Source organism: Procambarus clarkii, chromosome 24 (genome assembly GCF_040958095.1).
Source record: "Procambarus clarkii isolate CNS0578487 chromosome 24, FALCON_Pclarkii_2.0, whole genome shotgun sequence".
Lineage (NCBI taxonomy): Eukaryota > Metazoa > Arthropoda > Malacostraca > Decapoda > Cambaridae > Procambarus > Procambarus clarkii.
Genome location: NC_091173.1, coordinates 40191813 through 40263901, shown reverse-complemented (window position 1 = coordinate 40263901; position 72089 = coordinate 40191813). Strand labels below are relative to the sequence as shown.

The 72089-nt window shown below is 38.6% G+C and overlaps 2 protein-coding genes across 2 annotated transcripts; one reads left to right on the top strand and one right to left on the bottom strand.

Moving 5' to 3' along the window:
* The first annotated feature begins 23775 nt into the window (after nt 1-23775).
* Nucleotides 23776-25892, top strand: LOC123761550 (uncharacterized). The gene is made up of 3 exons (XM_045747566.2): nt 23776-23934; nt 24194-24287; nt 25556-25892. Exons 1-3 carry the CDS (start codon nt 23810-23812, stop codon nt 25676-25678), a joined length of 342 nt encoding a protein of 113 aa, XP_045603522.2. The 5' UTR covers nt 23776-23809; the 3' UTR covers nt 25679-25892.
* Nucleotides 25893-33918: 8026 nt separating this feature from the next.
* Nucleotides 33919-48006, bottom strand: LOC123761551 (protein SREK1IP1-like). Its single transcript, XM_045747567.2, has 4 exons — nt 47885-48006; nt 46928-47095; nt 35372-35494; nt 33919-33935 (listed from the first exon to the last, which is right to left on the bottom strand). The coding sequence occupies exons 1-4, from the start codon at nt 47946-47948 to the stop codon at nt 33919-33921; spliced, it is 372 nt and encodes a 123-aa protein (XP_045603523.2). The 5' UTR covers nt 47949-48006.
* Between the last annotated feature and the right edge of the window lie 24083 nt (nt 48007-72089).

The window sequence follows — 72089 nt, the reverse complement described above, 5'->3', positions numbered from 1 at the left end:
ATGCAGAGGCTTAAGAGAGTGGTGCAGAGGATCAAGAGAGGGAAGCAGAGACTTAAGAGAGTGATGCAGAGGCTCTAGAGAGTGATGCAGAGGGTTAAGCGAGTGATTCAGACGCTTAAGAGAGGGATGCAGAGGCTTAAGAGAAGGCTGCAGAGGCTCAAGAGAGTGATTCAGAGGCTTACGAGAGTGATGCAGAGAATCAAGAGAGTGATGCAGAGGCTCGAGAGAGTTATGCAGAGGCCTCATGAGAGGGATTCAGAGGCTTAAGAGAGTGATGCAGAGGCTGAATAGAGTGTTGCAGAGGCTCAAGTGAGGGGTGCAGAGGCACAAGACAGGGATGCAGAGGCTCAAGAGAGTGATGCATAGGTTCAAGAGAGTGATTCAGAGGCTTAAGAGAGTGATGCAGAGGCTTAAGAGAGGGATGGAGAGGCTCAAGAGAGGGATGCAGAGGCTCAGGAGAGGGACGCAGAGGCTCAAGAGAGTGATGCAGAGGCTTAGGAGAGTGAGGCAGAGGCTTAGGAGAGGGATGAAGAGGCTCAAGAGAGTAATGCAGAGGCTCAAGAGAGTGATGCAGAGGCTTGAGAGAGGGATGCAGGGGCTCAAGAGAGTGATGCAGAGGCTCAAGAGAGTGATTCAGAGGCTAAAGAGAGTGTAGCAGAGGCTTAAGAGAGTGATGCAGAGGCTTAAGAGAGGCATGCAGAGGCTCAAGAGAGGGATGTAGAGGCCCAAGAGAGGGATGCAGAGGCTGAAGAGAGTGTTGCAGAGGCTTAAGAGAGGGATGCAGAGGCTCAAGAGTTGGATGCAGAGGCTTAAGAGAGTGATGCAGAGGCTGAAAAGAGTGTTTCAGAGGCTTAAGAGTGGGATGAAGAGGCTCAAGAGAGTGATGCAAAGGTTCAAGAGATTGATGCAGAGGCTGAAGAGAGTGTTGCAGAGGCTCAAGAGAGGGGATGCAGATGATTAAGAGAGTGATGCAGAGGCTGAAGAGAGTGTTGCAGAGGCATAAGAGAATAATGCAAAGGTTCAAGAGAGTGATGCAAAGGCTCAAGAGAGTGATGCAGAGGCTCAAGAGAGGGACGCACAGGCTTAAGAGAGTGATGCAGAGGCTCAAGAGAGAGATGCAGTGGCTTAAGAGAGTGATGCAAAGGCTCAAGAGAGAGATGCAGAGGCACATGAGAGGGATGCAGGAGTTCAAGAGAGGGATGCAGAGGCTCAAGAGAGTGTTGCAGAGGCTTAAGAGAGGGATGCAGAGGCTCAAGCGAGGGATGCAGAGGCTCAAGAGAGGGATGCAGGGGCTCAAGAGAGGGATGCAGAGGCTCAAGTGAGGGTTGCAGAGGCACAAGAGAGAGATGCAGAGGCTCTTGAGAGAGATGCAGAGGCTTAGGAGAGTAATGCAAAGGCTCAGGAGAGGGATGCAGATGCTCATGAGAGGGATGCCGGAGTTCAAGAGAGTGATGCAAAGGCTCAAAAAAGGATGCAGAGGCTCAATAGAGTGATGCAGAGGCTGAAGAGAGTGTTGCAGAGGCTTAAGAGAGGGATGCAGAGGCTCAAGAGTTGGATGCAGAGGCTTAAGAGAGTGATGCAGAGGCTGAAAAGAGTGTTTCAGAGGCTTAAGAGAGGGATGAAGAGGCTCAAGAGAGTGATGCAAAGGTTCAAGAGATTGATGCAGAGGCTGAAGAGAGTGTTGCAGAGGCATAAGAGAATGATGCAAAGGTTCAAGAGAGTGATGCAAAGGCTCAAGAGAGTGATGCAGAGGCTCAAGAGAGGGACGCACAGGCTTAAGAGAGTGATGCAGAGGCTGAAGACAGTGTTGCAGAGGCATAACAGAGGGATGCAGAGGCTCAAGAGAGTGAAGCCGGGGAGGATTTACTGGGCGCAATTCCTTAACTGTAGCCTCTGTTTAACGCAACAGTAAAATGTGTACTTGGATGAAAAAACGATTCTTCGCGGCAGGGGATCGTATTCCAGGGACCATAGGATTAAGGACTTGCCCGAAACGCTACGCGTACTAGTGGCTGTACAAGAATGTAACAACTCTTGTATATATCTCAAAAAAAAAAAAAAAAAAAAAAAAAAAAAAGCAAAGGCTCAAGAGAGTGATGCAGAGGCTTAAGAGTGGGATGCAGAGGGTCAAGAGAGGAATGTAGAGGCTCAAGAGAGGGATGCAGGGGCTCAAGAGAGGGATGCAGAGGCTCAAGAGAGGGATGCAGAGGCTGAAGAGAGAGATGCAGAGGCTTAAGAGAGTGATGCAGAGCTTCAAGAGAGTGATGCAGAAGCACAAGAGAATGATGTTGAGGCTTAAGGGAGGGATGCAGAGGCTCAAGAGAATGATGCAGGGGCTCAAGAGAGTGATGCAGAGGCTTTAGAGAGGGATTCAGAAGATCAAGAGAGTGATGCAGAGGCTTGAGAGACGAATGCAGAGGCTGAAGAGAATGATGCAGAGGCACATGAGAGGGATGCAGAGGCTGAAGAGAATGATGCAGAGGCTTAAGAGAGGGATGCAGAAGCTCAAGAGAGTGATGGAGAGGCTTAAGAGAGGGATGCAGAGGCTCAAGAGAGTGATGGAGAGGCTCAAGAGAGTGATGCAGAGGCTCAACAGAGTGATTCAGATGCTTACGAGAGTGATGCAGAGGCTCATGGGAGGGATGCAGAGGCTTAAGAGAGGGATGTAGAGGCTCAAGAGGCTGCAGGGGCTCATGAGAGGGATGCAGAGGCTCAAGTGAGGGATGCAGAGGCTCAAGAGAGGGATTCAGAGGCTTGGGAGAGTGATGCAAAGGCTGAAGAGAGTGTTGCAGAGGCTTAAGAGAGGGATGCAGAGGCTCAAGAGAGTGATGCAAATGCTCAAGAGAGTGATGCAGAGGCTGAAGAGAGTAATTCAGAGCCTTACGAGAGTGATGCAGAGGCTTAAGAAAGTGATCGAGGTGATAAGAAAGTAATTCATCCTCTGCATCACTCTCTTCAGCCTCTGCATCATTTTCTTGAGCCTCTGCATCCCTCTCTTCATCCTCTGCATCACTTTCTTGAGCCTTTGCATTACTCTCTTAAGCCTCTGCATCCCTCTCTTCATCCTCTGCATCACTCTCTTGAGCCTCTGCATTACTCTCTTAAGCCTCTGCATCACTCTCTTCATCCTCTGCATCATTCTCTTGAGCCTCTGCATCCCTCTCTTGAGCCTCTGCATCCCACTCTTGAGCCTCTGCATCACTCTCTTGAGCCTCTGCATCACTCTCTTTAGCCTCTGCATCACCCTCTTAAGCCTCTGCATCCCTATTTTGAACCTCTGCATCACTTTTTTAAGCCTCTGAATCCCTCACTTCTGCCTCTGTATCACTCTCTTGAGCCTCTTCATCCCTCTCTTAAACCTCTGCATCACTCTCGTAAGCCTCTGAATCACTCTCTTGAGTATTGGCATCCCTCTCCTGAGCCTCTGCATCACTCTCTTCAGAGTCTGCATCCCTCTCTTGAGCCTCTGCATCATTCTCCTAGGCCTCTGCATCACTCTCTTGAACCTCTGCGTCACTCTCTTGAGCCTCTACATCCCTCTCTTGAGCCTCTGCATCACTCTCTTGAGCCTCTGCATCACTCTCTTAAGCCTCTGCATCCATCTCTTGAGCCTCTGAATCCCTCTCTTGAGCCTCTGCATCACTCTCTTGAGCCTTTGCATCACTCTCTTAAGCCTCTGCATCACTCTCTTAAGCTTCTGCATCACTCTCTTCAGCCTCTGCATCACTCTCTTGCGCATTTGCATCACTCTCTTGAGCCTCTGCATCCCTCTCTTAAGCCTCTGCAACACTCTCTTAACCCTCTGCATCACTCTCTCAAGCCTCTGAATCCCTATCTTGAGCCTCTGCATCTATCTCTTTTGCCTCTGCATCCCTCACTTGAGCCTCTGCACCCCTCTCTAGAGCCACTGCATCCCTCTCATGAGCCTCTGCATCCCTCTCTTGAGCCTCTGCATCACTCTCCTAAGCCTCTGCATCCCTCTCTTGTGCCTCTGCATCCCTAACTTGAGCCCCTGCATCCCTCTCTTGAGCCCCTGCATCCCTCTCTTAAGTCTCTGAATCCCTCTCTTGAGGCCTCTGCATAACTCTCTCGAGCCTCTGCATCACTCTCTTGATTCTCGGCATCTTTCTCGTGGGCCTCTGAATCACTCTCTCGAGCCTCTGCCTCACTCTCTTGATCCTCTGCATCACTCTCTTGATCCTCTGCATCACTCTCTTGAGCCTCTGCATCCCTTTCCTGAGCCTCTGCATCACTCCCAAGAGCCTTTGCATCTCTCTCTTTTGCCTCTTCATGACTCACTTGAGCCTCTGCATCTTTCACTTGAGCCTTTGCATCACTCTCTTAAGCCTCTGCATCCCACTCTTGAGCCTCTGCGTCACTCTCAAGAGCCTCTGCATCCCTCTCATGTGCCTCTGCTTCCCTCACTTGAGCCTCTGCATCCCTCCCATGAGCCTCTGCATCACTCTCGCAATCATCTGAATCACTCTGTTGAGCCTCTGCATCACTCTCTTGAGCCTCTCCATCACTGTCTTGAGCCTCTGCATCCCTCTCTTAAGCCTCTGCATCATTCTCTTCAGCCTCTGCATCCCTCTCTTAAGCCTCTACATCATTCTCTTGTGCCTCTGCATCACCCGCCAAACACACAGCGAAACTACGACGTTGGTACAACGTTCGAACAAGTTTTACAAGTTGTAACAAGCGGAAAATAGAGACAGTTACAGTTTGTGTTTCCAGGGCACTCTCTTGAACCTCTGCATCACTCTCTTAAGCCTCTGCATCTCTCTCTTCAGCCTCTGCATCCCTGACTTGAGCCTCTGCATCCCTCTCTTGAGCCCCTGCATCCCTCTCTTGAGCCTCTACATCCCTCTCTTGAGCCTCTGCATCCCTCTCTTTAACCTCTGCATCACTCTCTTGAGCCTTTGCATCATTCTCTTGAGCCTCTGCATCCCTCTCTTATGCCTCTGCAACACTATCTTCAGCCTCTGCATCACTCTCTTAAGCCTCTGCATCCCTCTCTTAAACCTCTGCAACACTCTCTTCAGCCTCTGCATCACTCTTTTGAGCCTTTGCATCACTCTCTTGAGCCTCTGCATCCCTCTCTTAAGCCTCTGCAACACTCTCTTCAGCCTCTGCATCCCTCTCTTGAGCCCCTGCATCCCCCTCCTGAGCCTCTGCATCCCTTTCTTGAGCGTCTTCATCCCTCTCTTGAACTCCTGCATCCCTCTCCTGAGCCTTTGCAACACTCTCTTAAGCCTCTGCATCTCTCTCTTCAGCGTCTGCATCACTCTCTTAAGCCTCTGCATGTCTCTCTCATCAGACTCAAGAGAGTGATGCATAGGCTCAAGAGAGTGATGCAGAGGCTAAAGAGAGTGATGCAGAGGCTCAAGAGAGTGATGCAGAGTCTGAAGAGAGAGATGCAGAGGCTTACGAGCATGATGCAGAGGCTCAAGAGAGTGATGCAGAGGCTCAAGAGAATGATGCAGAGGCTTAAGAGAATGATGCAGAGGCTCAAGAGAGGGATGCAGAGGCTGAGGAGAGTGATGCAGAGGCTCAAGAGAGTGATGCAGAGTCTGAAGAGAGAGATGCAGAGGCTTACGAGCGTGATGCAGAGGCTCAAGAGAGTGATGCAGAGGCTCAAGAGAATGATGTAGAGGCTTAAGAGAGGGATTCAAAGGCTCAAGAGAATGATGCAGAGGCTCTAGAGAGTGATGCAGAGGATGAAGAGAGGGATGCAGAGGCTTAAGAGAGTTATGCAGAGACTCAAAAGAGGGATGCAGAGGCTCAAGAGAGTGATGTAGAGGATTAAGAGAGGGATTCAGAGGCTCAAGAGAGTGATGCAGATGCTCAAGAGAGGGATGCAGAGGATGAGGTGAGTGATGCAGAGGCTAGAGAGAGTGATGCAGAGGCTCAAAAGAGGGATTCAGAGGCTCAAGAGAGGGATGCAGAGGCTTAAGAAAGTGATGCAGAGGCTGGAGAGAGTGTTGCAGAGGCTCAAGAGAGGGATGCAGAGGATCAAGAGAGGGAAGCAGAGGCTTAAGAGAGTAATGCAGAGGCTGAAGAGAGTGAAGCAGAGGGTCTAGAGAGTGATGCAGAAGCTTAAGAGAGTGATGCAGAGGCTGAAGAGAGTGTTGCAGAGGCTCAAGAGATGGATGCAGAGGCTCAAAAGAGTGATGCAGAGGCTGATGAGAGTGATGCAGAGGCTCAAGAGAGTTATGCAGAGGATCAAGGGAGTGATGCAGAGGCTCAAGAGAGTGATGCAGATGATCAAGAGAGGGATGCAGAGGCTTATGAGAGTGATGCAGAGGCTGAAGAGAGTGTTGCAGAGGCTTAAGAGAGGGATGCAGAGGCTCACGAGAGTGATGCAGAGGCTCAAGAGAGTGATGCAGAGGCTTAAGAAAGGGATGCAGAGGCTCAAGAGAGGGGATGTAGAGGCTCAAGAGAGTGATGCAGAGGCTCTAGAGAGGGATGCACAGGCTGAAAAGAGTGATGCAGAGGCTCAAGAGAGGGATGCAGAGGCTCAAGAGAGTGATTCAGAGGCTTACGAGAGTGATGCAGAGGCTTTAGAGAGTGATGCAGAGGCTCAAGAGAGGGATGCAGAGGCTCAAGAGAGGGATGCAGAGGATCAAGAGAGTGATGTAGAGGCTCAAGAGAGTGATGCAGAGGATCAAGAGAGGGAAGCAGAGGCTTAAGAGAGTGATGCAGAGGCTGAAGAGAGTGAAGCAGAGGCTCTAGAGAGTGATGCAGAGGCTCAAGAGAGTGATGCAGAGGCTCAAGAGAGTGATGCAGAGGATCAAGAGAGTGATGCAGAGGCTCGAGAGAGTGATGCAGAGGCCTCAAGAGAAGGATTCAGAGGCTTAAGAGAGTGATGCAGAGGCTGAATAGAGTGTTGCAGAGGCTCAAGAGAGGGATGCAGAGGCTCAAGAGAGTGATGCAGAGGCTCATGAGAGTGATGCAGAGGCTCAAGAGAGTTATGCAGAGGATCAAGAGAGTGATGCAGAGGCTCAAGGGAGTGATGCAGATGATCAAGAGAGGGATGCAGAGGCTTATGAGAGTGATGCAGAGGCTGAAGAGAGTGTTGCAGAGGCTTAAGAGAGGGATGCAAAGGCTCAAGAGAGTGATGCAGAGGCTCAAGAGATTGATGCAGAGGCTTAAGAGAGGGATGCAGAGGCTCAAGAGAGGGATGTAGAGGCTGAAGAGAGTGATGCAGAGGCTCTGGAGAGTGATTCAGAGGCTAAAGTGAGGGATGCAGAGGCACAAGAGAAAGATGCAGAGGCTCAAGAGAGTGATGCAGAGACTCAAGAGAGGAATGCAGGGGCTCAAGTGAGTGATGGAGAGGCTCAAGAGAGTGATTCAGAGGTTTACGAGAGTGATGCAGCAACCTGTCCTCTTAAAAAGAACGTCAACAGTTGCCATTGGCTCTACGGCTGTTTTTGGACGTTATTTTGTCTTAAACTACGTCTATTTTCGCTTTCATGGACTATCTCTTGTTATACAATGAAATTCCACACTGTTATTATTCTATAACTCACAGACTCTGCTCTGATATATGTTCTTCAAGTAAAAATACATATATTTTTACCTTAATTAGGCCATAATCCAGAAAATTCCAGCCTATCGATCTTTATATTTAGGAAAACATTTAATAAATTTGGAAATGAATTTTTCGTTCGCCGACAGTTTCCTGTTACTATTTAGTCTTTTATGCTTTAATGTCCCTGGTCATTGTGACTTTCCCAGGATTTATATGTTTTGTAGTAGCATTTAGTCACACTACAGTAATGTAACTAATGGGAAACCTTTATAGTCGTCGTAAATTAGTAATAATCATTTATCAAATAATAAATTAGCAAACATGTACAACTTCTTATGTTACGACTTTTCGGGTAGGCCGTTCTGTTTGTTTACAACCCCAATGTTTTAAAAAACACAATACTTTTAATATATAAGTGACTAAGTATGTTCTAATACATGGTCCTCAATGAAAATTATGTTTTTTTTTTGTTAATTTGTCCATAATGAATAAGATTCGTTACTGTTGATCTTTATATTAAGAAAAACATCTAAGAAATTTGGCATTGAATTTTCGTTCAAATAAAGTTTCCAGTTACTATTTCCTAGTTATCCTTAAATGTAGGTGGTCATTATTTTACTGTTATGTATATAGAAATTTAGCATTATGCATTTTGAATACAGAACAATTTGGTCATTCCACTGCCTCATAATTATATAAAATTCATTGTGACAAATACTTGATAATTAAAATCAGAGTTTTTTGACAACTATAATAAATCCTGTTGAAATCATGCCGTTTTGAGTTGTCATACGCTTCTTAGTAAATAATATTGTGTAATGTTTGGCACAATTTATCACTGTATTTACAAACTGTTTAGGTATTAATGTATTCATTTTTTTTAATGTGTAATATGTTACTTAATCCTAAACGTCTTTTGCAACATTTATATCAGATATAAATAATTGTCGCGAAACGGCGTATGAAAAAATAAATTTCCCCAAATGAAATTAGTGTATCGGCGATCGAGCGGCCATATTTAAAAGTGTATACTATTGTCACTGTTCTGACATTAGTTTTCGATGTACGTATTTCATTTTTGTACCAATGTGTTCGCAATAGAATGTTCTAGAAGAACATAAGTATAAAACGTCACATAAGGATGTGTTCGACCGGCAACATATATAAAAACTACGTCGATTATACTCGTCGTGTCAATAATACAATTGTTTTACCACGCTGATTCAATGCCATACTGTTTTCTGAAATAAGCTCTTCGGCTATTAGAGAAAACGTAAATTTCATGGCGAACATTTGTAAACTATCCCCAAGTAGATCGGATCGAAATTGGAATTTATACAAATATTTATTCTCGTGTTGCCCGCCAGTGTCACCCTTGAGTAACCCGAACAGGTATAACAATGCCTAGGCTAACTCATCCTAATCCTTGCACAAGCCCTGCAGAATTTCTTTATTGAAGATCTTCTTCTTCTTGATAGTAGGTGCAGTTTGCATGAAGGGTTTGTCCTCCCGATGACTGCACCAGTACAGATGTTGGTAGAGGCGTTTATGTTGAAGATGATAAGAGTTTCAAAAGTGCTTGTTGCGTTGTGCTGTAGACAGAGGAGCGGCGACTAAAACAGAGGTGGATGTTAGAGGGAGACTTGCCGCACCGTAGGGCGGTGTGTTGTGTTTATGGCGTCAGCTGATCCTTGGTGTTGCGACGAGGCAGTTGTTTTCTGTGTTTAGCTGTTGGTGGCGCCAGGTATAAATGTGGCGCGGGTCAGATGTGACCCAATTTGTTGGTCGATTGGAGATATTTAGCCAGTGCTTTGACTATTTGGTATTTTTCTTGTAACGAGTGGTTACCGCCTCCTAATATATGCTCGATGGTAAAGGGTATTTTAAGTGAGATAAGTTCTTGTTTGAAATTTACTCTGGCACTATAGTGTCGGAAGCAATGTAGGAGATAGTGTTCGATTGTTTCAGGCACCTGGCAGTGGATGCAGAGTTCGTTGATGTCTGTTCTGTACTTAGAGCTGTGTGCTGCTAGTTTGGTGTGTCCCAGCCTTAATCTGGTCATCGCTATATCAATTTCTCTGCTTTTATATCTGACATGTTTCCAAGTTTCCCATTTCTTTTTAATGGACCCATAGTACAAAGGTGAGCATGACGTTTTCCATTTCGTCGCAAAATCTTGGGTGATGGTATTTTTGAAGGCTCCTTTACGTGCAACATGGGGAATTGGATGACGGGTAATGTGAGGTGTGTTGTGCATTGCTTTGGCTAGTTGATCTACTAGTTCATTATGGAGAATACCACAATGCGCTGGGACCCATTGGATAGAGGTATCATAACCATTCAATCGATGTTCATGAAGAAGTTGAAGACATGGGTAAACAAACTCCTTGCACGTTTTTGAAGAGTACGTAATTGCTTGAATCGCACTCTTGGAGTCACTGCAGATTGTATATGTCCCGACTGGTAATGTTGTGATTATTTGGAGAGCTTGATATAAGGCATATAATTCAGCTGTGAAAACAGATAGTTGGTTTGGTAACCGCCATCCCTGCTTGAGATGGTATTCCGGTATCCATACAGCGCTAGTGACCGAGGGTACGTTGTTCTTGATGATGCGAGATCCATCTGTATAAATCGCTGTGGTATTTGGGTAGCAATTTTTCATTGTTGAGAGAAAGACTGAGGCTATGGCTGAGTTTGGTGCAGACTTTGGAATGTTGTCTTCGAGTTGTATTGCTGTATTAGGAGTTGTATAAAGCCAAGGTGGAATAGGGGGAACAGTAAGTTGGGTTTCCGAGTTTTGGAGTAGAGAGAGGTCTATATTGAGGTTATTTGTAGCCCGTGTGAGGAAAGGTTGTGAGTGATTGGTTGGGAAGCGGGGGGTTATGTGGGTTAACTGTTGGGTTAATTTTTGATCTGTATGGGTGTGTCTGGTGAGCAGTGGTACAGAGTGACAGATAGTTGGCACACATTATGTCTCGTCTGGTGGCTAGGCTTGTGAGGCCCGTTTCCCCGTAAAGTCCGAGGATAGGAGTGGAACGCATTGCGCCACATATAAGTCGCATGGCATTGTTTTGGATGACCTCTAGGCTCTGTAGGTTAGTAGGCGCAGCCGATGCATATGCTTGGCAACAATAGTCTATTTGGCTGCGAATGTAGGTTGTATAGAAACGGAGCAGGATTTTATGGTGTGCTCCCCAGGTGGTGCCAGTGAGGGCTTTCAGTATGGCGAGTCGGGGTTGTGTCGTCTGTTTAAGGTGTTGAATGTGTGCTGTCCAGGTAAGTGAGGGCGAGTCTAAGTGCATGCCAAGGTATTTATGTTCTCGTACGTGTTGGATGGGAGTGTTGTGTATTGTGAGGGTGGGTAGATGAACGAGTCTTTTTTTAGTGAAAATTTGATAATAGGTTTTGGTAGTACTAACTTGAAGGCCCCATTGTTGTGTCCAATCTATGAGGTGATCAAGTGCTGTTTGCATTGTTAAGACTGTATTAGGTAAGGCGTTGTCTGAATAATACAGTGTTAAGTCGTCGGCGTACGCCGAGAGGTTAACAGGATGGGTGTTAGGCAAATCTGCTAAGAATGCAGCAAAAAGGGTTGGGCTTAATATGGAGCCTTGTGGGACACCCGTTTGTATTGGGATGTCATCGGAAAACTCGCCTTGTATATAGACTTTAGAGGTCCTGTTCGTAAGATAAGATTTTAACCATAAAAGTAATCTTCCCTGTACGCCTAAACGCGCAAGCTTTGCGAGGAGGCAAGTATGAGGAATGCTATCAAAAGCTCCTTTGAGGTCTAAGTAGACAACAAGACAATATTTACTGCTTCTGAGAGAGGTGTGGATTTCATGTTCAAGGCAAAGTATTTGATCGAGTGTGGAGCATTGCGGTCGAAATCCAGCTTGGAGTGACGGTATAATATTATTATATTCTAGATACCATTGGAGGCGAGTATGTACTAGTCTTTCCATGACTTTACTGAGGCATGATAGTAGGGAAATAGGCCTATATGACGCAGGTTGGGATGGGTCTTTTCCTGGTTTAAGGAACGGAAGAATAATACTGGTCTGCCATTGTGAGGGAATATTTCCGTGAGTCCAGCATAGGTTGTAATAGTTTAGGAGAGTACTATGTGCAGTTGATGGGAGATGTTTTATGAGTTCATATGGAATTCCATCCTCTCCAGGTGCCTTGCCAAGAGGTAGGCGGGTTAAGGCTAATTGTAGCTCGCTTAAGGTGTATATGTTGTCGACGCCAGGCATGGGTAGCAGTATGGCACGGTCAATTTCTTGTCTGAGGGGGAGTTCTTGGGCATGAAAGAAGGGTGTTGAGAGGGTAACTTTAAGACATTCAGCAAGAACATTTGCACGCTCCTGAGGTGTTTGACAGAGTGAACCGTTGATCGTCAGGGGGAACGAAGGGAATGTTGGGCGACCTTTAATGCTGTTAAATGTAGCCCAGACTTTTGAATGTGGCGTGGTGGGTGTGAGGCTATCACAAAATTTTGCCCATGATGCTCGCTTTGCTGACAGTATGGTTTTTTTGGCTTCTGCTGTAGCCCGCCGGAGATTAACCCAGTTCTGTAGGGAGGGTTGATGTCTTTGTTTTTGTATGGCTCGTCGGCGTAAAGCGACTGTTCGTGCACATTCCGCGTTCCACCACGGTTTAAGTGGTTTGTTGGACCTATGTCCTGAAGTTTTCTTGAGCATTTGGGTGGTTGCACAATTTATGGCCGAGGTGATTGTGGACAGTCGCGTGTTGGGGTCTACATCGTCTGTATCTGGGAGACAGACAGTATCAGCCCATTTTTTCTTATCTAGTTTCTTAATGTTCCACTTGGGGAGCGTTAGGGGGTGGGTTGGTGGCTGAAAGTTAGTAAATTTTATAATGAGGGGTTTGTGGTCACTTCCAATATCTGGTCCAGTATGAAACTGTAGTTCTTGTTGAAAGTGTGCAGAGCCAAAGCAGATGTCCAATGAGGCTTCATAATTGGTTCTGTAGTTAAAGTAGGTTGCAAGGTAGGGCGGCGAAAGAAGAATATATGGTGTAGTGTCTAAGTAGTTATATAAATCGGTGTCTGCAGTATTTTGGGTACCTCTACTCCATGTGGGGTGGTTTGCATTGAGATCACCTGTAACAATGATCGGTTGCCGTAGTTGGTTTAGATAGAATTCTAGTTCATTTAAATTTATTGTGCCACCAGGGTTGTATATACCCAGAAAGGATATGTGTGTACCATTGTAGGGTATTAGGCATGCTAAAATTTCTAGCTTACCATTTACAAAATGTGTAAGCGTTACAGGTTTACATGTCATGTTACTCCGTGTTAGGAGGAAAATACCACCACCCATACGGTTTGGTCTGTCCAGTCTCTGAAAGTTTTTAAAAATAGGATTTTGTTTAGGGGTGAGCCAGGATTCGGTTATGAAAGCTAAGTCCGGTTTGGATGAGTAAAGGAATTGTTTAAGTTCTGTGAGAGATGTTTTAATGCTTTTTGCGTTCCATGTCATGAATGTTAGGGGAGCCATTTAGGATGTGTGGGTTATGGATGTGTCTGTTTTCCTTGGCATGCCAGTAGTAGTACGTGTTAGATACCTAGATGTGGATGTGGGCTGTGCCTTACTCTTGGTACTGGCGGTTTGGGTTTGTGGTAAGTCAGCCTGTGGAATGATTTTGGTAAGGCGTGCTAGGAAGTTATTTATTAGTTTTTCTATCATCTGTTCAAACAATGTGTGTCCAGCAATGGTGGCTTTGTTTGGGCGGATGTCAGTGTCTGTAGCTGTTGATGGGATGTCTTTTGGGTCAGCCTCAGGAGTGGGTTGTGTTACTTGTGTAAAGAATTTAGTTAGCAGTCGGTCCAGCGTCTTTTCTAGTGCATTTTCAATGCGCGTGACAAGAGTTTCAACAAGATCAGGATTCAGTTGTGCATTTTGTGAGGGATGGTTGGACCCTAGGGTTGTGGGAGTGTCGGTGACAGATATATCAGGTACAAGCAAAGGCTGTGTTTGAGTGTGAGGTAGTGTTTGATGATGGGCTGTGTTAGGTTGTTTCAGTGCACTACTGTATAGCAGGTTGTTGGTAGGGAGAACCTTAGTTTTTGCTGCTGCTGCTATGTATGAGGGACATTGTTTGAATGTAATGTCGTGGTCGCCACCACAGTTTGAGCAGGTGAGTGTATCTGATGTACAATCTTGCGTGTAATTGGAACCAGAGCATTTCCCACATTTAATGTCTTTGGTGCAGCCTTTCCAGGTATGGTTAAAACCTTTACATTTAAAACACTGAGTGGGACGTGGTATATACACCTCTAGTTTATGGAGGAAGCCATTTAACCAAATCCTCTCAGGGGGGATGTAGTCTAGAAAGGTAAGCAGAGCAGTGCCTGTATCACTCAGTTCTCCGTTTGTTCTTCGCATAAATTTTTTGATTCCATGGATCGGGATGTCATGTGTCTCAAGTTGTGCTTTGATGTCGTCTACACTGATGTCTACAACATGTCGGATTACATATTTTGTTAATCGGTCCCCAAGTGGTTTATAGCACTTGACTTTGTGGCCACAGATGTCAGTAATGTCTGAAAGCTTTAGTTCTTCGCCATGTTTGTGGTCCACTGCGATCAGGTTTTTCTGTTTATTTGGTCTCATATTGTGCACATCGATCCCGAATATCTTGGGAATGGCATTATATAAGATACTTTGTGCTCGGCTATTTCTGAACACATTTTCCTCTTCGCCATCAAAGGCAATGATGAAAGTTTGCAAATCAGAAGAACTTAGCCTACCTTGGTTGAGCTGTGGAGGTTGATACTGAGGCCGCGTGGTGCCGGCATGGTCTCTGTTTACCTCTGTAAGTTGGCGGCGTTTCGCCTCCAATCTGTTTGCCTTGCTGTCTAGGAAAACTCCATCTAGATCCTCTTCTAAGACCGGGTGATGTTCATGATCTAAATGTGTGGCATGCAACAGTGGTTCCCCAGTGTCCTCTAAGGTATCGTCAATATTTGCAGGAGAGACGCTGCGCGAACCTCCACCAGACGCCATGACGCTTTCCTCCCTCCTTATTGAAGATCAGCAAAAAAATTATTGCGCAGCTCATATTATACAGTTTAAGAATGGTATTTCCTTGTTCTAAAGGAATGAAAATGTCACTGCCTTTATCTCAGTCGATTAAGGCAGTGTCTGGGATGCTCCCGGTGCCCGTGCCTGGTGCTCGTGCACCAGGCACGGGCGATAGTGTACGTTTAATTGTTCTTTTAGTGTAAATAACGGAACAAAATGTAAGTCATAGTCTGCAGATCTTTTTCCAGATGTCTTTTATTTTCTTTTTCCTAAAGAAAACTAAGATATTGCGAATTTTGCTTAACAAGTACATTAATTATTAACTTTTTGTCGTTATTATTGTTATAATTAAAAGAATTACACCTTGTTTTTTGCTTATGTACAAAACATAGAAATCAAATCATGTACAAAACCAACACAACATAACCAGTTTACTCATGTCATCGCCCCTAAATCAACAAAAACAACCAGTGTATTATTGTAAATATTTATATCTTAGGATTTCTTGGCAATGGTAAGACATTTTTAAGACTGGTTTTAGGTTAGATTAACCTTCGTAACCTTCGTATGCTGTATACGAACTGAACGACCGGGCTTCACAACAAAAACATGGCCACATCAGTTGGATTATTCCGGTAATATTGAACTACTGTTCATTGTTACTAGTTTAACAATACTGTTTGGGAATGTCATAAGAGTTAGGGAATGTCATAAGAGTAGTCACAGGGCAACCAAAGATACCCAGCTTCTGGGTACGGGATCTTTGCCCGAAACGCTATGCGTGCTAGTGGCTTTACAATAATAATAATAATTTATTTAGGAAAAATATGTACATAGATGCAGAGTTACAGTACAAACATTCTGTTTGATTTATAGATAAAGGTAGTACATAAAATACCTAAAGTCACTAGTACGCATAGCGTTTCGGGCAAGATTGTAAAATCATCATTATTCCTATTTTCTCTCTTAACCCCCAGTGTACCTTCTCATATAAAAAAACAATAAATAACCAGGGTTTTTTATGCGGCTGTGCTGAAAGCCTGACGTAAAATAAATCATTGTGTCGGAGAACAGGAAGCTACAAATTAGGCTTATATTGAGGTTCCCCCCTCCCCCCTTTCCCCCCAATTACGGGTCTGTCTAATTACCACAAGCTACCACAAGCTACCACAAGCTACACAAGCTTCACAAAGCTTCCTGGCAATACGTTAGTAATGAATAAATATGATATGTTAGGCTGACCTAACCTAACCTAACCTAATCAAACCTAACCAAATCTAACCTAACCAAATCTAACCTAACCAAATCTAACCTAACCAAATCTAACCTAACCAAATCTAACCTAACTTAACCAAACCAAACCTAACCTAACCTAACCTAACCTAACCTAACCGATGCTTGGATCGTCGACTTGATTTGGTGTCACCATTTCTTTATTTTCGTCTAATTTCTTTATAAAAAGATTCTTTTTCAGATTAAAATTATGTTTTTTCGTGTTGTACATTCAGTACCAACATTATAGTGAGTAAATATATCTTATTTATTCATTACTAACATATTGCCAGGAAGCTATGTGAAGCTTGTGTAGCTTGTGGTAGCTTGTAATTAGACAGACCGCCAATTACTGGTGGAGAAAATCAGCCTAGCCTACTTCTTCCTAGCATAACCTAGCCAACACTAGCCAAGCCTAGTCTACCCTTGCCTAGCCTAGCAAACAGCCCTTGAACCCCCTACTGTTAAGACTCTGCTCTCTGATTGTACCTATGACACCTATTATTAATTTCCTTCTGTATCTTTAGCTCCAGTATGTTGTTATATTATGCTGTGCAAATTTGGGACTTGGCCCTCCAGTATCTTACATATATGTATTATTTGATATCATTCTTGTCTCCTGTCCAGAGAGTACATTTTGAGAGCTTTGAGATAGTCTCAATTATTTAGATGTTTTATCATTTATATGTTTGCTGTTTATGGTCTCTTTATTTCCTCTAATTCAGATATTTCTCCTGTTGAGAAAGGGGGAGTCAGTACCGAGCAATACTCAAGATGAGACAGCACCAGTTATTTGAATAGTATTAGCATTACTGTGGGTGGGGTCTTTGAATTTTAACATTCTCATAAATCATCCCATTATTTTTCTGGCCGCCACTATATTTGTTCGGTTATGTTCACAAAGTGTGAGGTCGTCAGACGTCGTAATTCTCAGATCTCTTGCATGTTTTTTCCTTCTTAGAGTAGGTCTGATTGTGTCCTGTGTTCCTTGTTTCATTTAATTTCCTCGTTTCTACCATACTTCAGCACCTGTAACTTATCACTGTTAAACATCATGTTATTTCTGTTTTTTCAATGTCTCCTACAGTGCCAATTTTCTTGTGTCTTCTGTATCATCTGTAAAGTTTCATTGTTCAAATTTCAGTTATATTTTGCTTGTATTTTCACATGTATTAATTTTATTTTTATCTCAGTTTAATTACTGAAAAAATGCCAAGAAGTTAATATGTAAACAAAAAGTGCTTATGAGATTTGCGTGTCACAACTCTCATTTGCAGCAGTTTTTGGATGGTGGTGCAAGTATGCATCCTACCTTGTTCTTGTAGTTTTATATAATTAATCTAAACTGATTCTATTTTATGCCTGGTTTTAAATAGTTTTGTACCTTTTGGGTAAATTTTACAGCAGCCCAACATCAATTTCAACCGGTGATATTGTTTCTCATGCAGTCGAATATCTGAGAGATCATTGCAACAATGGATTCAAAAATCCAAGTAAGTTTCATTATAATTAGGATTAGGTTTCTTTTATCACGGTACTATATTTTAATCATATTGCATACTTTATGATAGCCCAAATTATCTTAATTTTCAGGACAGAAAAGTGTATGAAGCAGTCTTTCATACTACATAGTATCCATTTAGCTAAGAGTATAATTAGCAAATGATTCACAAAAATATTAATTACACAATTTGATAATTGTCCCAGACAGACGTAAAGATCATTGCATCTTCGTTTTCTGATGTGTTGTTTTGTCATCCAAAGATTGTACATTATTACCTAAAATTCCAATTTAGAATATTTATTAAGTATTACTTAGTTTGCTTTCATCTAGAGTATGCACCTCCTCTCTGGGATTGCCTACCCTCCATCCTTCACCAGACATTAAATATCTTTGCTTATACTAAGTATTTAAAGTGCAATCAATACCTGCTTGATGGGGTTCTGGGAGTTCTTTTACTCAGCAAGACTGGCAGTAGGCCAGGCTTGACTTGTGAGAGTTGGGTCCACCAGGCTGTTGCTTGGAGTGGCCTGCAGGCGCACATACCCACCACAACCCGGTTGGTCCGGCACTCCTTTGAGAAAACTATCTAGTTTTCTCTTGAAGAAGTCCACGGTTGTTCCGGCAATATTTCTCATGCTCGCTAGGAGTATGTTGAAAAACCGCAGACCTCTGATGTTTATTCAGTACTCTCTGATTGTGTCTATGGCACCCCTGCTCTTCACTGGTTATATTCTGCATTTTCTTCCATATTGTTCACTTCAGTATGTTGTTATTTTACTGTGTAGATTTGGGACCTGGGCCTCCAGTATTTTCCATGTGTATATTATTTGGTATCTCTCTTGTCTCCTTTCTAGTGAGTACATTTGGAGAGCTTTGAGACGATCCCAATAATTTAGGTGCTTTATCGAGTCTATGCATGCTGTATATGTTCTCTGTATTCCCTCTATTTCAGCAATCTTCACCTGCTCTGAAGGGGAAAGTGAGTACTGAGCAGTACTCAAGACGGGACAACACAAGTGACTTGAAGAGTACAACCATTGTGATGGGATCCCTGGATTTGAAAGTTCTCGTAATCCATCCTCTCATTTTTCTGGCTGCCACAATATTTGCTTGGTTAAGCTCCCTAAACTTTAGTTCGTCAGACATTATTATTCCCAAGTCATTTACATGTTACTTTCCTACTATGGACAAATTTGATTGTGTCTTGTACCCTGTATTATGTTTAAGGTTCTCATTTTTACCATATCTGAGTACCTGGAATTTGTCGCTGTTAAACATCATGTTATTTTCTGCTGCCCAGTCGTAAACTTTATTAATACTGTATCTACTTGTAGTTTTTCAATATCTTCAGCAGAGGTCATTTTTAAGCTGATTTTTGTGTCATCTACCAAGGATGATCCAACGCTGTGCCTTGTATATGAGTGTATAACTGATATGAGAATAAGGGAAAGCAATGGTGCAAGGACTGTATCTTGAGGTACAGAGCTTTTAACTGTTCTTGGACTCGATTTTATATGGTTGACTGTTACTCTTTGTGTTCTGTTTGACAGAAAACTGAGTATCCAGGGTCCTATTTTACCAGTTATTCCCATTGACCTCATTTTGTGTGCTATCACTCCATGGTCAAATTTGTTGAATGCGTTTGTGAAATCCGTGTACTGTATACCACATCTGCATTCCCTTTTTCTTCTAATGCCTCAGTGATTTTGTCGTAATGGTCAAGTAGCTGTGAGAGGCATGATCTTCCCGCTGTAAATCCGTGTTCGCCTGGATTGTGGAGATCATTTGTTTCCATGAAAGTAGTGACCTGACTCGTGATCAATATCTCAAATACTTTTATTATGTGGGACGTTAGTGCAACTGGTCTATAATTCTTTGCCAATGCTTTGGTCCCTCTCTTGTGTAGAGGGGCTATGTCTGCTGCTTTAAGCGCATCTGGTATTTCCCCCGTGTCCAATCTCTTCCTACTCACTATACTGAGTGCCTGCGCTAATGTCACTTTGCATTTCTTTATAAATATTAAATTCCATGAGTCTGGACCCGGGGCTGAGTGCATGGGCATATTGTAAAATTCTCTTTCAAAATGTTCCATGCTCGTGTTGATATTGGTTATATTTACAGAGGTTTGGATATCACGCATAAAGAAGTTGTCCGGAATTTTTACTTTCATGCTGTGTATCTGAGTGCTAAACATATCCTCATACAGCTTTTTTAGGATTTCACTAATTGTAAAAATAGTGTTATGACAAATTAGAAATTTGTCATCCTCAATGTATGAACCTTCACTAATACAAATAGGTCCAATATTTGCATTGATATTTTCTTATGATTTAGCATAAATGAAGAAATATTTTGGGTTTTCCTTTATTTCTTGAATTGCTTTTTTGTCTAGTTGCCTCTCTTCAATCTGATATGAATGCTTCAGTCTCTGTTTTATTTCTACAATCTCCCTGTTTAAATTATTCCTTCTTTGTATGAAAAGTTGTCTGCTTAATCATTTCCGTTGTTTTTTTGTAGTGTCGCCTTCGTTTTCTTTCTACGTTGGACCTCTTTCTGGCTTTCCTCAGAGGAACATGTTTCAGACAGACTTCATAGGCTTCAGAAGTCTGTTTTTCTATTCTTTGTGTATGATGTTTATTACTTAGAACACATTCCCATTGAACGTTTGTAGTTCCCCATTTATTTTTGCCCAGTCTATTCTTTTATTATTATTATTAAAATTGGATTTATTGAATAACCCTTCTCACTTGTTGTTTCTCTTAGGCCTACTACCATTATTAATGTTAGTGTTCACTTCAATGTTGTCCGAGTACGTAGTGTTTGAGACAGTAATGTCGCTGATTAGCTCATCATTGTTTGTAAATATCAGGTCCAGCGTGTTTTCGTTCCTAGTTGGTTCTGTAATCTGCTGACTGGGCGAGAATTTGTCACAGAATCTCAGTAGTTCTCTGACCTGTAGTTTGTTATTTCCAGGTTGATTTCCTGCTATAATGTTATTTTTACTATTCTTCATTTTAAAATGGGCAGATTGAAGTCTGCAAAGAAGATAATATCTGGTACTGGGTTTGTTAAGTTATCAAGGATATTCTCTATTTTGTGGATTTGCTCAGTTAATTTCTCAACTGTTGCATCTTGCAGTTTGTATATTAAAATAATAATAAGATTTATATTTTCAACCCTGATTCCAAGTACCTCTACCACCTCATTAGTTGAGTTCAGGAGCACTGTTCATGCCAGTTCCTCTATAATATACAGACCTACTCTTCCACCTGACCTTATTACTCTGTCACATCTATATAAATTATAATTTGGAATCCAGATTTCACTATCCATGTGGTCTTTTGTGTTGAATGATTTGCTCATTCAAATCATTCATTCATCATTTGCTCATTTATTTGGTCATTCAAATATGAATGATTTCCCATATTGTGTGTGACTTCTGGTGAGCTTAGGTAGTTCTACATTATAATGTAATTATACTGTACTGCACAGTTTATCATAACCCAAATTATCTTTATTTTTCAGTCCTGAGAAACGCTTTACAGCGATTATGTCCCTCATGTCATATTATCGTGAACATTAATCAACATGTCTGCAAATGTGGCTATAGGCTTTTTGATGTCAAACGTAAAGCTCAGCCGGAAAGCCAGGCTCAGGCAAATATCAAGAGATCAGAAAAGAAAAAAACATATACCTGTTGTACATGGTAAGCTCACTTATATTTTTATTCACAATATTTAATATGGAAATAAATAACATATAATTGATTAATTTAATTTTATTTAAAGGAAATATTTTACTCCCTTTCATATTATTGTAAAGATTACCAACATATATTGTCAAATGAGCAATTTATGTCATCTGCATTTAAAATACAGCTTTCACACACTTCACGTATTTGTGTTGGATAATATCATTTTCCAGCTTTACATAGAATACTTTGTGTTCTTTATCTATGTTCAGATGAGTTGCATAAAAGTGTGCAAGATTTACAACACCAAAAGAAATTGAAGGAGATTGAAGAGGAGATAACAAGGCTTTGAGCAATTTATGATTCCCAAAATAACAACCCAAAAAGGCGGACAATTATGTACACTGGCACTTCGTCTAGAAAAAGCAGAGCTTTAGGTATTAGTATTATTGTCAACAGTTAAATATAATCACTAACTGCTCTTAAATGTAATTATAAATAACTTGTTATAGTAATATATTTTTTACTGTTTTTTTATATTACTAGGCACACCATCAAATCCTTTCCCTTGAAGTCATGAAGTAATGAAGCCTCCAGTTTCTGTTGTAGACGTTATACCCCAAAATATCAATGGTATGTTATCTAATTATTTTAGAGAGATACAAATATAAATGCATTGCCATAGTAACCAAGGACTAAGTTGCAAATACAGTGTGTGTGTGTGTGTGTTTGTATAAATATATATATATATATATATATATATATATATATATATATATATATATATATATATATATATATATATATATATAAATATATTAGTCTATTTTGGTAGCAGTCTTTCCTGTAGACATATATTATTAAATATGACCGAAAAAGTAAGATTAATAATTCTAACACGAATTTTCTCAATCTTTCGTACATTTCTTTTCACTGTTGGAGGTAAATCAAAAATCAATTCTCCAAAATTCATTTTTATATCTAGTCTGACGCGACGCGAGCGCGTTTCGTAAGACTTATTACATTTTCAAAGACTTTAGTTTACAAATACACAACTGAATAGAACTTACGCATCTCCGATTTTATATCTACATTTGAGTTAAGTGGATGGGGTGAGGTGGCATTAATAGCGTATTAATTTCATCAACACAAGACAGAACAAGAGGTGGCATTAATAGGGTATTAATTTCATCAACACAAGACAGAACAAGAGGTGGCATTAATAGGGTATTAATTTCATCAACACAAGACAGAACACGAAACAATGGGTATAGAATAGAAGTGTTTGTAGAAAGCCTATTGGTCTATATTTCTTGATGCTTCTACCCGCCAAACACACACCGAAACTACGACGTTGGTACAACGTTCGAACAAGTTTTAACACCTCCTAACCAGTTATAACAACCAATATAGCAAGTTGTAACAACGTTCTAATACGTCATAAACACGTTAAGCCAAGATGTAACAACTTTATTACAAATTGTAACAAGCGGAAACTAGAGACAATTTCGGTTTGTGGTTCCAGGGTATATTGGAGCGGAGTCTTGAGGTGGGTAGAATATAGTTGTGCATTAATTTTAATGCACAACTTCGACGTCTTATGATGTCTTCGACATCATAAGACGTCGAAGACATCATAAGAAGGAAAGTGAAACGCCATGCATCCTCTGAAGAGACAACTAACACAACACCTATACCCCCTATTAAACTATTTTACAGGAACTTCTTTTCCACAGCTCATAAAACGGAGGAAAGGGTCCTGAAAGATATTGTTAATAGAAACGTTATCCCTACAGACAAAAATCAGAGGATACAACTGACGATTTACTATAAAACCAGAAAAACGGCCAGCCTACTCATGAGAAACTCTCCAGACACAAAACAGAACGCTTTAAAAGAGACTAACGTCGTCTATGCCTTCAAATGCCCTCTTGGGGACTGTAAGCTCCAAAAAACCCAGTATATAGGCAAGACAACAACATCTCTTTCTAGGCGTTTAACGATGCATAAGCAACAGGGCTCCATTAAGGAACATATAATCTCTTCCCACAACCAAACCATCACCAGAGAAATCCTAGTAAACAACACAGAAATCATCGATAGATACAGCGATAGCAGGCGGCTTGACGTTTGCGAGGCACTACACATCAAGAAGTCAACACCAGCAATCAACAGCCAATTAATGCACAACTATATTCTACCCACCTCAAGACTCCGCTCCAATATAGAAGCATCAAGAAATATGGACCAATAGGCTTTCTACAAACACTGTGCAAATCTGTGCAAACTCTCTATGCAAATAAAGTAATTGGTTATTGCTCCTAATTGGTAAACTCTTTATTGAATTAAAAGCTGTCCAGCTGTTCAAAACATTATTCAAAAGTAAAACTAAATTGCATTAATTTCATCCTTATAGTTTCCTACGTAGTTCTTCAAACTTGCACTGTTACTTGTGCTACCCACTCCCCCAATATATATGGCTAACTCATGCAACTTGCATGGCTTAGCCACATCTGGGCCTAGTGTTGGGAACTAGGTTCCCAGCACTACGCTGGGAACAAGGTTCCTAGTATTAGGCTGGGAACCAGGTTCCCAGTACTAGGCTGGGAACGTAGTTGTTCAATCTTGCACTATAACTTGTGCTACCCACTCCCCCAATATATGGGGCTAATCCATGCAAATTCTATATTCAGTATATATTTCAGGATGGTTTCATTAACTTTGAAGCTGCTAAAAGAACATTCCAGGAGTGGAGATTTATGCAGTATGAACTTGCAAATGTCCAAAGCTACAATAAGACCGTGTGCCCTGCTTGTCATACTAACCCATTTGCCATACATATTGATAGCAACAAAAAGTTATTCCGATATGAAAAAGTTGGAAGGTACAGTTCTTAAATAATTTTCCTTTTGTAAGATAAATTTTTATTTTTCAACAATTAATACATTTCTATTAGGGCAACTTATATATCACAATACATTATTCGTTATGTAAATATATCAATATATGAAAAATTCTTACATGCAATACATAATAGCATTATTCATGTATTACAACATTAAGTAATATATATTTACACAATCATCAAAATTGAAAACAAATCAATGTAAATTATGTAAATACTGTCATTTTGTTTCTTTCAGAGGATTGAGGGAATCATATTATTCAGAGAGTGTCTTTGCTGCTGACAATGATGTGACTAATCACCTTAACCATATAGAGAGCTTAAAAACAAAGGTAAATATTATGTGTACAGACTTTGTAAACTGTACATAGATTTTATATTTTTATTTATATATACAAGACTTTTTACATTCTTGTACAGCCACTAGCACGCATAGTGTTTCAAGCAAGTCGTTAATCCTATGTTCCCCAGAATATGACCCCACCAAATCCATTAACAACCAGGTACCCATTTTACTGTTGGGTAAACAGGGGAGGGGGGCCATAGTTAAGGGTTGATGCCCAGTAAATCTTCCAAGGCCAGGATACAAACCCAGGACAAAGCGCTCGCGAAACGCTAGGCGAGTGTCTTAACCCACTACACCATTGGGAAAAGACAGTCATGATGTCTTACAGTTTACAGAGTTAATTTATATATTATAACAAGTAGTTAGGTTTTTTTTAACCCACAGGCAAGTCAACAAGTAAAACATAGAGTACTCAACGTTTGTCAAGAGCTACATGCACCATATAAATGGTGATTTTTGGGGTCTGAAGCCATATTGAGTAAGATGCTATATTTCTGTTGGTCTATATCACTTTTATATAACCCATCAGGTTAGGTTCTTTTCATTATTTATTATATATTTTATATATACTGCATTTATATAATATATATATATATATATATATATATAATATATATATATATATATATATATATATATATATATATATATATATATATATATATATATATATATTATAATATATATATATATATATATATATATATATATATATATATATAATATGTATCATATATATTTGATTTGCAGATCAGCCAAAATTGTGGTGTCTCGTTGTGGAAAGCGGCGCGAAACGAATCGTATACACACAAATCCCTGGACCAGACTGGCATAAGCCTTGCATCATGCCGGCATGGTGTAATTCTCAAAATGTGCAATATGACTCGTGGTGAGGTTTTTGGCTATGCACACTATCTCCATATAAATTACTTCAAAAGTGCCAAGTACATCTGCCAGGACATCATATGCCAGTACAGTACTGGCCATGGGCCCTGAAAATTAAAGAAAAAAATAAAAAATTCACCCTACTGGAGACAAAGCCGTTCCTAGGTGTTTTGCATGCAAAAGCACATGCATGGTATTGCCAGGTAAATAATTATCATTTGTCAAAATAACGGGTATAAATGTAACGTTATTTTAGGGTTAAAAAGCTATTAATCAGAATAAAGTATTTAGTCATAATTAAATTTTTGAGCAATCGACTAATATTCTTTCCTTGTAATTATTTTACAGTGTGTTACATCTTAATTATAGGTCTTGTATGGAGGACGCTGGCAGCACGGAAGTGGTTTGACCACAGGTGAAGAAACCGAGCAAATTTTCAGCTATATGTCGCGGTACAACAGTACCACCAAAAACATGTTGAAAGCCGGTTAGTTTATAGTGCATTGTTACAATGAGGAAGGTATAATCTATTAAAACTTGTTAGTGATATTTATTATGTGTAATGAAGATGACTTCAGTAACTAGCAACACCTGGTGTCACCCTACAACTTTGTGTATATGAATTGGATTTGATTAATATAGCAAGTAAATTATAGATAGTATAAAAGTGAATGTTGACCAGACCACACACTAGAAGGTGAAGGGATGACGACGTTTCAGTCCGTCCTGGACCATTCTCAAGTCAATTGTGATGAGGAAGTAGAGAAAGGCAATAAATAGGCTAGAGAGAGCTGAGGAGCAAAGTAAGGTGTATTTTAGGGGATAGTAATAATAATAAGAGCTGCAGAGGGCTTATTGGCCCATACGAGGCAGCTGCTATTATAACCACTGAATGAGAAAGAGATAGGAATAAGAACTAACTAACACACCAACAAACTAACACACTTTTTAGCAATCTAGTTCACAGTGCTCCTCAATAAAAAAAAAAAAATGCTCCTCCTGCTGCTGGTGTCTACTCTATTTCCTGGTCATTTTGTACAATACTTTGGCGAAACTGGCTGTACACTGAATGACAGACTTAAAGAACACAAGAGAAGTGTCAAGTCTGCAGACACTAACAATGCTCCCTTCTGCCATGTGAGGGATTATAATCATCCCATTGATTGGTCTTCCTCCAAAATAATCTTTCCTGCCTCTACTCTCCACAGACGCCGTCTTGTTGAATCGGCTCTAATACACAATGTACCTAACATGAACTTGAGTCCTGGCTTTGTTGCTGTGGACTCTTCCCTTTCACAGTATATACTCAAATGCTGTAATCTTTCTAACAAACGTGACCTAACATAAGCCTACCCCTTCCATTTATCTATCTTTTCTTTCTCTTTCCTTTTCTTTCTCTCTTCTCCCTTTTTTCTGTTCATTGTCTTCTCCTACGCTCCCTTGCTATCGTCTTCTTATTCCTATCTCCTTCTCATTTGGTGGTTATAATAGGAGCTGCCTCGTATGGGCCAATAGGCCCTCTGCAGCTCTTATTATTATTACTATCCCCTAAAATACACCTTACTTTGCTCCTCAGCTCTCTCTAGCCTATTTATTGCCTGTCTCTACTTCCTCATCACAATTGACTTGAGAATGGTCCAGGACGGACCGAAATGTCGTCGTCCCTTCACCTTCTAGTGAGTGGTCTGGTCTACATATTTTAGCCACGTTATTGTGACTCATCGCCTGCATAAAAGTGAATTATTTTCATTTTACATATTCATTGAAAGGAGTTATTTTTTGTCCCTTTTTTCAGAGCGTGAAGAAGAACTTAGTGAATCTTCATTTTTTTGGAACCAACGTAAACATGACTGTTTAGCTCGTGTTCTAGCTTCAAGATTTTGTAAGGCAAGTATTTTGCTTTATTCATTGAATATATGCAACAATGATCATGAATCACTAATATAAGTGCACAGGAAAAAAAAACATTCAAAAATAAAAATAACATTTACTGCCATTAAACAGCCTTCATCAGCAGTTAGGCTCGTAAGGATTTTTATTTTGTAATATCAAATATTAAATAAAAATTGCAACATTTATTATACTAACAGGGCAGTTTTTCCTCCTGTTGATAGGCAAAAGAAGCTGCAGAGTTAATAAGAAAGGAGTTAGCTGACTTATCTCTTGATGAAAAACAACTTCTCATCTGGATTGCAGAGTTAACCAACTTAGTCCAGAGTTTAAATAAAAGGTTTGCTTGTAAAATATATAGTAAGAAACACTGTTTTGAAATACTCTTATATATTTTAACAAGGTTATTGTACTGTAAAATCAATGCAGTACCATAAATCATAAAATTGCCAAAACATTTCTTTATTATTTTAATTGTTTAGTTCTTGTACAGTAATTGTCAGCCATCATAAAATGCCATTGTGACCATTGCCTAAAAATTTAAGTTAATTTTTTTTTAATTAATCAGGGTCTTTACATGTTTGAATTTAGTAAACATTATAGTAAACAGTATCCTCTATTCTCAACAGATCAGTTTGTCAAAATGATGTTCAAAAGGGGATAGAGTTAGCATGTGACTCAATTAGAACCAAGAAATCCCACATATCCAGTGTAGCAGGTATGTTAAAGCTTATGTATAAGTTAGGGACTGATAAAACAAACAGAAATCTTTTAGTGTTTGTAAAATACTTCAAGAAAACAATGACTTTTTTTTATCTAAACACATCTAATGTCGTTTATCTCTCAGGTAGATTTGTATGGATACCATCTCACTTAGGTGTTGTCCTATGTAATTATAGGTAATTGTCAAAATTCAGTTGAGATATCAATATCTATGGCAGGTGCCTGCAGGTAATGAATCTGCCAATGGAAATCATTCCAGTTGTAAACTATGTGAACAAAAGCTAGGCCATACTGTCTATCACTATATATGTGATTGCCCTGTTATCAATGACTTCAGAACAAATGGTATGATGTACTTTGAGTTTTGTTATTACTTCATACACTCGGGAATATTGGAAGATATTCTTGTGCTGTACCCCGATTTTGTTAGTGGAGGCTAATAGATCAGCCTTACATTTCATATTCTCTCCAGATTCCATGTATGACTGGCTGTCCTGTGAGGTTTTTGATCTACACTGTGGTCTTTCATACATAATAGGATAGCAGCACATTGCTGTGTATACCTAAGCTTGTTAAAAAAAAAAGTACTTGGCAAATATTTATGTAGTGTGTTCTGCTACTTTTGTGTAGGTATTCACTACTAAGTATATACAAAACAAATTTATCAACTATAATCTTATTTACTAGTAACAAAGTGTTTCTTTCAGTTTCAAGCAAAATGAGATCACGATACCGTGCAAAGATTGAAGCAGACAAGAAAAAGTTGAGGGAACTGATAGCGGTCTACAATGAAGACAATACAGAAAAACTTAGTGTGGACATTGCTGAAGAGGGCAACTTTCCATGGTATAATGGCACTCCACAACCAACTGATAATGGTAAGTATATTTGGTTATTTTTCTGTGCATATTGAGCTTGTCAATGAGGATAAATATTGTTAGCTACTAACATGTTAATTCAAACTTACTCATTATGGTAATGGACAAATGGAAGTCCATGCCTAATTTATATTTTTAAGATAATAATATTAACAAGATACCTTAAAAATGATTACATATGATTGCATTGTTGTTGCATAATACATGCATCCTACAATGACAGATTTGTTCATGTTCCTTATTAAATAATTTACTTTATATTTTATTTTTCAATATTTTAAGTTACTCTTCAAGAAAAGAGAAATGCTGCAGAAAAGCTGCATATGTACAACAGGACTATGGAAGAACAAAATGTCATTCAACTGGAAATGAAAAGTTACTTGGATTTCTACAGAAAAAAGCTTGAAGAGATAACACAAAGACTAGATGATGTACAAAACAAAAGTGCTCCACCCTCTTGAATAATTGAAGTTAGTATCAGGTATCAATATTAACTTAATTACTCCACTGAAATAAATGTTATTGCATTATAGCTACTTGGTAATTATTTTAACAGGTGGCTTAATCATTGTTGTTTGTGTCTAAGCTAAGTAAAATTAGTAAAAGCATTTTGTAGACACAAATTGTAATATATTTTCATTATCACTTTTACTGGTTAAAGTTTAAATGAAACACTTGTTAGGAAAACAAACATTTAATTTAAAAAAAATGCCTGAAATAATGATGTGTGTTTGTTTTACAGGAACAGGGTAAATACTCAATAAAGAAGTCATCATTCCAGCATGTAACCAGTGGACTTACGGCCCTCTTGCTAAATATGAAAAAATTATATCAAATTAAACTATTTGAGGCAACTAACCGGTTTTCTGAAGACAGGGAAGTAGAGTACAACAAATTGCAAACAGACAGTCAAGATTCCGAGGATTCCGAGACCGACAGTGACAACAGTGTAGTCAGTATTGAGTCACAGACTGACAACGAAGAAATGGAAGAAACACTCTTCCCTTTGATTTGAGTAGCTTTAAGTAGCAAAGCAAAGAGAAAATAACAAGTATTCTCTACCCCTGGGTTGGGAAATGTTCTTTGCCCAAATCATCATCATGTTAATTTTGCATCCCTATGTTGCTCAAGAAAGATTTGTTTTCAAATTAGTTTTTATTTTTATTAATTACCCTCAAAGTTTTGTTTAGTTTAGAAATGCAAATTAAATAAATTGTAGTTGTAGTTATGTGCAATTTCTTTGCTTTCCTTCAAAAAACACACACAAAAAAAATAGGTAAACATGAAAAATGAGTGCCCAAATGCGATACAGAAAACTTTTTTAGTATCAGTAGTTGACAAATGTAATGCATCAGAAAGTGATGTTGTGGAGGCAGACATCGTACAAAGTTTCAAGTGTAGATATGACGGCCCAGTAGGTTCAGGAAACTACTTCATTTGAGATGATGCTTCCTAGCATTACGTAAGTAATGAAGAAATATGATATATTTACTCACTATAATGTTGGTACTGAATGTAAAACATGGAAATACACATTTTTACTCTGAAATAATCATATTTTATAACGAAATTATACGAGACTTAACTCGCAGTTCAACACAGGAAGTCTACATTCTAAGCCTGGTAGCACTCGAAATTATTGACAACACTGAAGTAGACAGCTTAATTATTTCTGACTCCCTTTCTTCACTACGAGCAATAAACAATTTGCAATCATGTAATAACGTGCTTGTCTTGGAAGCTAGACATAGATATATAAGAATACTTAGCAAGAGGGTAAATATAAAAATGTTGTGGATTCCTTCTCACATTGGCATGCAGGAACATGACAATAAATAAGCCTCTGTATCTCTTTCCACTTCGGCTCACAAGATGGGTATAGGGTGCATAATAAATGCGCTAAAGAGAGAATGTGGCTTTGGGTAATTAGATGATTCCAATTTTGCTATAAAATTATGTTAGTTTAGAGTAAAAATAATTTTTTTTTCATGATGTTCTACATTCAGCACCAACAATATAGTGAGTAAATATATCGTAGTGTTTCATTACTTACGTATACTGTACTAAGAAGCTTTGGGTAATTAGACGGACTGCCACACACCAGTCCACATTTACACATAATGTAAATTATAATTAAATGCAAGATCTTGTATATGGGCCATAACAATCCACGTCACAAGTACTAAATTAACAGTACTACTTTACATAAAGAATATTAAATGTTTATTCAGGTAAAAGTTCTAATAGCAGATTTGTATGACATAATTAGGGGACATGCATGATTTTGGGTAGTAGAACCCCAAACACATGTACAATAATTAAGATAATGGCAAATGGCAAATTGTGAGTGTCTGAACTCGGGGAGCGAGAGCGTGGCGGCTCGATGCGGTCGTAATCTGCTGTCTGCTCTGTGTCTAAGCTGTAGCGTCTTGGGTCGATTAGAACTGTACACGCCGAGTGCTACATTGTTGAATGTGGAAATTGTACTGTCCTCCATTCCTCATATCGCTTGCTTATATGGTGATTACACCTCAGCTCCTCCAACAAGCTGAGAAGAGTATTACCTGAAATTGGGGAAAGGATTGTAGCTTCTGTAATTAGTGCTAATTAGTTATGCTATTAAGATAATGAGATAATGGAGCGAGTATAAGGATTACTCGCTACAGCATTTTAATACCAAGCAGAATTATGCCATGTGCGGGTAGGCGATTCCACGGGTTTACAACCCTATGGGTGAAAGCATCTTTGGTTTTCTGTCCTACATTGTGGTTTCTTGAGCTTGAACCCGTTGCTCCTCGTTCGTGTTACGTCTGACCTTTTGAAAAAACTGTCCGGATTGACATCCTCCAAATTTAGTATTTTATGGGTTTCTATGAGATCCGCCCTGTCATGCCTGGTCTGCAGTGTTGTTACCCTAGTGGCCCTCATCCATTCCTGATACAAGAGATGAAGCTCTGGTATGACTTTTTTTAATTACCTCTTCCACTTGTTGAGCAATATTATTGTCCCCTAACTCCCCTTGCCACTTCGGGGGGGTATAGGGTGTTGATGTAGCTTCAGGGCACCAATCCCCCCAGCCACAGGGAATGGCGAGAAGGCGAAATGATGCATTCTGACTCAAACGCCCTTTCCTTCATCTATCTGTTGTGAGGTAGTGCTGTCAACTTGAGAGACGCACCCTATCTCAAGAACGGCGAAGAAGGTTAGGTAGAGAAATAGAAACAATTGAACTCAAGCTACAAGAATCATACAAAACCCAGGAGAGGCAAAGAGAGCAAAAGGCCATCAGTGAAAGAGAGAGAAATCCGAAATATTTTTTCTCCTATGCAAAATCAAGATCAAAAACCACATCTAGTATCGGGCCCCTGCGAAAGGGAGATGGAACTTTCACCGATGACAACAAAGAAATGAGCGAGCTACTGAGGAAGCAATACGACTGTTTTCTGCGAGCCATTAAACGCACTAAAGATTTCTAACCAAAATGAGTTTTCATGGATATGATACCAACATCAAATCATATATCAGACGTCACCCTATCCCCACTGGATTTTGAAGAAGCCATAAACAGTATGCCTATGCACTCTGCACCAGGCCCGGATTCTTGGAACTCCATATTCATCAAGAACTGTAAAAAACCACTATCGCAGGCCCCTCCACATTCTGTGGAGACAAAGCCTTGATACTGGCGTTATTCCTGATATACTAAAAACAGCAGAGATAGCACCACTTCATAAAGAAGGAAATAAGGCAGAGGCAAAAAATTAGACCGATAGCACTAACATCGCACATCATAAAATTTTTTGAGAGAGTGCTAAGAAGTAAGATCACAAAATACATGGAATCACAGCATCTGCATAACCCCGGACAACATGGTTTCAGAACAGGGCGCTCTTGCCTGTCGCAGTTGCTGGACCACTATGATATGGCATTAGATGCTATGGAAGACAAATAAAATGCTGATGTAATTTACAAAGATTTCGCAAAAGCTTTTGATAAATGACCATGGTGTTATTGCACATAAAATGCGTTCAAAATGAATTACCGGAAAAATAGGCAGATGGATCTACAATTTCCTGACTAACAGAACACAATGTGTAATAGTCAACAAAATAAAATCCAGCCCATCAACCGTGAAGAGCTCAGTCCCCCAGGGTACTGTGTTTGCTCCAGTACTTTTTCTCATCCTCATATCGGACATAGACAAGAACACAACCTATAGCACTGTATCATCCTTTGCAGATGACACTAGGATCTTCATGAGAGTAGGCAACATAGAGGACACAGCAAACCTCCAATCAGATGTAGATCAGGTCTTTCTATGGGCTACAGAAAATAATATGGTGTTTAACGAAGATTAGTTCCAGCTCATGCGCTATGGACAAAATGAAAATATAAAAACGGCAACGACGTAAAAAACTCGGGCAAATCATAACATAGAACGAAAAGGCAATGTAAAGGATCTGGGTGTACTCATGTCTGAAGACTTTACCTTTAAAGAACATAATAAAGTAGCCGTCACAACTGCAAGAAAAATGACAGGTTGGATAACAAGAACTTTTCACACTAGAGATCCTATACCGATGACGATACTTTTCAAAACGCTTGTGCTCTCTAGAGTGGAGTACTGTTGCACAATGACAGCCCCTTTCAAAGCTGGAAAAATTGCTGACCTGAAGAGCGTGCAGAGAACCTTTGCTGCTAGAATCCACTCAGTAAACCATCAGTAAAAATTATTACTCAGTAAAAAAAGTAAAACATCTAAACTATTGGGACCGACTAAAGAGCCTAAATCTGTACTCCCTTGAGCGCAGGCGGGAGAGATACAAAATAATTTACACGTGGAAAATATTAGAGGGGCTGGTCCCAAACCTGCACACAGAAATAACATCACATGAGACCAGAAGACATGGCAGGAAGTGCAGAATACCTCCATTGAAAAGCAGAAGTGCAACAGGTACTCTGAGAGAGAGTACCAGCATCAACATCAGAGGCCTGAGACTGTTCAACACGCTTCCGCTACACATAAGGGGCATGACTGGCAAACCCCTCAGAGTGTTCAAGAGAACTGGATAAGCACCTCCAAAAGATACCTGATCAACCAGGCTGTGACTCATACATCAGGCTGCGAGCAGCCGCATCCAACAGCCTGGTTGATCAGTCCAGCAACCAGGAGGCCTGGTCGACGACCGAGCCGCGGGGACGCTAAGCCCCGGAAGCACCTCAAGGTACTTGCCCTACCATCTACATGATTTGATGCTCTGCAAATACAGCACACATCAATTCATTGCTCACTTATATAATAATTATTTGAGAATATATAACAAGTACTTTATATTTAATTTTTTTTTTATATATTTGTAGCTATACAATATTTGTATCCCTGGTTTCCATACAGTATATTCTAAACAAAATATATATTAACAAAACACATCACAACAAATAGTTGATAGCTGGTAGACTGCCAAATAACAAAAAGAGCTTTGAATATATGATCAGATATTCTTGAGATGGGACAGGAACCAAAGACTCGCTAGGTCCAAAAAGCACACTTTAAGCCTCCCCAAAACCTCCATTCATTCATTCACAAACTTCTCCCAAGACCATCATGAATTAATGAATGAATGCATGATGGTCTTTCCCCCAAGACCAAATGATCCAAGGTATGATCCATATATTGAAATATATTCCCCAAAGATCAAAATATCCAAGATATGATCAAAATATTCAATCAAAACTAGTGACATCAAATCAGCTTATAGAGTGGGTATCAAATCAACAGGAGGGTATAAATAACAGGAGAATTTGAGTTAAACTAGATAGCTGCTTCCGCAAGTCAGACCTTTTCAAATCTGCAGTCTCTAGTAAATCAAATGTTTATGTGAATAAATGTCTGACCAGGTTCAGACAAAATCTCTTATTTAAACTGCGGGGTTTCTGGAAAAATTCCCCTGTAATTAAACATTGTTTTGTGGGAGACAATACAATTATAGCTAGGGGGACTGACACTGGAAAAACCTATTTTATAACAACTGAAGCTCACCTCAATTCTCCTGAATGACTGTGGGATAGCTGCTGAATAACCAGAGTTCAAATTATAACCTCATTTAACTACCAATGTGTACTTTAGCTGTGCCTTTCCTTCCAAAAGGTTTTAACTTTAAAAAAAAAATGGGTCTTCTATATTATTGTCTCTTTTTGTTCTTTTTTTACTTCCTTGTTCCATAGTACACTGGCTTTGCCTGTGTCCTCTAGTTAAATTTTATCATCCAGTATACCTGAGTGTATCTCAATTTAATCTACCTCATTTTGTTTTAGTGTTTTAGTGTAACTTTAATATTAAACTATAGTGTACTTATTATATTATAGTAAGTAAGCTATTCGTTTTATAGATTTCATAATTGCTTTTTGACTTTTATTGGTCATCCATTGTTATTAATTATTCTAGTTCATTTTTACTTTAAGTTCCCATAAGTTTTCATTACTTAAATTACCATTAAGTTTATATTACTTTACAATTTTTAAATCTTTAAAATTTATAACTAAAACTGGACAAACTGGAGGAATGGCCCAAGAATATATACACCAGTTGATTGACAGTTGAAACACGGGACCATAGAGCCAATCCTCAACCCCTGCAAACACAACTAGGTGAGTACAAGTTTTGCTTAGAAATCGAAGAATAAGTTTTGATTACCTGTCACAGTTGTATCTTGAGAAAGTTGGTGTTTCTTCATTTTTTTCAAGGACTTATCCTCTTGCTCTACTTTCTTGTCTTTTGCTTCCCTGATCTTCCTATTTTGATTTTCCTGAATGTGAACTGAAAATAAGGAAAACCTGAATAAAATATATATCCTCATTAAACAAAAATTGTGTTTCTCTACAGCTGCAGCTACAGATAACACACAGCCACTCTACTTGAATTAATGCACATGCTACACACAAACACAATACTTCAACTCTACAAAAGTGACAGCAGAGACGACCCACTCAATTATAGACCTGTATCATTGACAAGTGTAATAGTCAAAATATTGGAAAAAATAACAAAAACTAAATGGGTAGAACACCTGGAGAGAAATGATATAATATCAGACAGACAGTATGGTTTTTGATCTAGAAGATCCGGTGTATCGAATTTACTCAGTTTCTATGATCGAGCAACAGAGATTTTACAGGAAAGAGATGGTTGGGTTGACTGCATCTATCTGGACCTAAAAAACGCTTTTGATAGAGTTACACATAAAGAGGTTGTTCCGGAAACTGGAAAATATTGGAGGAGTGACAGGTAAGCTTCTAACATGGATGAAAACTTTTCTGACTTATAGGAAAATGAGGGAAGTAATCAGAGGCAATGTATCAAACTGGAGAAATGTTACAAGTGGAGTACCACAGGGCTCAGATCTTGCACCGAGGATGTTCATTGTCTACATAAACAATCTACCAGATGAAATACAGAATTATATGAACATGTTTGCTGATGATGCTAAGATAATAGGAAGAACAAGAAACTTAGATGATTGGCATGCCCTTCAAGATGACCTGGACAAAATAGGTGTATGGAGCACCACTTGGCAAATGGAATTTAATGTGAATAAATGTCATGTTATGGAATGTGGAATAGAAGAACATAGACCCCACACAACCTATAAATTATGTGAGAAATCCTTAAAAAATTATGATAAAAAAATGAGATCTAGGGATGGTTCTAGATAGAAAAGTATCACCTGAGGACCACATAAAGAATGTTGTGCGAGGAGCCTATGCTACACTTTCTAACTTCAGAATTGCTTTTAAATACATGGATGGTAAAATACTAAAGAAATTGTTCTTCATAAATGTACAAAAAAAATATTTCTTAATGTTAATCCGGATCTGAAATTCTTCCTGGCCATGTAATAGAACCCCAATAAATCAATATATGAAAATATATTTAAAAATTCTTTGATAAACGGATGAGACTTTGTTGGGTAAAGAAGGCATGAACTTCAGGTTGGATTCTTTTTATATATATTTTCTTTTATTTATATATATATATATATATATATATATATATATATATATATATATATATATATATATATATATATATATATATATATATATATATATGTATATATATTATATATATATATATATATATATATATATATATATATATATATATATATATATATATATATATATATATATATATATATATATATATAAACAAACGGACCCAGTCCATGGAACTCACTCCCTATTGAATTTAAAAGCTGTCCAACTTTTGCGTCATTCATAAACAATACAAAAAAGTATCTAATTTCATCTTCATAGTTTTTTACCTTTTGCTTTAAAATTGCACTGTATCTATTGCTACCCAATCTCAAATTTTTATGTACCCGATCCGAACATCTTTACCATTGTTATCATTGCACTCTTCTTATATGTGCTGTCAATCTGCTGTATGGTGTCTATTAATCTTGTTTAAATTACCAATCAAGCTGTCAGTGTAATCAATCAGAGCTTTAATATACCAATGTGCTTTAATATACCTACTATTCTCTCTCATCTCATTTTTTTTCTTGCAATGTATTTGTTATTTTATTAATTCTGCTAGAATTTACCTAATTAAAATTATCTATTAGATAAAGGACCTGCCTGAAACGCTGTGCATACTAGTGGCTTTACAAAATTGTAAATACTATGCTATGTATTCTCACAAACCCAATATACCTTCTTGTATATAAATAAATAAATAAATAAATGAAATATATATATATATATATATATATATATATATATATATATATATATATATATATATAATATATATATATATATATATATATATATATATATATATATATATATATATATATATATATATATATATATATATATATATATATATATATATATATATATATATGTATATATAGATCGCTTGAAAAACACAACAATGGGAAACATTGATGAATCTCACAGACGGGTTCGATCATTGTTGCAAGTCAAACACTTCCTCGAATTCCTCTGAAGTTGGACTAGTGCCCAAGATGCAACAGGCATTTCCCCTCTGAATCGCAACACTGAGGCGCTGGAACAAGAAACTTTTTGCTCTCTGGTCTTTTGTAGCGCTGGATCAATTTGTCCCCCAATTCCTTCTTCCTTCCCCCAATTCCAATTATATATATATATATATATATATATATATATATATATATATATATATATATATATATATATATATATATATATATATATATATATATATATGCGAACAAGCCTGAATGGTCCCCAGGACAATATGCAACTGAAAACTCACACCCCAGAAGTGACTCGAACCCATACTCCCAGATGCCACGCAACTGGTATGTACAAGACGCCTTAATCCACTTGACCATCATGACCAGACAAAATGAGGTGATAGCCGAGGCTATTTGAACCACCCCACCGCCGGCACTCGGATAGTAATCTTGGGCATAGCATTTTACCAAATCACCTCATTCTTTGGGGCACACGTGAGGAACACAAATGCGAACAAGCCTGAATGGTCCCCAGGACAATATGCAACTGAAAACTCACACCCCAGAAGTGACTCGAACCCATACTCCCAGATGCCACGCAACTGGTATGTACAAGACGCCTTAATCCACTTGACCATCACGACCGGACAAAATGAGGTGATAGCCGAGGCTATTTGAACCACCCCACCGCCGGCACTCGGATAGTAATCTTGGGCATAGCATTTTACCAAATCACCTCATTCTTTGGGGCACACGTGAGGAACACAAATGCGAACAAGCCTGAATGGTCCGCAGGACAATATGCAACTGAAAACTCACACCCCAGAAGTGACTCGAACCCATACTCCCAGATGCCACGCAACTGGTATGTACAAGACGCCTTAATCCACTTGACCATCACGACCGGACAAAATGAGGTGATAGCCGAGGCTATTTGAACCACCCCACCGCCGGCACTCGGACAGTAATCTTGGGCATAGCATTTTACCAAATCACCTCATTCTTTGGGGCACACGTGAGGAACACAAATGCGAACAAGCCTGAATTGTCCCCAGGACAATATGCAACTGAAAACTCACACCCCAGAAGTGACTCGAACCCATACTCCCAGGAGCAACCCTCCCTAACCTAACCTAACCTATCTTTATAGGTTAGGTTAGGTTAGGTAGCCGAAAAAGTTAGGTTAGGTTAGGTTAGGTAGGTTAGGTTGTCAAAAAAACATTAATTCATGAAAACTTGGCCTATTAGGCAAATCGGGCCTTGCATAGTAGGCCGAGAAGTGCGTTCTGGCTACTAGGTACGACATATATATATATATATATATATATATATATATATATATATATATATATATATATATATATATATGTCGTACCTAATAGCCAGAACGCACTTATCAGCCTACTATGCAAGGCCCGATTTGCCTAATAAGCCAAGTTTTCATGAATTAATGTTTTTTCGACTACCTAACCTACCTAACCTAACCTAACCTAACTTTTTCTGCTACCTAACCGAACCTAACCTATGAAGATAGGTTAGGTTAGGTTAGGTAGGGTTGGTTAGGTTCGGTCATATATCTAAGTTAATTTTAACTCCATTAAAAAAAAATTGACCTCATACATAATGAAATGGGTAGCTTTATCATTTCATAAGAAAAAAATTAGAGAAAATATATTAATTCATGAAAACTTGGCTTATTAGGCAAATTGGGCCTTGCATAGTAGGCTGATAAGTGCGTTCTGGCTACTAGGTACGACATATATATATATATATATATATATATATATATATATATATATATATGTCGTACCTAGTAGCCAGAACTCACTTCTCAGCCTACTATGCAAGGCCCGATTTGCCTAATAAGCCTAGTTTTACTGAATTAATATATTTTCTCAAATTTTTTTCTTATGAAATGATAAAGCTATCCATTTCATTATGTATGAGGTCAATTTTTTTTTATTGGAGTTAAAATTAATGTAGATATATGACTGAACCTAACCAACCCTACCTAACCTAACCTAACCTTTCTTTATAGGTTAGGTTAGGTTAGGTAGCCGAAAAAGTTAGGTTAGGTTAGGTTAGGTAGGTTAGGTAGTCGAAAAACAATTATTTCATGAAAACTTGGCTTATTAGGCAAATCGGGCCTTGCATAGTAGGCTGAGAAGTGCGTTCTGGCTACTAGGTACGACATATATATATATATATATATATATATATATATATATATATATATATATATATATATATATATATATATATATATATATATATATATATATATATATATATATATATATATGTTGTACCTAGTAGCCAGAACGTCATACTCGGCCTACTATGCAAGGCCCGATTTGCCTAATAAGCCAAGTTTTCCTGAATTTATGTATTTTTCTCATTTTTTCTTATGAAATGATAAATCATTCCATTTCATTATTTATAAGTGAATTTGTTGAAATTTGAGTTAAAACTAACGTAGATATATGACCGAACCTAACCAACCTTACCTAACCTATCTAAACGTAACCTATACTCACACAACTAAGTCATTAATTTATGTTCCTAATATAATATAATAATAATAATAATTCAAATAAACTAATTGGAAACAATTTATTGAAAATAAAGTAAATCACTCGGCCTATTAGGCAAATCGGGGATTGCATAGTAGGGCAAGAAGTGAGTTCTGGCTACTAGGTACGACATATATATATGTGTATGCATATATATATATATATATATATATATATATATATATATATATATATATATATATATATATATATATATATAACTGAAAACTCACACCCCAGAAGTGACTCGAACCCATACTCCCACAACTGGTATGTACAGGGACGCCTTAATCCGCTTGACCATCACGACCGGACATAAGGAAGTGATAGCCGAGGCTATATGAACCACTTCCCCGCCGGCACTCGGATGGTAATCTTGGGCATAGCATTTTATCAAATCACCTCATTCTTTGGGGCACACGTGAGGAACACAAATGCAAACAAGCCTGAATGGTCCCCAGGACTATATACAACTGAAAACTCACACCCCAGAAGTGACTCGAACCCATACTCCCACAACTGGAATGTACAGGGACGCCTTAATCCGCTTGACCATCACGACCGGACATAAGGAAGTGATAGCCGAGGCTATATGAACCACTTCCCCGCCGGCACTCGGATGGTAATCTTGGGCATAGCATTTTATCAAATCACCTCATTCTTTGGGGCACACGTGAGGAACACAAATGCAAACAAGCCTGAATGGTCCCCAGGACTATATACAACTGAAAACTCACACCCCAGAAGTGACTCGAACCCATACTCCCACAACTGGTATGTACAGGGACGCCTTAATCCGCTTGACCATCACGACCGGACATAAGGAAGTGATAGCCGAGGCTATATGAACCACTTCCCCGCCGGCACTCGGATGGTAATCTTGGGCATAGCATTTTATCAAATCACCTCATTCTTTGGGGCACACGTGAGGAACACAAATGCAAACAAGCCTGAATGGTCCCCAGGACTATATACAACTGAAAACTCACACCCCAGAAGTGACTCGAACCCATACTCCCACAACTGGTATGTACAGGGACGCCTTAATCCGCTTGACCATCACGACCGGACATAAGGAAGTGATAGCCGAGGCTATATGAACCACTTCCCCGCCGGCACTCGGATGGTAATCTTGGGCATAGCATTTTATCAAATCACCTCATTCTTTGGGGCACACGTGAGGAACACAAATGTAAACAAGCCTGAATGGTCCCCAGGACTATATACAACTGAAAACTCACACCCAAGAAGTGACTCGAACCCATACTCCCACAACTGGTATGTACAGGGACGCCTTAATCCGCTTGACCATCACGACCGGACATAAGGAAGTGATAGCCGAGGCTATATGAACCACTTCCCCGCCGGCACTCGGATGGTAATCTTGGGCATAGCATTTTATCAAATCACCTCATTCTTTGGGGCACACGTGAGGAACACAAATGCAAACAAGCCTGAATGGTCCCCAGGACTATATACAACTGAAAACTCACACCCCAAAAGTGACTCGAACCCATACTCCCACAACTGGTATGTACAGGGACGCCTTAATCCGCTTGACCATCACGACCGGACATAAGGAAGTGATAGCCGAGGCTATATGAACCACTTCCCCGCCGGCACTCGGATGGTAATCTTGGGCATAGCATTTTATCAAATCACCTCATTCTTTGGGGCACACGTGAGGAATACAAATGCAAACAAGCCTGAATGGTCCCCAGGACTATATACAACTGAAAACTCACACCCCAGAAGTGACTCGAACCCATACTCCCACAACTGGTATGTACAGGGACGCCTTAATCCGCTTGACCATCACGACCGGACATAAGGAAGTGATTGCCGAGGCTATATGAACCACTTCCCCGCCGGCACTCGGATGGTAATCTTGGGCATAGCATTTTATCAAATCACCTCATTCTTTGGGGCACACGTGAGGAACACAAATGCAAACAAGCCTGAATGGTCCCCAGGACTATATACAACTGAAAACTCACACCCCAGAAGTGACTCGAACCCATACTCCCACAACTGGTATGTACAGGGACGCCTTAATCCGCTTGACCATCACGACCGGACATAAGGAAGTGATAGCCGAGGCTATATGAACCACTTCCCCGCCGGCACTCGGATGGTAATCTTGGGCATAGCATTTTATCAAATCGCCTCATTCTTTGGGGCACACGTGAGGAACACAAATGCAAACAAGCCTGAATGGTCCCCAGGACTATATACAACTGAAAACTCACACCCCAGAAGTGACTCGAACCCATACTCCCACAACTGGTATGTACAGGGACGCCTTAATCCGCTTGACCATCACGACCGGACATAAGGAAGTGATAGCCGAGGCTATATGAACCACTTCCCCGCCGGAACTCGGATGGTAATCTTGGGCATAGCATTTTATCAAATCACCTCATTCTTTGGGGCACACGTGAGGAACACAAATGCAAACAAGCCTGAATGGTCCCCAGGACTATATACAACTGAAAACTCACACCCCAGAAGTGACTCGAACCCATACTCCCACAACTGGTATGTACAGGGACGCCTTAATCCGCTTGACCATCACGACCGGACATAAGGAAGTGATAGCCGAGGCTATATGAACCACTTCCCCGCCGGCACTCGGATGGTAATCTTGGGCATAGCATTTTATCAAATCACCTCATTCTTTGGGGCACACGTGAGGAACACAAATGCAAACAAGCCTGAATGGTCACCAGGACTATATACAACTGAAAACTCACACCCCAGAAGTGACTCGAACCCATACTCCCACAACTGGTATGTACAGGGACGCGTTAATCCGCTTGACCATCACGACCGGACATAAGGAAGTGATAGCCGAGGCTATATGAACCACTTCCCCGCCGGCACTCGGATGGTAATCTTGGGCATAGCATTTTATCAAATCACCTCATTCTTTGGGGCACACGTGAGGAACACAAATGCAAACAAGCCTGAATGGTCCCCAGGACTATATACAACTGAAAACTCACACCCCAGAAGTGACTCGAACCCATACTCCCACAACTGGTATGTACAGGGACGCCTTAATCCGCTTGACCATCACGACCGGACATAAGGAAGTGATAGCCGAGGCTATATGAACCACTTCCCCGCCGGCACTCGGATGGTAATCTTGGGCATAGCATTTTATCAAATCACCTCATTCTTTGGGGCACACGTGAGGAACACAAATGCAAACAAGCCTGAATGGTCCCCAGGACTATATACAACTGAAAACTCACACCCCAGAAGTGACTCGAACCCATACTCCCACAACTGGTATGTACAGGGACGCCTTAATCCGCTTGACCATCACGACCGGACATAAGGAAGTGATAGCCGAGGCTATATGAACCACTTCCCCGCCGGCACTCGGATGGTAATCTTGGGCATAGCATTTTATCAAATCACCTCATTCTTTGGGGCACACGTGAGGAACACAAATGCAAACAAGCCTGAATGGTCCCCAGGACTATATACAACTGAAAACTCACACCCCAGAAGTGACTCGAACCCATACTCCCACAACTGGTATGTACAGGGACGCCTTAATCCGCTTGACCATCACGACCGGACATAAGGAAGTGATAGCCGAGGCTATATGAACCACTTCCCCGCCGGCACTCGGATGGTAATCTTGGGCATAGCATTTTATCAAATCACCTCATTCTTTGGGGCACACGTGAGGAACACAAATGCAAACAAGCCTGAATGGTCCCCAGGACTATATACAACTGAAAACTCACACCCCAGAAGTGACTCGAACCCATACTCCCACAACTGGTATGTACAGGGACGCCTTAATCCGCTTGACCATCACGACCGGACATAAGGAAGTGATAGCCGAGGCTATATGAACCACTTCCCCGCCGGCACTCGGATGGTAATCTTGGGCATAGCATTTTATCAAATCACCTCATTCTTTGGGGCACACGTGAGGAACACAAATGCAAACAAGCCTGAATGGTCCCCAGGACTATATACAACTGAAATCTCACACCCCAGAAGTGACTCGAACCCATACTCCCACAACTGGTATGTACAGGGACGCCTTAATCCGCTTGACCATCACGACCGGACATAAGGAAGTGATAGCCGAGGCTATATGAACCACTTCCCCGCCGGCACTCGGATGGTAATCTTGGGCATAGCATTTTATCAAATCACCTCATTCTTTGGGGCACACGTGAGGAACACAAATGCAAACAAGCCTGAATGGTCCCCAGGACTATATACAACTGAAAACTCACACCCCAGAAGTGACTCGAACCCATACTCCCACAACTGGTATGTACAGGGACGCCTTAATCCGCTTGACTTGAGGTGATTTGATAAAATGCTATGCCCAAGATTACCATCCGAGTGCCGGCGGGGAAGTGGTTCATATAGCCTCGGCTATCACTTCCTTATGTCCGGTCGTGATGGTCAAGCGGATTAAGGTGTCCCTGTACATACCAGTTGTGGGAGTATGGGTTCGAGTCACTTCTGGGGTGTGAGTTTTCAGTTGTATATAGTCCTGGGGACCATTCAGGCTTGTTTGCATTTGTGTTCCTCACGTGTGCCCCAAAGAATGAGGTGATTTGATAAAATGCTATGCCCAAGATTACCATCCGAGTGCCGGCGGGGAAGTGGTTCATATAGCCTCGGCTATCACTTCCTTATGTCCGGTCGTGATGGTCAAGCGGATTAAGGCGTCCCTGTACATACCAGTTGTGGGAGTATGGGTTCGAGTCACTTCTGGGGTGTGAGTTTTCAGTTGTATATAGTCCTGGGGACCATTCAGGCTTGTTTGCATATATATATATATATATATATATATATATATATATATATATATATATATATATATATATATATATATATATATATATATATATATATATATGCAGAATAACCACATATGAAAAATAGAAAATGCTTAACGCGTTTTCGGCTAATTCGCCTTCATCAGAGCAAAGTAGAATCATTCTACTTTGCTCTGATGAAGGCGAATTAGCCGAAAACGCGTTAAGCATTTTCTATTTTTCATATGTGGTTATTCTGCATACTTGGATCAGTGTTTTTGTGATCATTGTTGCATATATATATATATATATATATATATATATATATATATATATATATATATATATATATATATATATATATATATATATATATATATATATGTCGTACCTAATAGCCAGAACGCACTTCTCAGCCTACTATTCAAGGCCCGATTTGCCTAATAAGCCAAGTTTTCATGAATTAATGTTTTTTCGTCTACCTAACCTACCTAACCTAACCTAACCTAGCATTTTTTGGCTACCTAACCTAACCTTACCTATAAATATAGGTTAGGTTAGGTTAGGTAGGGTTGGTTAGGTTCGGTCATATATCTACGTTAATTTTAACTCCAATAAAAAAAAATTGACCTCATACATAGAGAAAAGGGTTGCTTTATCATTTCATAAGAAAAAAATTATAGTAAATATATTAATTCAGGAAAACTTGGCTTATTAGGCAAATCGGGCCTTGAATAGTAGGCTGAGAAGTGAGTTCTGGCTACTAGGTACGACATATATATATATATATATATATATATATATATATATATATATGTCGTACCTAGTAGCCAGAACGCACTTCTCAGCCTACTATGCAAGGCCCGATTTGCCCAATAAGCCAAGTTTTCATGAATTAATTGTTTTTCGACGACCTAACCTACCTAACCTAACCTAACTTTTTCGGCTACCTAACCTAACCTAACCTATAAAGATAGGTTAGGTTAGGTTAGGTAGGGTTGGTTAGGTTCGGTCATATATCTACGTTAATTTTAACTACAATAACAAATAATTGACCTCATACATAATGAAATGGGTAGCTTTATCTTTTCATAAGAAAACAATTAGAGAAAATATATTAATTCAGGAAAACTTGGCTTATTAGGCAAATTTGGCCTTGCATAGTAGGCTGACAAGTGCGTTCTGGCTACTAGGTACGACATATATATATATATATATATATATATATATATATATATATATATATATATATATATATATATATATATATATATATATATATATATATATATATATATATATATATATATATAAGAGTTCTTACATTCTTGAACAGACACTAGCATGCATAGCTTTTTGGGCAAGTCCTTAATCCTAATTTTAACACTCACATTCCCAGTAAGCAGCCCATATCAGCTGTCTAACTCCCAAGTACCTATTTACTGTTAGGTGAATAGGTGCATCAGGGCAAAAGAAACTGCCCATTTGTTTTAGCATCTAATAGGGATCGAACCTTGACACTTAGGATTACAAACCCAGAGCACTGTCCACTGAGCCGTCAGGCTCTGATGTTAATTTTAATATTACTGTGAACTGGAATACATGAAATAAACTATATCAGCAGTCAAGTATAATACAACTAACAATTGAATTAATAGTGGTCCAGAACGGACCGAAACGTCTTTGTATTTTCATCTTTTTGTGTGTGGTTAGGACAACATTCTTCAGCAACATTATTGTGACTCATCTGCTGTATAAAATACAACTACTTTATACAACAAATCAGTAATGTAATTGTGGAACCTAAAAACTTGTCTAAAATATATACAAGTTTTGCTTTGAATTTAAAAAACGAAGAATGAGTTTTGATTACCTTTAATAGTTGAATCTTCAGACAGTCTTCGTTTTTTCTTCATTTTCTTTAACTTAAGCTCTTGCTCCCCATTCTTTTCTTTTGCCTCACTGATGTTGATATCTTCTTGGGCATCTATATTATTTGTTGGTATCTTGTTGACACTTGATCCATTGTCCTGCATGTATGCTGAAAATAAAGAAACATGCGTAAAATTTATATGGTATCATCATTACAAAATATGTGCTCCAAAAAACTTTAATTGAAAGAAACACTGTAATGTGAAATTTGACAGCAATGAGGAACTATGTCATTATGGGAATTTTGGTACTCATATGTAAAGGAAGTCTCATTATCTGCTGATATAGACCTGATGCAAAGTAAAGTGTGTCAAAATTATTTGCACACCCTCCTCCACTATGTGATGGAGTGAAAAAAGATATGTGAATTCGGATAATTCTATAACAAATGTTCAAGATATGAGTAAATATTTCATTCAAAATGATCTGCTGCCAGAAATCTTTGTCAAATATCACCAGTTTGCTAACTGTATTTAGTAACTAAGTGATTGTAACCTATCCACCGCTGTCCACTGGATGGAGGCAGTGTGCAAGATAAACATATCAATTGTGACACTAGCTCTCCACACATGTCAGTTGCTTAATTTAAAATCTGTACTCATGGTCGGTCTCGAGCCCATTGTCAATGTGGTGATGTGCATGGAATTATGTAATTAGGTCATCAAGATTGAAACTTGCTTAGCTAAAATGAATTACTTGGTTCAGTCCCGGAGCCAATTAATTATGTGCATCTGCAACCATTTCCACTACCGCTAACAACATGGATATGGGATGCATAATATATGAACTAAACTACTGTACTATGTAAAGGCTTTTCATTATTGCCAACACAAAGGAACATGCAGGTGTTTATGATTTTTATTGTTAGCTTATGCAAAATAATAATAATAATAATTACCAAGATAAAACAATTCGGTGAGATTATTAACATTTTTGCTTGACAAACCAGTTCCTGGTAGCATGCCCTATGTGGTATTTCTATTGCCGACCTTAAAATAGATGACGGCAACTTGATTACCACCACCTTGTAGCTTAGAGACCTGCAATATAACAAAATATTTACAAACATAACTAAAATATTTTTTGTGTTAATTTGAACACAGTGTTCAAGAGATATGGCTTCAATTATAAAAAAAGAGATTAACTTTATGATTACAGAATATAAAATGGGATAACCATAAGCTTCTGAAACAGACAGCATCCCTCCCTCATATAGCATTGGGTACATCTGCAAAAGTGCAGAAGTACCGAAGTAGCTTAAGATGTACTTTTCTTACCTAGTTTAAGAGACCTACTGATAGTTATATCATTAAAGTATAATTACATAACTAATGGAAATTAAAAAAAAATAACACAAAAATACTTATATAATGCACATTACTTTATTATTAACATCAATAAGTACAGTATTCACCAAAATTGAAAATGTTAATACTAATTAATTATCAAATGGCTTAAAATCTGTTTATTTGTGGGACAATTTAAAACCTAACAGAATGGATATTAATACAATATGATACAATTCTAATTGAAGAAATAACAGAATGCATGAAATACTTACAGAGTTTTTAATGGCTTTAAATGATCTGCAAAGGTTTTGATGCTTAGCAGCTCTTCGACCCATTTCCTTATATTTCTCCTCCCGCTCTACATCACCCTTACGCTTTTCATCTATAAAGCTGTGTCCACAGTTGCAGAAATGTCAACGAACACTAATGACATTACTGCAGATGGGACAACACCGCTGGAAAGGTTTCTTCTGGCCTGTAAATAAAGATAATCTGGGCAATCATAAAGAGTAAAATGTTTAAAATGTAATACAGTGGTACAAAAAACACAGTAGCAGCATAATGAAAGAGCACAAAGCAGTACAGTGCTACAGAAGACTGAGCGGAGAATTATGATTGTATTATTGAGAACCTGTACAGCACCAGATTTTATTAATTACACAAGTAAACCAAATTTAATATGTTTAAATAAGAGAAGAATAATCTGGAATTTTCAATGTAAATCAAAATTGCAACTTTTGAACTGCAAATAATTTAATTGTGAATCAAATATTTATTTGACTAAGTTTTTTGATCTTCCAATAATATTAAATTAATATTCAACTTAACTAACATTTTGTGGTATTAATAAAGTTTGAAATAGATATGCAATTTTAACAGACAAAATTAAGATTTTATACTCTATATCTAATGATAATGTGAACTTACACCCAAATAAAATTAATAACCTATAAAAATAATATTTAAAGTATATATTATATACAAATCACAATTATAATGTAACTTACTTGAATTACTGGAAGCCATTGCTGTAATGTTCTCTCAGATAGAATTGTTGACAATGTTGTAATGTTGCAATTGATAATGTTGTCTGATTTAAATTTTACCTAAAAAAAACAAAAATATTTTAATAACAGATATACAATAGCATCAGTTTAGATTAATTATAAAAAAACAAAAATGCATATTTTTCATATATATTTTTTCATGCATATTTTTCTACCTTGCATATAAATGCAAGGTAGAATGCATATATGCACCACTAAGATGGTGGTGCATGTATTTTATAACACATTTGAACAATGAAACTCTACAGATGATACAGAAGACACAAGAAAAATGGCACTGTAGGAGACATTGAAAAAACAGAAATAAGTGATAAGTTACAGGTGCTGAAGTATGGTAGAAACGAGGAAATTAAATGAAACAAGGAACACAGGACACAATCAGACCTACTCTAAGAAGAAAAAAACATGCAAGAGATCTGAGAATTACGACGTCTGACGACCTCACACTTTGTGAACATAACCGAACAAATATAGTGGCGGCCAGAAAAATAATGGGATGGTTTATGAGAATGTTAAAATTCAAAGACCTCAAAGATCTCAAAGCTCTCAAAATGTACTCTCTGGACAGGAGACAAGAATGGTATCAAATAATATATATATGTAAGATACTGGAGGGACAGGTCCCAAATTTGCACAGCATAATATAACAACATACTGGAGCTAAAGATACAGAAGGAAATTAATAATAGGTGTCATAGGTAGAATCAGAGAGCAGAGTCTTAACAGTAGGGGGTTCAAGGGCTGTTTGCTAGGCTAGGCAAGGGTAAACTAGGCTTGGCCAGTGTTGGCTAGGTTATGCTAGGAAGAAGTAGGCTAGGCTGATTTACTCCACCAGTAATTGGCGGTCTGTCTAATTACAAGCTACCACAAGCTACACAAGCTTCACATAGCTTCCTGGCAATATGTTAGTAATGAATAAATAAGATATATTTACTCATTATAATGTTGGTACTGAATGTACAACACGAAAAAACATAATTTTAATCTGAAAAAGTATCTTTTTATAAAGAAATTAGACGAAAATAAAGAACTGGCGACACCAAATCAAGTCGACGATCCAAGCGTCTGTTAGGTTAGGTTAGGTTAGGTTAGGTTTGGTTAAGTTAGGTTAGATTTGGTTAGGTTAGATTTGGTTAGGTTAGATTTGGTTAGGTTAGATTTGGTTAGGTTAGATTTGGTTAGGTTTGATTAGGTTAGGTTAGGTTAGGTCAGCCTAACGTATCATATTTATTCATTACTAACGTATTGCCAGGAAGCTTTGTGAAGCTTGTGTAGCTTGTGGTAGCTTGTGGTAGCTTGTGGTAATTAGACAGACCCGTAATTGGGGGGAAAGGGGGGAGGGGGGAACCTCAATATAAGCCTAATTTGTAGCTTCCTGTTCTCCGACACAATGATTTATTTTACGTCAGGCTTTCAGCACAGCCGCATAAAAAACCCTGGTTATTTATTTATTTTTATATGAGAAGGTACACTGGGGGTTAAGAGAGAAAATAGGAATAATAATGATTTTACAATCTTGCCCGAAACGCTATGCGTACTAGTGGCTTTAGGTATTTTATGTACTACCTTTATCTATAAATCAAACAGAATGTTTGTACTGTAACTCTGCATCTATGTATATATTTTTCCTAAATAAATTATTATTATTATTGTAAAGCCACTAGCACGCATAGCGTTTCGGGCAACGATCCCGTACCCAGAAGCTGGGTATCTTTTGTTGCCCTGTGACTACTCTTATGACATTCCCTAACTCTTATGACATTCCCAAACAGTATTGTTAAACTAGTAACAATGAACAGTAGTTCAATATTACCGGAATAATCCAACTGATGTGGCCATGTTTTTGTTGTGAAGCCCGGTCGTTCAGTTCGTATACAGCATACGAAGGTTACGAAGGTTAATCTAGCCTAAAACCAGTCTTAAAAATGTCTTACCATTGCTAAGAAATCCTAAGACATAAATATTTACAATAATACACTGGTTGTTTTTGTTGATTTAGGGGCGATGACATGAGTAAACTGGTTATGTTGTGTTGATTTAGGGGCAACGAACTGTGGTTATTAGACTATGTTTTGTACATAAGCAAAAAACAAGGTGTAATTCTTTTAATTATAACAATAATAACGACAAAAAGTTAATAATTAATGTACTTGTTAAGCAAAATTCGCAATGTCTTAGTTTTCTTTAGAAAAAAAAAATAAAAGACATCTGGAAAAAGATCTGCAGACTATGTCTTACATTTTATTCCGTTATTTACACTAAAAGAACAATTAAACGTACACTATCGCCCGTGCCTGGTGCACGAGCACCAGGCACGGGCACTGGGAGCATCCCAGACACTGCCTTAATCGAAATTTATTTTTTCATACGCCGTTTCGCGAAAATTATTTATAACTGATATAAATGTTGCAAAAGAAGTTTAGGATTAAGTAACATATTACACATTAAAAAAAATGAATACATTAATACCTAAACAGTTTGTAAATACAGTGATAAATTGTGCCAAACATTACACAATATTATTTACTAAGAAGCGTATGACAACTCAAAACGGCATGATTTCAACAGAAATTTTTTATAGTTGTCAAAAAACTCTGATTTTAATTATCAAGTATTTGTCACAATGTATTTTATATAATTATGAGGCAGTGGAACGACCAAATTGTTCTGTATTATAAATGCATAGTGCTAAATTTCTATATACATAACAGTAAAATAATGACCACCTTCATTTAAGGATAACTAGGAAATAGTAACTGGAAACTTTATTTGAACGAAAATTCAATACCAAATTTCTTAGATGTTTTTCTTAATATAAAGATCAACAGTAACGAATCTTATTCATTATGGACAAATTAAAAAAAAAAACATAATTTTCATTGAGGACCATGTATTAGAACATACTTAGTCACTTATATATTAAAAGTATTGTGTTTTTTGAAACATTGGGGTTGTAAACAAACAGAACGGCCTACCCGAAAAGTAGTAACATAAGAAGTTGTACATGTTTGCTAATTTATTATTTGATAAATGATTATTACTAATTTACGACGACTATAAAGGTTTCCCATTAGTTACATTACTGTAGTGTGACTAAATGCTACTACAAAACATATATAAATCCTGGGAAAGTCACAATGACCAGGGACATTAAAGCATAAAAGACTAAATAGTAACAGGAAACTGTCGGCGAACGAAAAATTCATTTCCAAATTTATTAAATGTTTTCCTAAATATAAAGATCGATAGGCTGGAATTTTCTGGATTATGGCCTAATTAAGGTAAAAATATATGTATTTTTACTTGAAGAACATATATCAGAGCATAGTCAGTGAGTTATAGAATAATAAGAGTGTGGAATTTCATTGTATAACAAGAGATAGTCCATGGAAGCGAAAATAGACGTAGTTTAAGACAAAATAACGTCCAAAAACAGCCGTAGAGCCAATGGCAACTGTTGACGTTCTTTTTAAGAGGACAGGTTGCTGCATCACTCTCGTAAACCTCTGAATCACTCTCTTGAGCCTCTCCATCACTCTCTTGAGCCCCTGCATTCCTCTCTTGAGTCTCTGCATCACTCTCTTGAGCCTCTGCATCTTTCTCTTGTGCCTCTGCATCCCTCACTTTAGCCTCTGAATCACTCTCTTGAGCCTCTGCATCCCTCTCTTGAGCCTCTGCATCACTCTCTTCAGCCTCTGCATCCCTCTCTTAAGCCTTTGCATCACTCTCTTGAGCCTCTGCATCACTCTCTTGAGCCTCTGCATCCCTCTCTTAAGCCTCTGCAACACTCTCTTCAGCCTCTGCATCACTCTCATAAGCCTCTGCATCCCTCTCTTGATCATCTGCATCACTCTCTTGAGCCTCTGCGTCACTCTCTTGATCCTCTGCATAACTCTCTTGAGCCTCTCCATCACTCTCATGAGCCTCTGCATCACTCTCTTGAGCCTCTGCATCCCTGTCTTGAGCCTCTGCAACACTCTCTTCAGCCTCTGCATCACTCTCTTAAGCCTCTGAATCCTTCTCTTGAGGCCTCTGCATCACTCTCTCGAGCCTCTGCATCACTCTCTTGATCCTCTGCATCACTCTCTTGAGCCTCTGCATCACTCTCTTGAGCCTCTGCATCACTCTCTAGAGCCTCTGCTTCACTCTCTTCAGCCTCTGCATCACTCTCGTAAGCCTCTGCTTCCCTCTCTTGATCCTCTGCATCACTCTCTTGAGCCTCTGCATCACTCTCTTGATCCTCTGCATCCCTCTTTTGAGCCTCTGCATCCCTCTCTTAAGCCTCTGCATCACTCTCTTGAGCCTCTGCATCACTCTCTTGAGCCTCTGCATAACTCTCTTGAGCCTCTGCATCACTCTCATGAGCCTCTGCATCACTCTCTTGAGCCTCTGCATCCCTCTCTTGAGCCTCTGCAACACTCTCTTAAGCCTCTGAATCCTTCTCTTGAGGCCTCTGCATCACTCTCTTGAGCCTCTGCATCACTCTCTAGAGCCTCTGCTTCACTCTCTTCAGCCTCTGCATCACCCTCGTAAGCCTCTGCTTCCCTCTCTTGATCCTCTGCATCACTCTCTTGAGCCTCTGCATCACTCTCTTGATCCTCTGCATCCCTCTCTTGAGCCTCTGCATCACTCTCTTAAGCCTCTGCATCACTCTCGTAAGCCTCTGCTTCCCTCTCTTGATCCTCTGCATCACTCTCTTGAGCATCTGCATCACTCTCTTGAGCCTCTGCATCCCTCTCTCGAGCCTCTGCATCATTCTCTTCAGCCTCTGCATCCCTCTCTAGAGCCTCTGCATCACTCTCTTGAGCCTCTACATCCCCTCTCTTGAGCCTCTGCATCCCTTTCTTAAGCCTCTGCATCACTCTCTTGAGCCTCTGCATCACTCTTGAGCCTCTGCCTCCTTCTCTTAAGCCTCTGCAACACTCTCTTCAGCCTCTGCATCACTCTCATAAGCCTCTGCATCCCTCTCTTGATCATCTACATCACTCTCTTGAGCCTCTGCATCACTCTCTTGATCCTGTGCATAACTCTCTTGAGCCTCTGCATCACTCTCATGAGCCTCTGCATCACTCTTTTGAACCTCTGCATCCATCTCTTGAGCCTCTGCAACACTCTCTTCAGCCTCTGTATCACTCTCTTAAGCTTCTGCATCACTCTCTAGAGCCTCTGCTTCACTCTCTTCAGCCTCTGCATCACTCTCTTAAGCCTCTGCTTCCCTCTCTTGATCCTCTGCATCATTCTCTTGAGCCTCTGCATCACTCTCTTGATCCTCTGCATCCCTCTCTTGAGCCTCTGAAACACTCTTTTCAGCCTCTGCATCACTTTCGTAAGCCTCTGCATCACTCTCTCTAGCCTCTGCATCACTCACCTCATCCTCTGCATCCCTCTCTTGAGCATCTGCATCACTCTCTTGAGCCTCTGACTCCCTCTCTTAATCCTCTGCATCACTCTTTTGAGCCTCTGCATCACTCTCTTGAACCTCTACATCACTCTCTTGAGCCTCGGCATCACTCTCTTGAGCCTCTGCATCCCTCTCTTGAGTCTCTGCATTACTCTCTTAAGCCTCTGCATCCCTCTCTTCGTCCTCTGCATCACTCTCTAGAGCCTCTGCATCATTCTCTTGAGCCTTTGAATCCCTCTCTTAAGCCTCTACATCATTCTCTTGAGCCTCTGCATCACTCTCTTAAGCCTCTGCATCACGCTTTTAAGCCTCTGCATCTCTCTCATCAGGCTCTGCATCACTCTCTTGAGCCTCTGCATCACTCCGTTAAGCCTCTGCATCACTCTCCTCAGCCTCTGCATCCCTCTCTTGAGCCTCTGCATCATTCTCTTAAGCCTCTGCATCACTATCTTGAGTCTCTGCATCACTCTCTTGAGCCTCTGCATCCCTCTCTTAAGCCTCTGCATCAATCTCTTAAGCTTCTGCATCACTCTCTTTAGCCTCTGCATCACTCTCTTGAGCCTATGCATCTCTCTCTTGAGTCTGATGAGAGAGACATGCAGAGGCTTAAGAGAGTGATGCAGAGGCTGAAGAGAGAGATGCAGAGGCTTAAGAGAGTGTTGCAGAGGCTCAGGAGAGGGATGCAGGAGTTCAAGAGAGGGATGCAGACGCTCAAGAAAGGGATGCAGAGGCTTAAGAGAGTGATGCAGAGGCTGAAGAGAGTATTGCAGAGGCTCAGGAAAGGGATGCAGAGGCTCAAGAGAGTGATGCAGATGCTCAAGAGAGGTACGCAGAGGATGAAGAGAGTGATGCAGAGGCTCGAGAGAATGATGCAGAGGCCCAAGAGAGGGATTCAGAGCCTCAAGAGAGGGATGCAGAGGCTTAAGAGAGTGATGCAGAGGCTGAAGAGAGTGATGCAGAGACTCAAGAGAGTTATGCAGATGCTTGGGAGAGTGATGCAGAGACTTTTGAGAGTGATGAAAAGGCTCAAGAGAGGGATGCAGAGGCTTAAGGGAGTGATGCAAAGGCTCAGGAGAGGGATGCAGAGGCTCATGAGAGGGATGCAGGAGTTCAAGAGAGGGATGCAGAGGCTCAAGAAAGGGATGCAGAGGCTCAAGAGAGTGATGCAGAGACTCTAGAGAGTTATGCAGAGGCTCAAGAGAGTGATGCAGAGGCTTACGAAAGTGATGCAGAGGGTCAAGAGAGTGATACAGAGGATCAAGAGAGTGATGCAGAAGCTCGAGAGAGTGATGCAGAGGGTCAAGAGAGGGATTCAGAGGCTTAAGAGAGTGATGCAGAGACCTGAAGAGAGTGATGCAGAGGCTCAAGTGAGTGATGTAGAGCATCAAGAGAGGGATGCAGAGGCTTAAGAGAGTGATGCAGAGGCTGAAGAGAGTGTTGCAGAGGCTTAAGAGAGGGATGCAGAGGCTCAAGAGAGTGATGCAAAGGCTCAGGAGAGTGATGCAGAGGCTTAAACGAGGGATGCAGAGGCTCAGGAGAGTGATGCAGTGGCTCAAGAGAGTGATGCAGAGGCTGAAGAGAATGATGCAGAGGCTTAAGAGAGTGATGCAGAGGCTGAAGAGAATGATGCAGAGGCTTAAGAGAGGGATGAAGAGACTCAAGAGAGTGATGCAGAGGCTCAAGACAGGGGATGCAGAGGCTTAAGAGAGGTATGCAGAGAATCAAAAGAGTGATGCAGAGGCTCAAGAGAGGGATGCAGAGGCTCAAGAGAGTGATGCAGATGCTCAAGAGAGGTATGCAGAGGATGAGGAGAGTGATGCAGAGGCTCGAGCGAGTGATGCAGAGGCTCTAGAGAGGGATTCAGAGCCTCAAGAGAGGGATGCAGAGGCTTAAGAGAGTGATGCAGAGGCTCCTGAAAGTGATGCAGAGGCTTACGAGAGTGATGCAGAGGCTCAAGAGAGGGAATTCATATCAAACTACATGAAAAACGTGAACAAAGTCATTTTTTAACCATTTTTGAGGATTTTAACTTCAAATCATAGAGCGAGGTTTCGTATTATTTAGATCCAAGAAAAGACATATGACAATGTTGTTTCCAATACAAATGATAAAAATCAATGTGATTCATTAGAATTAACTAAAATGTTCCTGATTTTCCGTTTATATTACCGATGGAAGATGTACACGAAAACCGCTCTATTCCGGCTGAAACGTCGATATATGCAATAAAAACAGAACTTCTCCCCTTGTCAATATCTTACTCAGTAATTTAACGAGAAACAAATAGTTGATTGAAAATGAAGTATTTAAGGTTATTATCTAATCAATTATGTGTTTGCATCATTTTTATCGTATATATAATGAATTAATACCAATAAACTGAAAATTCACAAAAACGTGGAAAAACGGCAAAATATTGCCTAATTCGATGATATTTTGTTTAAATCACATAAAGGAAAAGGGGATGATAAACGTCAAAATATTGCTAAATTCGATGATTTTTCGTACGAAACAAAATGCAAGAAAACTTGCTTATAATGCAATATTATGCGAAATTCTGAGATTTGAAGGCCAAATCACATATCGTGATACTACATGAAATAGTATCGAAATATTGGTAAATATGAATATATATACGTAATATCAAACTACATGAGAAACGTGAAAAAAGACACTATTTAACCATATTTGAGAATTTTAACTTCAAATCATAGAGCGAGGTTTCGTATTATTTAGATCCAAGAAAAGACATATGACAATGTTGTTTCCAATACTAAAAATAAAAATCAATGTGTTTTCATTAGAATTAACTAAAATGTTCCTGATTTTCCGTTTATATTACCGATGGAAGATGTACACGAAAACCGCTCTATTCCGGCTGAAACGTCGATATATGCAATAAAAACAGAACTTCTCCCCTTTTCAATATCTTACTCAGTAATTTAACGAGAAACAAATAGTTGATTGAAAATGAAGTATTTAAGGTTATTATCTAATCAATTATGTGTTATGCATCCCTCTCTTGAGCCTCTACATCCCTGTCTTGATCCTCTGCATCCCTCTCTTGAACCTGTACGTGCAGAGAGCCAGAATTTGGCTAAAAAATATTGCTCAAGCGTCGACTTTGAGATGTTTGGGATATTTTGAAAACTGCAGGCGGTGGGGGATGGGGGTTTGGGCAAAATGTGACCCATCGCCGCTCTCAGTAATTGACATATTTTCGGTATAAAAAGTCGTAATTTCAAACTGCGTATACGTGCTGACAGCCACAATTTGGCTCCAAAATATGCCTCAAGGGTCGAATTTGGGATGTTTAGGATATTTTGAAAACTGCAGGGGGGTTTGGGCAAAATTTGATCCATTGCCGCTTTCAGTAATTGGCATATTTTCAGTATAAAAATCGTTATTTCAAACTGCGAATACGTGCAGAGAGCCACAATTTGGCTCAAAATATGGCTCAAGAATCAAATTTGGGATGTTTTGGATATTTTGAAAACTACACGGGGTTTTGGGCAAAATGGGACCCTCGCCTCTCACAATAATTGGCATGTTTTCGTTATAAAAAGTCGAAATTTCAAAGTTCGATCATTTTTACCTAAAATCACCCTACATGAAAAACGTGAAAAAAGTCACTATAATACCAAATTCGAAGATTATTACTTAAAATCATAGAGCGAGGTTGCGCATTATTTTGATCATTAAAAAGGCATGTGAAAACGATGTTTTCAATTCAAATGATAAAAATCAATGTGTTTTCTTAAGAATTACCTAAAATGTTCCTGAATTTCCGTTTATTTCTTCATTCGTAAAACTGCTCTAATCTGGCTGAAACGTCGAAATATACAATAAAAACTGAAATTCTCTCCTAATCAATACCTAACTCACTATTTTAATGAGGTATAAAAAGTTGATAGAAAATCAAGTATTTAATTTTAATTTGCAATTAATTTCGTGTTTGCATCATATTTATCGTAAATTTATTGAATTAATGGCAATAAACAGAAAAGGCTAGAAAACGCGGAAAAACGGCAAAATATTGCCTAAATCGTTGATATTTGGTTTATATCTCAAAAAGGAAACAAAGATGAAAACCTCAAAATATTGCTAAATTCGATGACTTTATGTACAAAGCACAATGCAAGAAAACTTGCTTAAAAACGCAATATTGTGTGAAACTCTGCGATTTGTAGTCCAAATCACAAATAGAGAAACAACATGAAGTAGTATCAAAATATTAGTAAATTCGAACATTTTTACCTAAAATCACCCAACATGAAAAACGTGAAAAAAGTCACTATAATACCAAATTCGAGGATTTTTACTTCGAATAATAGAGCGAGGTTACGAATTATTTTGATCATTAAAAAGGCATATGAAAACGATGTTCCCAATTTCAAATGATAAAAATCAATGTGTTTTCTTTAGAATTAACTAAAATGTTCCTGAATTTCCGTTTATATTTCTTAATTCTTAAAACCTCTTTAATCTGGCCAAAACGTCGAAATATGCAATGAAAACAAAAATTCTCTCCTAATCAATATCTAACTCATAATTTTAACGAGGTATAAAAAGTTGATTGAAAATCAAGTATTAAATGGTAATTTACAATTAATTACGTGTTTGCATCATATTAATCGTATTTTTTGCATAAATGACAATAAAACAAAAATGCTTAAAATCGTTGGAAAACGGCAAACTATTGCCTAAATCGTTGATATTTGGTTGAAGTCTCATAAAGGAAAAATGGATGATAAAAGTGAAAATATTGCTAAATTCGATGATTATTAGTACAAAAAAAACGCAAGGGAACTTGCTTAAAACGCAATATTATGCTAAATTCTTAGATTTTTAGGCAAAATCACATTTCGCAACAAAACATGAGGTTGTATCAAAATATTAGTAAATTCGAATATTACTACCTTAAATGACAAATGTTTACACATGAAAACGTGAAAAAAGTCATAACATTACCAATTAAGTGGATTTTTGCGTCAAATCATTAAGTGAGATTTCGTGGGATTTTGATCATATGAAAATGCGTTTTCCAATTCAAATGATAAAAATCAGTGTGTTTTCATAAGAATTAACTAAAATGTTCCTGAATTTCCGTTTACATTACTGAGAGAAGAGGTACTTGTAAAACCGCTCTAATCCGGCTGAAACGTCGAAATATGCAATAAAAACAGAAAATCTCTCCTAATCAATATATGACTCCCTATTTTAACGAGGTACAAATAGTTGATTGAGAATCATGTATTTAAGGGTAATTTGCAATTCATTACGTGTGTGCATCATATTTATCGTAAATTTCATGAATTAATGGCCATAAACCGAAAAGGCTGGAAAACGTGGAAAAACGGCAAAATATTGCATAAATCGTTGATATTTGGTTTAAATCTCATAAAGGAAACAAAGATGACACCCCAAAATATTGCTAAATTCGATGATTTTAAGTACAAAGCACAATGCAAGAAAACTTGCTTAAAAACGCAATATTATGTGAAATTCTGAGATTTGTAGGCCAAATCACAAATAGTTGGACAACATGAAGCAGTATCAAAAAATGAGTAAATTCAAACATTTTAACCTGATATCACTCAACATGAAAAACGTGAAAAAAGTCACTATAATACCAAATTCGAGGATTTTTACATAGAATCATAGAGCGAGGTTGCTTATTATTTTGATCAATAAAAAGGCATATGAAAACGTTGTTTCCAATTCAAATGATCAAAACCAATGTGTTTTCTATAGAATTACCTAAAGTGTTCCTGAATTTCCGTTTATATCATCGTAAGAAGAGGTACTCATAAAACTGCTTTACTCCGGCTGAAACGTCGAAATATGCAATAAAAACAGAAAAGCTCCCCTAATCAATATCTTACTCACTATTTTAACGAGATGCAAATAGTTGATTTAAAATCAAGTATTTATTTTTAATTTGCAATTAATTACGTGTTTGCATCATATTTATCGTAAATTTATTGAATTAATGGCAATAAACCGAAAAGACTTGAAAACGCGGAAAAATGGCAAAATATTCCCTAAATCGTTGATATTTGGTTTAAATCTTAAAGAAAACAAGGATGAAAAACCTCAAAATATTGCTAAATTCGATGATATTATGTACAAGCACAATGTATGAAAACGCAATAAATATTGCTTAAAACGCAATATTATGCGAAATTCTGAGATTTGTAGGCTAAATTACATTTTGCGAGACAACATGAGGTAGTATCAAAATATAAGTCAATTCGAACATATTTACCTAAAATTACTATACATGAAAAACGTGAAAAAGTCACTAAATATACCAAATTTGACGATTTTTACATCAAATCATAGAGCGAGGTTGCGTATTATTTTGATCATTAAAAAGGCATATGAAAACGTTGTTTCCAATTCAAATGATAAAAATGTGTTTTCTTTAGAATTAACTAAAATGTTCCTGAATTTCCGTTTATATTACTGTAGGAAGAGGTACTCGTAAAACCGCTTTAAACCGGCTGAAACGTAAAAATATGCAATGACAACAAAAAATCTTTCCTAATCAATACCTAACTCATTATTTTAACGAGGTACAAATAGTTGATTGTAAATAAAGTACTTAAGGGTAATTTGCAATTCATTACGTGTTTGCGTCATATTTATCGTAAATTTAATGAATTAAAGGCAATAAACAGAAAATGCTTGAAAACGTGGAAAAACGGCCAAATATTGCCTAAATCGTGGATGATATCTCATAAAGGAAACAAGGATGAAAAACCTCAAAATATTGCTAAATTCGCTGATCTTATGTACAAGGCACAATGCAAGAAAACTTGCTTAAAAACGCAATATTATGTATAATTCTGAGATTTGTAGGCCAAATCACAAATAGAGAGACAACATGAAGTAGTATCAAAATATTAGTAATTTCGAACATTTTTGCCTAAAATCACCCTAAATGAAAAACGTGAAAAAGTCACTATAATACCAAATTCATGGATTTTTACTTCAAATCATAAAGCGAGGTTGCATATTATTTTGATAATTAAAAAGGCATATGGAAACGATGTTTTCAATTCAAATAATAAAAATCAATGTGTTCTCTTTAGAATTAACTAAAATGTTCCTGAATTTCCGTTTATATTGCTGAAAGAAGAGGTACTCATAAAACTGCTTTACTCCGGCTGAAACGTCGAAATATGCAATAAAAACTGAAAATCTCTCTTAATCAATATCTTACTCACTGTTTTAACGAGTTGATTGAAAATTTTGTGTTTAAGGTAAATTTGCAATTATTTACGTGTTTGCATCATAACACAATTATGTGTTTGCATCATCTTACTCAGTATTTTAACGAGAAACAAATAGTTGATTGAAAATGAAGTATTTAAGGTTATTTTCTAATCAGTTATGTGTTTGCATCATTTTTATCGTATATTTAATGAATTAATACCAATAAACTGAAAATTCACAAAAACGTGGAAAAACGGCAAAATATTGCCTAATTCGATGATACGTTTTTCATTTAGGGTGGTTTATATCACATAAAGGAAAAGGGGATGATAAACGTCAAAATATTGCTATATTCGATGATTTTTAGTACGAAACAAAATTCAAGAAAACTGGCTTAAAATGCATTATTATGCGAAATTCTGATATTTAAAGGCCAAATCACATATCGTGATACTACAAGAAATAGTATCGAAATATTGGTAAAAAACGAATATATTCACGTGAAGTCACACTACATAAAAAACGTGAACAAAATCGCTCTATTACCATATTTGAAGATTTTAACTTCAAATCATAAAGCGAGGTTTCGTATTATTTAGATCCTAGAAAAGACAGATAAAAATGTTGTTTCCAATACAAATGATAAAAATCAATGTGTTTTCATGAGAATTAACTAAAATGTTCCTGATTTTCCGTTTATATTACCGATGGAAGATGTACACGTAAAACCGCTCGAATCCGGCTGAAACGTCGATATAATCAAAATGTGACCCATCGCTGCTTTCAGTAATTGGCATATTTTCGGTATAAAATGAAACAATTTCAAACTGCAAATACATGCAGAAAGCCAGAATTTGGCTCCAAAATATTGCTCAAGCGTGGAATTTAGGATGTTTGGGATATTTTGAAAACTGTAGGAAGGGTTTGGGCAAAATGTGATCAATCGCCGCTTTCAGTAATTGTCATATTTTCGGTATAAAATGTCGTAATTTCAAAGAGCGAATACGTGCAGAAAGCCAGAATTTGGCTCCAAAATAAGGCTCATGCGTCGAATTTTGGATGTTTGGGATATTTTGCAAACTGCAGGGGGGGTTTGGGCAAAATGTGACCCATCGCTGCTTTCAGTAATTGGCATATTTTCAGTATAAAAAGTCGAAATTTCAAACTGCGAATACGTGCAGAGAGCCAGAATTTGGCTCCAAAATAAGGCTCATGCGTCGAATTTTGGATGTTTGTCATATTTTGAAAAGTGCAGGGAGGTTTTTGGCAAAAATGTGATCCATCGCCGCTTTCAGTAATTGGCATATTTTCGGTATAAAAAGTCGTAATTTCAAACTGCGAATACGTGCAGAGAGTAAGAATTTGGCTCCAAAATTAGGCTCAAAGGTCGAATTTAGGATGTTTGGGATATTTTGAAAACTGCAGGGAAGGTTTTGGCAAAATGTGATCCATCGCCGCTTTCAGTAATTGGCATATTTTCAGTATAAAAAGTCGTAATTTCAAACTGCGAATACGTGCAGAGAGCCAGAATTTGGCTCCAAAATTAGGCTCAAAGGTCGAATTTAGGATGTTTAGGATATTTTGCAAACGGCAGGGGGGTTTGGGCAAAATGTGACCCATCGCTGCTTTCAGTAATTGGCATATTTTCAGTATAAAAAGTCGTAATTTTAGACTGCGAATACGTGCAGAGAGCCAGAATTTGTTTCCAAAATAATTCTTATGGGTCGAATTTGAGATGTTAGGGATATTTTGAAAACTGCAGGGAAGGTTTGGGCAAAATGTGATCCATCGCCGCTACCAGTAATTGGCACATTTTCGATATTCAAAGTCGTAATTTTAAACTGCGAATACGTGCAGAGAGCCAGAATTTGGCTCCAAAAATATGACTCAAGCGTCGAATTTGGGATGTGTGGGATATTTTGAAAACTGCATTGAGGGTTTGGACAAAATGTGATCCATCGCCGCTTTCAGTAATTGGCATATTTTCTGTATAAAAATTCGTAATTTCAAACTGTGAATACGTGTAGAGAGTCAGAATTTGGCTCCAAAATTAGGCTCAAGGGTCGAATTTGGGATGATTGGGATATTTTGAAAACTGCAAGAAGGGTCTGGGCAAAATGTGATCCATCGCAGCTCTAAGCATATTTTCAGTATAAAAAGTCGTAATTTCAAACTGCGAATACGTGCAGAGAGCCAGAATTTGGCTCCAAAATTAGGCTCAAAGGTCGAATTTAGGATTTTTAGGATATTATGCAAACTGCACGGGGGTTTGGGCAAAATGTGACCCATCGCTGCTTTCAGAAATTGGCATATTTTCAGTATAAAAAGTCGTAATTTTAGACTGCGAATACGTCCAGAGAGCCAGAACTTGGCTCCAAAATAATTCTTATGGGTCGAATTTGGGATGTTTGGGATATTTTGAAAACTGCAGGGAAGGTTTGGGCAAAATGTGATCCATCGCCGCTCTCAGTAATTGGCATATTTTCAATATAAAAAGTCGTAATTTTAAACTGCGAATACGTGCAGAGCGCCAGAATTGGCTCCAAAATATGACTCAAACGTCGAATTTGGGATGTGTGGGATATTTGGAAAACTGCATTGTGGGTTTGGGCAAAATGTGATCCATCGCCGCTTTCAGTAATTGTCATATTTTCGGTATAAAAAGTCGTAATTTCAAAGAGCGAATACGTGCAGAAAGCCAGAATTTGGTTCCAAAATATAGCTCAAGGGTCGAATTTTGGATGTTTGGAATATTTTGCAAACTGCAAGGGGGTTTGGGCAAAATGTGACCCATCGCTGCTTTCAGTAATTGGCATATTTTCAGTATAAAAAGTCGTAATTTCAAACTGCGAATACGTGCAGAAAGCCAGAATTTGGTTCCAAAATATGACTCAAGTGTCGAATTTGGGATGTTTGGGATATTTTGAAAACTGAAGGGAGGGTTTGGGTAAAATGTGATCCATCGCCGCTCTCAGTAATTAGCATATTTTCAGTATAAAAAGTCGTAATTTCAAACTGCGAATACGTGCAGAGAGCCAGAATTTGGCTCCAAAATAAGGCTCAAACGTCGAATTTTGGATGTTGGTCATATTTTGAAAACTGCAGGGAGGGTTTGGCAAGAATGTGATCCATCGCCGCTTTCAGTAATTGGCATATTTTCAATATAAAAAGTCGTAATTTCAAACTGCGAATACGTGCAGAGAGTCAGAATTTGGCTCCAAAATTAGGCTCAAGGGTCAAATTTGGGATGTTTGGGATATTTTGAAAACTGCAGGAAGGGTTTGGGCAAAATGTGATCCATCGCTGCTTTCAGTAATTGGCATATTTTCAGTACAAAAAGTCGTAATTTCAAACTGCGAATACGTGCAGAGAGCCAGAATTTGGCTCCAAAATATGACTCAAGTGTCGAATTTGGGATGTTTGGGATATTTTGAAAACTGAAGGGAGGGTTTCGGTAAAATGTGATCCATCGCCGCTCTCAGTAATTAGCATATTTTCAGTATAAAAAGTCGTAATTTCAAACTGCGAATACGTGCAGAGAGCCAGAATTTGGCTCCAAAATAAGGCTCAAACGTCGAATTTTGGATGTTGGTCATATTTTGAAAACTGCAGGGAGGGTTTGGCAAGAATGTGATCCATCGCCGCTTTCAGTAATTGGCATATTTTCAGTATAAAAAGTCGTAATTTCAAACTGCGAATACGTGCAGAGAGTCAGAATTTGGCTCCAAAATTAGGCTCAAGGGTCAAATTTGGGATGTTTGGGATATTTTGAAAACTGCAGGAAGGGTTTGGGCAAAATGTGATCCATCGCAGCTCTAAGTAATTAGCATATTTTCAGTATAAAAAGTCGTAATTTCAAACTGCGAATACGTGCAGAGAGCCAGAATTTGGATCAAAAGTATGGCTCAAGAGTCAAATTTGTTATGTTTGGGATATTTTGAAAACTGCAGGGATGCAGGGATGCAGAGGCTCAAGAGTGGGATGCGGGGGCTCAAGAGAGGGATGCAGAGGCTCAAGAGAGAGATGCAGGGGCTCAAGAGAGTGATGCAGAGGCTCAAGAGAGGGATGCAGAGGCTTAAGAGAATGATGCAAAGGCTCAAGAGAGGGATGTAGAGGCTCATGAGAGGGATGCAGGAGTTCAAGAGAGGGATACAGAGGCTCAAGAGAGTGATTCAGAGGCTTACGAGAGTGATGCAGTGGCTTAAGAGAGTGAAGCAGAGGCTTAAGAGAGGGATGCAAAGGCTCAAGAGAGGGATGCAGAGGCCCAAGAGAGGGATGCAAGGGCTCAAGAGAGGGATGCAGAAGCTCAAGAGAGGGATGCAGTGGCACAAGAGAGAAATGCAGAGGATCTTGAGAGTTACGCAGAGGCTCAAGAGAGGGATGCAGAGGCTTAAGAGAGTGATGCAAAGGCTCAGGAGAGGGATGCAGAGGCTCATGAGAGGGATGCAGGGAGTTCAAAAAGAGTGATGCAGAAGCTCAAGAAAGGGATGCAGAGGCTTAAGAAAGTGATGCAGAGGCTCTAAAAAGAGATGCAGAGGCTTAAAAGGGTGATGCAGAGGCTCAAGCGAGTGATGCAGAGGCTCAAGAGAGGGATGCAGAGGCACAAGAGAGTGATTCAGAGGAGCAAGAGAGGGAAGCAAAGGCTTAAGAGAGTGATGCAGATGCTGAAATGAGTGATGCAGAGGCTCAAGAGAGTGATGCAGAGGATCAAGAGAGTGATGCAGAGGCTCGAGAGAGTGATGCAGAGGCTTAAGAGAGGGATTCAGAGTCTTAAGACAGTGATGCAGAGACCTCAAGAGAGTGATGCAGAGGCTCAAGAGAGTAATGCAGAGGATCAAGAGAGGGATGCAGAGGCTTAAGAGAGTGATGCAGAGGCTGAAGAGAATGATGCAGAGGCTTAAGAGAGGGATGCAGAGGCTCAAGAGAGAAATGTAGCGGCTGAAGAGAGTGATGCAGAGGCTCAAGAGAGTGATGCAGAGGCTGAAGAGAGAGATGCAGAGCCTTAAGAGAGTGATGCTTAGGTTCAAGAGAGTGATGCAGAGGCACAAGAGAATGATGTAGAGGCTTAAGAGAGGGATGCAGAGGCTCAAGAGAAAGATAAAATAGCTCAAGAGAATGATGCAGAGGCTTAAGAGTGGGATGCAGAGGATCAAGAGAGTGATGCAGAGGCTTAAGAGAGGAATGCAGAGGCTGAAGAGAATGATGCAGACGCTTAAGAGAGGGATGCAGAGGCTGAAGAGAATGATGCAGAGGCTTAAGAGAGGGATGCAGAGGCTGAAGAGAGTGATGCAGAGGCTCAAAAGAGTGATGCAGAGGCTTAAGAGAGGTATGCAGAAGCTGAAGAGAATGATGCAGAGGCTTAAAAGAGTGATGCAGAGGCTCCAAAGAGTGATGCAGAGGCTCAAGAGAGTGATGCAGAGGCTAAAGACAATGATGCAGAGGCTTAAAAGAGTGATGCAGAGGCTGAAGAGAATGATGCAGAGGCTTAAGAGAGGGATGAAGAGACTCAAGAGAATGATGCAGAGGCTTAAGAGAGTGATGCAGAGGCAGAAGAGAATGATGCAGAGTCTTAAGAGAGGGATGAAGAGGATCAAGAGAGTGATGCAGAGGCTCAAGAGAGTGATGCAGAGGATCAAGAGAGGGAAGCAGAGGCTTAAGAGAGTGATGCAGAGGCTGAAGAGAGCGAAGCAGAGGCTCTAGAGAGTGATGCAGAGGCCTCAAGAGAGGGATTCAGAGGCTTAAGAGAGTGATGCAGAGGCTGAAGAGAGTGTTGCAGAGGCTAATGAGAGGGATGCAGAGCCTCAAGAGAGTGATGCAGAGGCTCAGGAGAGTGATGCAGAGGCTCAAGAGAGTGATGCAGAGACTCTAGAGAGTGATGCAGAGGCTTAAGAGAGTGATGCAGAGGATAAAGAGAGTAATGAAGGGGCTCAAGAGAGTGATGGAGAGGCTCAAGAGATTGATTCAGAGGTTTACGAGAGTGATGCAGAGGCTTAAGAGAGTGATGCAGAGGCAAACGAGAGTGATGCAGAGGCAAACGAGAGTGATGCAGAGGCTCAAGAGAGTGATGCAGAGGATCAAGAGAGTTATGCAGAGGATCAAGAGAGTGATGCAGAGGCTTAAGAGAGTGATGCAGATGATCAAGAGAGGGATGCAGAGGCCTATGAGAGTGATGCAGAGGCTGAAGAGAGTGTTGCAGAGGCAAACGAGAGTGATGCAGAGGCTTAAGAGAGTGATGCAGAGGCTGAAGAGAGTGTTGCAGAGGGTCAAGAGAGTGATGCAGAGGCTCAGGAGAGTGATGCAGAGGCTCAAGAGAGTGATGCAGAGGCTTAAGAGAGGGATGCAGAGGCTCAAAAGAGGGATGTAGAGGCTAAAGAGAGTGATGCATCGAATCATCGAATTGTGAAGACTGTCATGATGATGCATCAAATCATCTTTCATCAGTAATATAAACGGAAAATCAGGAACATTTTAGTTAATTCTTATGAAAACACATTGGTTTTTATCATTTGTATTGGAAACAACATTGTCATATGTCTTTTCTTGGATCTAAATAATACGATACCTCGCTCTATGATTTGAAGTTAAAATCCTCAAATATGGTTAAATAGTGAATTTTTCAAGTTTTTCATGTAGTTTGATATTACGTAAATATATATTCATTTTTACCAATATTTCGATACTATTTAATGTAGTATCACGATTTGTGATTTGGCTATCAAATCTCAGAATTTCGCATAAAATTGCATTTTAAGCAAATTTTCCTGCGTTTTGTTTCGTACGAAAAATCATCGAATTTAACAATATTTTGAAGTTTATCATCTCCTTTTCCTTTATGTGATTTAAACAAAATATCATCGAATTAGGCAATATTTTGACGTTTTTCAACGTTTTTGTGAATTTTCAGTCTATGGGTAATAATTCATTATATATACGATAAAAGTGATGCAAACACATAATTGATTAGATAATAACCTTAAATACTTCATTTTCAATCATCTATTTGTTTCTCGTTAAAATACTGAGTAAGATATTGAAAAGGGAAGAAGTTCGGGTTTTTATTGCATATATCGACGTTTCAGCCGGATTAGAGCGGTTGTACGTGTACATCTTCCATCGGTAATATAAACTGAAAATCAAGAACATTTTAGGTAATTCCAATGAAAACACATTGTTTTTTAATATTCGTATTGGAAACAACATTGTCATATGTCTTTTCTTGGATCTAAATAATACGAAACCTCGCTCTATGATTTGAAGTTAAAATCCTCAAATATGGTAAAATAGTGACTTCTTCACGTTAATCATGTAGTTTGATATTACGTAAATATATTCATTTTTACCAATATTTCGATACTATTTCATGTAGTATCACGATATGTGATTTGGCGTTCAAATTTCAGAATGTCGCATAATATTGCATTTTAAGCAAGTTTTCTTGCAATTTGTTCTTCGAATCTTCGAATTTAGCAATATTTTGACGTTTATCATCCCCTTTTCCTTTATGTGATTTAAGCAAAATATAATCGAATTAGGCAATATTTTGCCGTTTTTCCACGTTTTTTTGAATTTTCAGTTTATTGTTAATAATTCATTAAATATACGATATAAATGATGCAAACACATAATTGATTAGATAATAACCTTAAATACTTCCTTTTCAATCATCTATTTGTTTCTCGTTAAAATACTGAGTAAGATATTGAAAAGGGGAGAAGTTATGTTTTTATTGTATATATCGACGTTTCAGCCGGAATAGAGATGTTTTCGTGTACATCTTTCATCAGTAATATAAACGGAAAATCAGGAAAATTTTAGTTAATTCTAATGAAAACACATTGATTTTTATCATTTGTATTGGAAACAACATTGTCATATGTCTTTTCTTGGATCTTAATAATACGAAACCTCGCTCTATGATTTGAAGTTAAAATTCTCAGATATGGTTAAATAGTGACTTTTTTCAAGTTTTTCATGTAGTTTGATATTACGTAAATATATTCATTATTACCATTATTTCGATACTATTTCATGTAGTATCACGATATGTAATATGGCCTTCAAATATCAGAATATCGCATAATATTGCATTTTAAGCAAGTTTTCTTGCATTTTCTTTCGTACGAAAAATCATCAAATTTAGCAATATTTTGACGTTTATCATCCCCTTTTCCTTTATGTGATTTAAACATAATATCATCGAATTAGGCAATATTTTGCCGTTTTTCCACGTTTTCGGGAATTTTTAGTTTATTGTTATTAATTCATTAAATATACGATAAGAATGATGCAATTGATTAAAAATTAACCTTAAATACTTCATTTTCAATCAACCATTTGTTTCTCGTTAAAATACTGTGTAGGATATTGAAAAAAGGAGAAGTTCGGTTTTTATTGCATATAGCGACGTTTCAGCCGGATTAAAGGGGATTAACGTGTACATCTCCCATCGGTAAAATAAACGGAAAATCAGGAACATTTTAGTTAATTCTAATGAAAACACATTGGTTTTTATCATTTGTATTGAAAACAACATTGTCATATGTCTTTTCTTGGATCTAAATAATACGAAACCTCGCTCTATGATTTGAAGTTAAAATCCTCAAATATGGTAAAATAGTGACTTTTTTCACGGTTTTCATGTAGTTTGATATTACGTAAATATATTCATTTTTACCAATATTTCGATACCATTTCATGTAGTATCACGATATGTGATTTGGTCTTCATATCTCAGAATTTTGCATAATATTGCATTTCAAACAAGTTTTCTTGCATTTTGTTTCGTACGAAAAATCATCGAATTAAACAATATTTTAACGTTTATCATCTCCTTTTCCTTTATGTGATTTAAACAAAATATCATCGAATTAGGCAATATTTTTCCGTTTTTCCACGTTTTTGTGAATTTACAGTCTATGGGTATTAATTCAATTTATATTACGATCAAAATGATGCAAACACATAATTGATTAGATAATAACCTTAAATACTTCATTTTCAATCATCTATTTGTTTCTCGTTAAAATACTGAGTAAGATATTGAAAAGGGGAGAAGTTCGGTTTTTATTGCATATATCGACGTTTCAGCCGGATTAGAGCGGTTTTACGTGTACATCTTCCATCGGTAATATAAACTGAAAATCAAGAACATTTTAATTAATTCTAATGAAAACACATTGATTTTTATCATTTGTATTGGAAACAACATTGTCATGTCTTTTCTTGGATCTAAATAATACGAAACCTCGCTCTATGATTTGAAGTTAAAATCCTCAAATATGGTTAAATAGAGACTTTTTCACGTTTTTCATGTAGTTTGATATTACGTAAATATATTCATTTTTACCAAAATTTCGATACTATTTCATGTAGTATCACGATTTGTGATTTGGCTATCAAATCTCAGAATTTCTGATAAAATTGCATTTTAAGCAAGTTTTCTTGCATTTTGTTTCGTACGAAAAATCATCGAATTTAGCAATATTTTGAAGTTTATCATCTCCTTTTCCTTTATGTGATATTAACAAAATATCATCGAATTTGGGAATATTTTGCCGTTTTTCCACGTTTTTGTGAATTTTCAGTCTATACGTATTTATTCATTATATATACGATAAAAATTATGCAAACACATAATTAATTAGATAATAACCTTAAATACTTCATTTTCAATCATCTATTTGTTTCTCGTTAAAATACTGAGTAAGATATTGAAAAGGGGAGAAGTTCGGTTTTTATTGCATATATCGAGGCTTCAGAAGGATTAGAGCGGTTTTACGTGTACATCTTCCATCGGTAATATAAACTGAAAATCAAGAACATTTTAGTTAATTCTAATGAAAACACATTGTTTTTTATCATTTGTATTGGAAACAACATTGTCAAATGTCTTTGCTTGGATCTAAATAACACGAAACCTCGCACTATGATTTCAAGTTAAAATCCTCAAATATGGTAAAATAGTGACTTTTTCACGTTAATCATGTAGTTTGATATTACGTATATATATTCATTTTTACCAATATTTCGATACTATTTCATATAGTATCACGAAATGTGACTTGCCCTTCAAATCTCAGAATTTCGCATACTATTGCATTTTAAGCAAGTTTTCTTGCATTTTGT

Coding starts and splice junctions, on each gene's coding strand:
- LOC123761551 (XM_045747567.2), bottom strand. CDS start 47,948: ATGCTACCAGGAACTGGTTTGTCAAGCAAAAATGTTAATAATCTCACC. Junction 47,096..47,884: donor CACCGAATTGTTTTATCTTG/GTAATTATTATT, acceptor CTTTATTTTCAG/CATACATGCAGGACAATGGA. Junction 35,495..46,927: donor TGAAGATTCAACTATTAAAG/GTAATCAAAACT, acceptor CCTTATTTTCAG/TTCACATTCAGGAAAATCAA.
- LOC123761550 (XM_045747566.2), top strand. CDS start 23,810: ATGCAGTATGAACTTGCAAATGTCCAAAGCTACAATAAGACCGTGTGC. Junction 23,935..24,193: donor CGATATGAAAAAGTTGGAAG/GTACAGTTCTTA, acceptor TGTTTCTTTCAG/AGGATTGAGGGAATCATATT. Junction 24,288..25,555: donor TAGAGAGCTTAAAAACAAAG/GTAAATATTATG, acceptor TCTTAATTATAG/GTCTTGTATGGAGGACGCTG.